At 42.7% G+C, this 72,089-nt stretch overlaps 4 protein-coding genes across 7 annotated transcripts; 2 read left to right on the forward strand and 2 right to left on the reverse strand.

The window, feature by feature from the left end:
* Positions 1–533: 533 nt before the first annotated feature.
* On the forward strand, positions 534–14,246 carry dcakd (dephospho-CoA kinase domain containing). Its single transcript, XM_046369229.1, has 5 exons — positions 534–876; positions 1,560–1,672; positions 8,062–8,265; positions 8,573–8,660; positions 11,269–14,246. The coding sequence occupies exons 2-5, from the start codon at positions 1,561–1,563 to the stop codon at positions 11,552–11,554; spliced, it is 690 nt and encodes a 229-aa protein (XP_046225185.1). The 5' UTR covers positions 534–876; position 1,560; the 3' UTR covers positions 11,555–14,246.
* Positions 14,247–24,694: 10,448 nt separating this feature from the next.
* LOC124047749 (C1q-related factor-like) lies at positions 24,695–43,220 on the reverse strand. 2 transcript variants are annotated; one of them, XM_046368059.1, is made up of 4 exons: positions 42,639–43,220; positions 38,821–38,885; positions 37,858–38,602; positions 24,695–26,254 (listed from the first exon to the last, which is right to left on the reverse strand). In XM_046368059.1, exons 3-4 carry the CDS (start codon positions 38,476–38,478, stop codon positions 26,075–26,077), a joined length of 801 nt encoding a protein of 266 aa, XP_046224015.1. In that variant the 5' UTR covers positions 38,479–38,602; positions 38,821–38,885; positions 42,639–43,220; the 3' UTR covers positions 24,695–26,074. The 2 variants fall into 2 exon arrangements, with proteins under 2 accessions (XP_046224015.1, XP_046224014.1); XM_046368058.1 differs by lacking the exons at positions 38,821–38,885; positions 42,639–43,220 and having other exon boundaries at positions 37,858–38,814.
* Positions 43,221–50,088: 6,868 nt separating this feature from the next.
* LOC124048441 (endonuclease domain-containing 1 protein-like) lies at positions 50,089–52,840 on the reverse strand. Its single transcript, XM_046369230.1, has 2 exons — positions 52,249–52,840; positions 50,089–51,027 (listed from the first exon to the last, which is right to left on the reverse strand). Exons 1-2 carry the CDS (start codon positions 52,540–52,542, stop codon positions 50,401–50,403), a joined length of 921 nt encoding a protein of 306 aa, XP_046225186.1. The 5' UTR covers positions 52,543–52,840; the 3' UTR covers positions 50,089–50,400.
* A 7,668-nt stretch (positions 52,841–60,508) lies between these two features.
* On the forward strand, positions 60,509–64,092 carry LOC124048443 (UDP-glucuronosyltransferase 2A2-like). Of its 3 annotated transcripts, none has more exons than XM_046369232.1 (2): positions 60,509–60,664; positions 62,155–64,092. In XM_046369232.1, the coding sequence occupies exon 2, from the start codon at positions 62,159–62,161 to the stop codon at positions 63,764–63,766; it is 1,608 nt and encodes a 535-aa protein (XP_046225188.1). In that variant the 5' UTR covers positions 60,509–60,664; positions 62,155–62,158; the 3' UTR covers positions 63,767–64,092. The 3 variants fall into 3 exon arrangements, with proteins under 3 accessions (XP_046225188.1, XP_046225187.1, XP_046225189.1); XM_046369231.1 differs by having other exon boundaries at positions 60,512–60,664; positions 62,150–64,092; XM_046369233.1 differs by having other exon boundaries at positions 60,513–60,659; positions 62,150–64,092.
* The last annotated feature ends 7,997 nt before the right edge of the window (positions 64,093–72,089 follow it).

Genomic DNA, 72,089 nt, shown 5'->3' on the forward strand with positions numbered 1-72,089 from the left:
AGATAGTGCTGAGAAAATAAGGAATCACTGTATTATTCAGAGGTCCTACTATAGGCCCTGCTGCATATTGCCTGCTAGAATAGTGTTGGCTCTATAAGCCAATATGTATTCTATACACAGTGATTTGGATTGTGGCCAATGGAATGGGTGGAGTAAAAGGCCAGCAATACTACATATTATTCAGAGCCTCATGAAATTACACCATATACATCCTACTGAGTATTTCCTACAATATTTTTACTGCGGCACCTAGAATAGTTTTTGCTCTATAAACCAATGTGTATTCCATATACAGTGATTTGCTTTGGGGGCATTTATTTGACCTTGGAACATGTTTAAAAACCCACATTTAATTAAAATGTTACTTAAATATGAAGAAATATGAATCATTGTTAATGTTTAGACAATTATTTTTCATATACCATGAATACATACAGGCTATTGACACTTTTCTACTATTACGTGGGGGACTTTTATTTTGAATATTTTCTCAATTCTGTGACCCGGACGTACTTTTTTTAGTGTTGCTGATGGGACAGCGATCTGGTGTGGTCTACGGTGGATTAGTTATAAAAATCGTTGACCTAACGTAACCGAACACTGTCAACTTTCGTCAAGCTGGGCTTGTATTGCGCTGAAATCGTCGACAACGGTATGCGTAATGTCTGTGGCCGAGATGGCAGTGACTGTGCAGACTTATTGGAGCAAATAGGTATGGTTTTGAAAACGTGTTATCAAACAAGAACAAGACTTGTCAACAACTGACGTCAGCTAGCGAGCTAACGTTATAGCTGCAGTGCAGTCTCTTGGACCGGATTGCCCTAACGTTACCCCTGCACACTTTTTAATTGAAAGAAAGGACTATTGAGGTCAAAAGTAAGTTCATAAAAAAGGTGTTTACTGATTTAATCAGGGTTATCACAAGTTGCCACAAAGTAATAAACTCCGCCTATTTCTACAATTGATCTGAAAGTGTGATTTTAAACCTAACCACACTGCAAACCTTAGGCCTAAATACTTGTATTTGTGAGAGTTGTTGACATGGTGAACGCACCGAGCTGTTTGTTTGAACTACTGCCACACAGCTCAGACACCCATGCATCCCCCACAAGACATGCCACCAGAGGTCTCTTCACAGTCCTCAAGTTCAGAACAGACTATGGGAGGTGTACAGTACTACATAGAGCCATGACTACATGGAACTCTATGCTGATCCAAGCAGTAGAGTCAGATTTTTTTTTAACAGCTACAAAGGCACCTTCTAGAACAGCAGGGACTGTGAAGAGACGCACACAGGCTCAGACACATGCATACATACATACCAAACAGACACGTACACATGGATTTTGTGTTGTAGACATGTGGTAGTAGAGTGGGCCTGAGGGCACACTTAATGTGTCGCGAAATCTGTTTTGAATGTATTGTAAGGTTTTTAAAATTGTATAACTTTCCTCAACTTTGCTGGACCCCAGGAAGAGTAGCTGGTGACTTGGCAGCAGCTAATGTGGATCCATAATAAATATAAATACCTACTCTGACCTATCTTCGTGTTTCTGTAGGATGTTTTTGGTGGGGTTGACGGGAGGAATCGCCTCAGGGAAGAGCACTGTGTCCTCTCTGCTGCGAGAGCTTGGCTGCCCCATTATCGATGCCGATGTGGTGGCTAGAAAAGGTACGGGCTATGGGACTGAAAGGGATTTTTTTCCCCCTTGCACACACACACACTCAATGAATGTTGGGTCCATTTTGACATTCCACACGCTTGTATTTGCATTCATTTTAAAAACCATTGTGCAGTTTAAAGCCCTTGCAAAATTTACTTGAGCGTGCCCCAGTTATTTGTATTGATCACTATGTCATGCAAAGGAGGTTTTGGTGGGAGGAGATATGAGTGGTCTCATTGTAAAGACTCGAATGGAATCGATAGAACAGTATCAAACATGGAAACCACATTTGGCGCCATTCTTTCTATACAGTGGGTATGGAAAGTCGTCACCCCCTTTCAAAATGTTCACCTTTTGTTGCCTTACAGCCTGAAATGAAAACGCATATTATCTAACTTCATTTACACACAGTAACCCACAATATCCTAGTGAATTGTTTTAATACAAAGATATCTGAAAATGATTTCAAACAGTCAAATACCCTATTAGGATAAGTGAACACCACCCTGAGTTAATACTTGGTGGAACTGCCGTTTGCTTGAATTACAGCCATGAGTCTCTTTGAATACGTCTCTGCTAACTTTGTACATCTAGACTGTGCAATATTTGCCCGTTCTCCCTTGCAGAGTTGTTCAAGCTCAGTCAAATTGCACAGTAACCGCTCATGGACTGCACTCTTCAAGTCATTCCACAGGTTCTTGATGGGATTTAGGTCGGGGCTCTGATTAGGCCATCCTTGGACATTCACCTTCTTGTCCTTCAACCACTGTACGGTTGCTTTGGCGGTGTGCTTTGGGTCATTGTCATGTTGAAACGTGAACCATTTAACTTCCTGGCAGAGGGCTGCAGGTTCTCAAGAATCTGTCAGTATTTTGCACTGTCCATTTTCCCTTCTTTCCTGACAAGTGCTCCCGTCTCTGCTGAAGAGAAACAACCCCACAACAGGATGCTGCCATACTTTACTGTAGACATGGTGTTCTTTCGGTGGAAAGATGTATTGGGTTTTTTGCCAGACCTTTTTACATTCAGCCCAAAAAGTTCAATTTTGGTCTCATCTGAGGCAAAGCTCAAACGAGACTTGATGTGTTTTCTCTTCTTCTTGCCTCTCTGATCAGTCTCCTCCTTGCCCGGTCATCCAGTTCGGAGGGATGGCCTGATCTATGCAGGGTCTGGGTGGTGCCATACGCCTTCCACTTCTTAATAATGGTCTTAACTGTGCTCCGAGGGATAGACAAAGCCTTTGAAATATTTTATATCCATCCCCTGACTTGTGCCTTTCCACAACTTTATCCCGTAGCTCTTTTGAAAGTACCTTTCCGCCCATAGTGGATTCTTTGCTTTGAATTGCACTACTGAGCAGTGGAGTCTTCTATCAACAACTGCTTTTATTCTGAACTAATCAAAGTAACTACAATTGATCACAGATGGAAGCCAATTAGCTTGATTTGTGATCTGGAAGGTGGTTGGTTATACCTCAGCAAGTTTGCAATTGCAATTCTAAGGTGGGGGGGTCAGTTATTACTGTTTTACTTTTAATTTGTTTCCAGAGTGTAAAAAATATGTTTTACTTGAATATTGTGGGTTACTGTGTGTAAATAAAGCTGGATGTTATGTTTTCATTTCAGGCTGTAAGGCAACAAAATGTGAATATTTTTTAAAGGGGTGGTGACTTTCTGTACCCACTGTAGCTCCTCCCACCAGCCTTTTCTGATATGCCATCATGAATCCAGTCGTATTCAATCCAGACTCCTTTAGAAAGAACTGTCCTGTTGACATATTTAAAGGTATTCTGTCTGTTTTGACAACACTCGGGTTGAATAGCGGGAACCGGGTTACTGAGATTTACGTCCCAAACCCACTCCCTTTTCCAAGGATAAGTAACTGAGAAACTGGTATATTACACTAAACAAACGCAACATATAAAGTGTTGATCCCATGTTTCACGAGCTGAAATAAAATATCCCCGGAATTTTCCATATGCACCAAAAGCTTATTTCTCTAAAATGTTGTCCACAAATTTGTTTACATTCCCGTTAGTTAGCATTTCTCCTTTGCCAAAATAATCTATCCATCTGACAGGTATCAGATTGCGCTAGGGACAATAAAAGGCCACTCTAAATGTGCAGTTTTGTCACACAATACAGTGCCACAGATATCCCATTGAATTTAATGTTCATTTCTCTACCATAAGCAGCCTCCAACGTTGTTTTAAAGAATTTGGCAGTATGTCCAACCGGCATCACAACATCAGAACATCTGTAACCATACCAGCCCAGGACCTCCACATCAGGGCTCTTCACCAGCGGAATCGTCTGAGACCTGCCACCTGGGCAGCTGATGAAACTGGGTTTGTACAACGGAACAATTTCTGCAGAAACAATCTCATGGAAGCTAACCTACCTGCTCATTGACCTCACCAGGGTCTGGACCTGACTGTAGTTTGGCGTCGTAACCGACTTCATGGCCACTAGCACACTAGAGAAGTGTGCTCTTCACGGCTGAATCCCGGTTTCAACTGTACTGAACAGATGACGTTGTGTGTGCGAGTGGTTTGCTGACGTCAACATTGTGAACAGACTGACCCGTGGTGGCGGTGGGGTTATGCTATAGGCAGGCATAAGCTACGGCCAATGAACACAATTGCATCTTAACAATGGCAATTTGAATGCACAGAGATACTGTGACGAGATCTTGAGGCCCATTGTTGTGCATTCATCTGTTGCCATCACCACATTTTTCAGCCTGATAATGCACGACCACATGTCACAAGGATAGGATATGTACAAAATTTCTGGAGGCTGAAAATGTCCCAGTTCTTTCATGGCCTGCATACACACCAGACATATCATGCATTGAGCATGTTTGGGATGCTCTGGATTGACGTGTACACAGCGTGTTCCAGTTCCCGCCAATATCCAGCAACTTTGCACAGCCATTGAAGAAGCCACAATCAACAGCCTGATCAACTCTATGCAAAGGAGATGTCGCGCTGCATGAGGCAAATGGTGGTCACACCAGATACTGACGGGTTTTCTGATTTACGCCCCCCCAAAAAACTATTTAATCAATTTTAGAATAAGTCTGTAACATAACAAAATGTGGAATAAATGCACTGTATACACACTGAACCAAAATCTAAATGGAATATGCAACGATTTCAAAGATTTTACTGAGTTAAGAGGAAATCAGTCAATTCCAAAAATTAATTAGGCCCTAATCTATGGATTTCACGTGACTGGGAATATAGATATGCATCTGTTGGTCACAGATTTCCATCGATAAAATGCAATTGTGTTTGTCTGTAGTTTATGCCTGCCATAGCATAACCCCACCTCCACCATAGGGCACTCTGTTCATAAGTTCATAACGTTGACATAAGCAAACCGCTCACCACACGAAGCCATACACGTGGTCTGCCAAATTCTCTAAAAACATTTACATTTACATTACATTTAAGTCATTTAGCAGACGCTCTTATCCAGAGCGACTTACAAATTGGTAAATTCATTTTAGAGTGGCCTTTCATTGTCCACAGCACAAGATGCACCTGTGTAATCATGCTGTTTAATCAGCTTCTTGATATACCACACCTGTCAGGTGGATGGATTATCTTGGCATCGGAGAAATGCTCACTAACTGGAATGTAAACAAATTTGTGCACCAAATTTGAGAGAGAAGCATTTTGTGCATATTGAACATTTGTGGGATCTTATTTCAGCTCATTAAACATTGGACCAATACTTTACACTTGCGTTTATATTGTTGTTCAGTATATATAAAATCCTACCCTACCTCTTTCAGGTAATAAATTGAATGCAGTATTTGCGTTATTTATCTAATGAATGATGGGTGATGCATAAACTTCTAACTTATAGCCTCTGTCTCTTGCGCAATATGCACCTGCGCTACGCTGGCCTCTCTCCCTTTAAACGCTTCTTCCCACTGGGCGCACACTGGTTGAACCAATGTGGAACAGACGTTGAATTGACATCTGTCCCAAGTGGGTTAGCTCTTGGAGTCCCAGGAAAAGCTAGACTAAAATCTCTTGCTGGACATTTTTGTTTAATTTCCGTTTAATAATAGACTATTCGAAGTGGGATGCAAGCTCTTGTTTGCTGATTTGTTAATTACAGCAGCCAATAGAACTCACGGGGAGTTTTGAAAGAGAGAACACAAGCAATGGCGATAGGTTACAGAAGTTAGGCCTATTTATTCAGACCATAACCATTCAATCTTTGTGAAAATAATTGAAAGCTGTCTGCATCTTATTCTAGTCCTATATTATTCATTATGTCATTACAATTATGAAGATAAGTACAACATATTTAATTTAGCTGTTGAAAGCGAGGAAGAAATGAAGCAACAATAGAGAGAGAAATGGGTAGGATTATTATGAAAGGTAGCCTATACATTTGAAGTCGGAGGTTTACAGTCATTAACGTGTTATTCACTCCACAAATCTGTTGTTTACAAACTATAGTTTTGGCAAGTCGGATAGGACATCTACTTTGTGGATGACACAAGTAATTTTTCCAAAAATTGTTTACAGACAGATTATTTCACTTACAATTCACTGTATCTCAATTCCAGTGGGTCAGAAGTTTACATACACTAAGTTGACTGTGCCTTTAAACGGCTTTGAAAATTCCAGAAAATTCCATCATACAATAGTACGCAAGTATAAACACCATGGGATCACGCATCCGTCATACCGCTCAGGAAGGAGACGTGTTCTGTCTCCTAGAGATGAACATACTTTGGTGCGAAAAGTGCAAATCAATCCCAGAACAACAGCAACGGACCTTGTGAAGATGCTGGAGGAAACGGGTACAAAAGTATCTATATCCACAGTCAAACGAGTCTTATATCGACAACCTGAAAGGCCACTCAGCAAGGAAGAAGCCACTGCTCCAAAACCGCCATAAAAAAATCCAAACTACGGTTTGCAACTGCACATGGGGACAAAGATTGTACTTTTTGGAGAAATGTCCTCTGGTCTGATAAAACAAAAATAGAACTGTTTGGCCATAATGCCCATCGTTATTTTTGGAGGAAAAAGGGGGAGGCTTGCAAGCCGAAGTTCACCATCCCAACCGTGAAGTACGGGGGTGGCAGCATCATGTTGTGGGGGTGCTTTGCTGCAGGAGGTACTGGTGCACTTCACAAAATAGATAGAATCATGAGGACGGAAAATGATGTGGATGTATTGAAGCAACATCTCAAGACATCAGTCAGGAAGTTTAAGCTTGGTCGCAAATGGGTCTTCCAAATGCACCAGCTCTGTCACGAGGAATGGGACAAAATTCACCCAACTTATTGTGGGAAGCTTGTGGAAGGCTACCCGAAACGTTTGACCCAAGTTAAACAATTTAAAGGCAATGCTACCAAATACAAATTGAGTGCATGTAAACTTCTGACCCACTGGGAATGTGATGAAAGAAATAAAAGCTGAAATAAATCATTCTCTCTATCATTATGCTGACATTTCACATTCTTAAAATAAAGTGGTGATCCTAACTGACCTAAGACAGGGAATTTTTACTAGGATGAAATGTCAGGAACTGTGAAAAGCTGAGTGTAAATGTATTTGGCTAAGGTGTATGTAAACTTCCGACTTCAACTGTATATGCTTAAAATAAGCTCTATTATACTTCACAATTTAAATCAAATTCGCTAGCCTTTGTAGGCTGCATGTCCAGCACCAGCATCGCATGGTTTGAACGCGGTGTGTAATTCCAGTCCATGTAATGCAGCATAATACAGTCCACACTCAAAAAGATTAGCTTACTGGAGCTTGTTGCATTCATTTACTATTTAGCATAACTACATCTATGGGCTTCTGTCGTGTTCTTCTGTCGTGCATAATGTGCGGTAGTCTTATCTATCATGTAAATCATTGGTTAATGGCAAAATCATTTGGGCATTTTTAGGCATGGGCTCATAAAATATTCTTAATGTAGGGTTCATCAGGCTCCGGTATCATTAGGCTTGAATTTTCAAGCCGTTAGAAGCTCTAATCAAATCCAGACATATTTATATGCTTTAAATTGAGACTACCTGTTTTGGCGGTTAAATACTGGGTTACCCGTAGAAAATTTGTTAAATCTTGGGATGGAACATTTTTGTAAAATACCGGTTAACTATTCAACCCTAGACAACACGGGCGTATTTATATTGGATGGCTGTGAGAAAGCCGTGGCAAGGGTTGTCATATTCATTAGACACCAAATAGGGGGTCAAATGTGACTGAAAACGAGAGGTACTACATGGACTTGTCAATTTAAGAAATGCTCATATTTGTATACAGATGCAAATGTTTGAGAACACATTCTGTTGCGTGCCTTAATGAACATGTCTTTAATCAGGTTAAGCTAACCGTGTTCTGTGTCTTTGCCAGTGGTGGAACCCCACAGTCCGGCCTACTGCCGGATCGTGAAGCACTTTGGCCCCGAGATCCTGCTGGAAAATGGAGAGATTGACCGGCAGAAGCTGGGTCAGCTCATCTTCGCCAGCGAGGACAAGCGGCGCCTGCTTAACTCCATCACCCACCCAGAGATCCACAAGGCCATGCTCAAACAGATCTTCTTTTTCTTCCTCCGAGGTTAGCTAACTAAGTGTAAAAAAGACAATTACAGCAGTACATTATAATTATTTATTTTTTCCTGGGGTGGTCTTCCCGTCTACAGCAAATGTATCATATAGTGTAAAACCACTAAATTGCAAATGTCATAACAATCATGAAAAAGTGTAAGGAATTCTTAATGGGACATATGGAGAATAAACCATGGAATACCTAACATTGTAACTTTCCATAGAGGGTGGATTGGTAGGAGCCACAGTACAGTACAGCAGTTCCATGGCTCTGGTGTGAGGGCTCTATTGTAGTGCTGCTGCTCTTTCCCCTCCAGGTTATCGCTACGTGGTGCTAGACGTGCCCCTGCTCTTCGAGACGAGGCGTCTCACCCGCTTCCTTAACCACACTGTGGTGGTGTACTGGTAAGACCAACTACGGCTCTCCGACCTTTCATTTCTAAAGGTTTGAACCTGCTTAAAGGTTTCAACATAAAATATGTGCTCTAGCTTGGAAAATAAATGTGACAATATCTGTTTGCTTCCTACCTTAGGACTGTTTTCCTCAAGAATTGTGTTCTGCTTCATGTTGACTTTCCTTCCCATGATACATTGAGTTTTGTGATACTGAGTATTATGACAACTATTGCAGCACGGCGCTTTGGGGTAGTGCGCTGCGCTCAGAATTCAGGAAAATTGAATGCACGACCATGCGGTGCCTTTTTAGCTTTCCTAAACCTAGACCAGAGAGAAGTTCAACAAGGGCAAGTACTGTTTCCAAGAGACCATTTCCTTAATGTCAAACAGAACTTACCCAGAACGTGGTCTTTATGACCTCAGAATATTCAATATTAATGTTCTAGACACGTTTCGTGAGAACGCTGCAAGAACATTTCTGTGTTCAGTTCTCAGAGGGTTATGGGAATATTCCTTCAAAGAATATTCCATGGATACAGTTCTTGCAGCGTTCCAATTGAACGTGTCTAGAACATTTAATATGGAATATTCCGAGGTCATGGTGACTCTAATGCCAGAACCTGCTAAATAGGTTTCAGGAGGTTTTGGCTAACGTACATAGAATGTTCCCCTAACTAACTGAAAACTGGACACTCAAACATCTGGGGAACATTATGGGTCAAATAAAATGTTATTTGTCACATCTGCCTAATACAACAGGTGTAGACCTTGAAATGCTTACTTACTACAAGCCCTTAACAAACAGTGCAGAGTGAAGAAAGTATTTTCTAAATAAACTAAAGTAAAATAACAATAATGAGGCTATATACAGGGGGTACCAGTACCAAGTCAATGTATGAGTTACTGGGCCATACACACTACTCTTTGTAGCGCCTTGCGGTCGGATGCCGAGCAGTTTCCATACCAGGTGGTGATGCAACCATGCTCTCGATGGTGCAGCTGTAGAACTTTTTGAGGATCTGGGGACACTCTTTTCAGTCTCCTGAGGGGAATAGGCGTTCTCATGCCCTGTTCAAAACTGTCTTGGTGTGTTTGGACCATGATAGTTTGTTGGTGATGTGGACACCAAGGAACTTGAAGCTTTGGCCCCGCTCCACTACAGACCTGTCAATTTGTGCTCGGCCCTCCTTTTCCTGTAGTCCTCGATCAGCTCTTTGTCTTAATGTTGAGGGAGAGGTTGTTGTCCTGGTACCACACTGCCAGGTTTCTGACCTCCTCCCTATAGGCTGTCTCATCGTTGTCAGTGATCAGGCCTACCACCGTTGTGTCGTCTGCAAACTTATTGATGGTGTTGGAGTCGTGCTTGGCCACACAGTCGTGGATGAACAGGGTGTACAGGAGGCGACTAAGCACAAACACCCCTGAGGAAGCCCCCTTGTTGAGGTTCAGCGTGTCAGATGTGTTGTTACCTACCCTTACCACCTATGGGCGGCCTTTCAGGAAGTCCAGGATCCTGTTGCAGAGGGAGGTGTTTAGTCCCAGGGTCCTTAGCTTAGTGATGAGCTTTGAGGGCACTATGGTGGGTAACATTACAAAAACGTTATCTCTGTCGCTAGAATTGTTAGTTGGGGAAACTGTCACTAGAAATAATAATGTGGTGATACAACCCGACAGGATGCTCTCAATTGTGCATCTGTAAAAGTTTGTGGGTTTTAGCCAAATTTATTCAGCCTCCTAAAGTTGAAGAGGTACTGTTGCGCCTTCATCAACACACTGTCTGTGGGTGGATATTTTCAGATTGTCAGTGATATGTATGCCAAGAAACTTGAACCTCTCCTCCTTCTCCACTGCGGTCCCGTCTATGTGGATAGAGGCGTTCTCCCTCTACTGTCTCCTGTAGTCCATGATCAGCTCCGTCGTTTTGTTGACGTTGAGAGGGAGTTATTTTCCCTTTCACCACTCCGCCAGGGCCCTCACCACCTCCCTGTAGGCTGTCTCGTCATTGTTGATAATCAGGTCTACTACTGTTGTGACATCTGCAACCTCGATGATTGAATTGGAGGCTTGCGTGGCCACGCAGTCATTGGTGAATAGGGAGTACAGGGGGGGTCTGAGCACGCACTCTTGTGGGGCCCCTGTGTTGAAGATCAGCGAAGTGGAGGTGTTGTTTCCAACAACGGTCCATTATAAATCATAATCTGGGTCAGGTGGGCATACATATAAAGCTTGTTCTTTTCGCTAACATTACCAGCTAAATTATGAAATACTATATTAGTGTTAAGCTTTCACAAGGCAATTCACAGAAGCACATTGTAATTTTGGTGGCCATAGAACAGAGTCATGAGTGCATTGTATGACATCAAATCAGTATTATATTCCTCAAGTCTCATTTTTGTAATTTACAGCATTTCCCTCACCCAGACAACAAAACAATTGCAAAAGTTGCCCAATTAGCTGGAGAGATGGGTGCGACTTATTCTCATGCAATGTCAGTCAGAACCCTCTGATATTATGTATATCATGTTACTGTACAGCCACTGCATTCCAATTTAGGCGCTTATCATTGTCCAAATCAGCCAGTGTAAAGGGTTAAGCATGTTCTCTTTTCCTGATCCAGTGACCCGGCCACCCAGCTGTCGCGCCTCATGAACCGGGACGGGCTGACCCAGGAGCAGGCGGAGCAGCGTGTGGCTGCCCAGATGCCCCTAAATGAGAAGCGGGGATTGGCCAGTCACGTGGTGGAAAACTCGGGCAGCCGCGAGGACACCCAGCGCCAGGTGCTGCGGCTACACACCACGCTCGAGGACTCTATGGAGTTCCTGCTGGCCAGGGCCATCGCCATAGCGACCGCTGCCGGCCTGGGCGGACTACTTCTATACGCCGCCAAATTGCTGGCGTCTTAGCGAATGGAGTGAGAGTTAGACGAGAGTCGCCCTCCTATGGCAATGCAGTGTTGAATTGTGATTGAGATTGCGGCACTTTGATCTTAAGCCATAGCACGTAACCGACCAATGGGCCCAGCACGTGTGGTGAGAGGTCCTATGGTCGGTTATGTGTTATGGCTTGAGTTGAAAGTTCGCAAGCAGTTTGTACTTAGAAAGTGGTCAAGTAACGTGAGATGTTTTCTTGTGTAAATTCCTTGTTGCTCTTTGAATGCTACAGGAAACAGTGAACACCTAGGTTTCCTTGGTTTGCATTTTAAAAGCCAATAAGTTATTTGGGAAAATATTTTTGGAGTCACTAGACTGCTTTTTTTTAAAGCAAATATATTTTCTGTATGAGATATCTGGACAGAATAGTTTAGCATGGGCTGAGAAGCAATGCTGGTGATGTAAGAATGTTTTTAGCTCATTGTGCCTATTTGTTTTACATTTTAAAGGGATAGTTCACTGAAATTGCATATTTACCTTTAGTGAGTGGTCTATGGACCTGGAGAGTCAGCGACCGAAGATTTTGATTTCTTAAAATGAAATGTTATTTTTTGCGTACACAGTTTAACAAGTGCTATATAGTGGGTGCAGCGATATGCTTATGTTCCTATCGATCGGTGCAGTAAATTTCAACAAGCACACAATAATCGCAAATTTATTTTAAAAATGTTTTATGTAGTACAGCAATGGATGTATAAATAGTATGTCAATATTATTAAAGTGACCAGTGGTCATTGACTATGTAGTAGTCCCTAAGATGCAGGCTAGAGTACCCGGTGGTGGCCAGCTACTGATAGTGACTGAGGGGCAGAGTAGGGTAGTGGGCAGATAGCACAGTACTGGGTGGAGGCCATCTAGTGGTGGCTATTTAACACTCAGTCTCTCGGTCCCAGCTTTGATGTACTGTCTCTGTCTTCTAGATGGTAGCGGGGTGAACAGTCCGTGGCTCGGGTGGCTGAGGTCCTTGATGATGATCTTGGCCTTCCTGTGACACCGGGTGCTGTAGATATCCTGGAGGGCAGGCAGGGTAACCCCGATGGTGCGTTGGGCTGACCGTACCACCCCTAGAGTGCCCTGCTGTTATCGACGGTACAATTGCCGTACCAGGCGGTTATACTGCCTGACAGGATGCTCTCGAGTGCATCTGTAGATGTTTGTAAGGGACTTAGGGATTGAAGAGGCGTTGTTGCGCCTTCACCACAAAGTTGGTGTGAAGGGTTCATTTCAGGTCTCTGTCAATTTGGATGGGGGTGTGCTATGCTGTCTCCTGTAGTTCACGATCAGCTCCTGTCCACGATCAGCTTTTGTTGACGTTGAGGAAGAGGTATGGTCAGATTTCCGAAGGGAGGTTAGGGCCTTGTAGCCATCAAGGAAGGGAGAGTAGCAATGAACAAGAATTTTCGCACCATGAGTAGCAAAGATGTTGATAGCATTAGTGTTAACGGTGTTGGATACTGTTAGATTCTGCGTTAAACTTGGAACATTGTTATAGTATCTAAGGAGTGAAAGAGACTGGTTTTTACATCAGAAGTTAATGGTTATCTGTAGGAGCCAGATGGCTTTGGAATGTATTGGATGGACGGGAAGAAGTCACAGGAGTGCTACTGGGGATACAGATGAACTGTGGATTAGGCAAATGAGGGGTTGAGGTAAGGTCAGATCCCCTTAAGGGAGAAATTATGGTTTATTACCCTATTACTTAGTCTTCCTGTTGAACCATAGAATATGTAAGGATTTGAGAGAAGGAGGAGTGCCTAAATTGGAGTTTATATACTTGTGGTGGTGGAAACATGTTTTATCTGAATGCAGCTGTATTGACCCTCTGGGCTTTCATAATGTGTGTTTTTACTCTGAGAATTAGAACCTAACAACACAAAGCAATGGGAATGGTAGGGAATTGGAATGAAGTGACTGAGTTGATTTGGGAATGCTTCGATCATGCTACCATGGCTCGTATAAGTCTTATTATTTTGCACGCAACAATGCTAATGCTAATATGTGAGAAAGTAAACTCCCAGGTTCCATCGATGACTTCCTATTTATCAATAAAATTAGGTACATTTGTGATTTAGGATAAATATAATTTTAAGGATGGGGTAACTATGTAATATGGATAAAGTGGGGCGGCAGCGTAGCCTAGTGGTTAGAGCGTTGGACTAGTAACCGGAAGGTTGCGAGTTCAAACCCCCGAGCTGACAAGGTACAAATCTGTCGTTCTGCCCCTGAACAGGCATTTAACCCACTGTTCCCAGGCCGTCATTGAAAATAAGAATGTGTTCTTAACTGACTTGCCTGGTTAAATAAAGGTTAATTTTTTTTTTTTTAAGTAATCAGCTTTTAAAATATTTGATTGACTCTGTGATGACGCTAGAATGAAGACATAGGTGATGTATTCAACAATCCACTTTTCAAACTAAAGAGTTTTCTAAACGGTCGAAGGAATGAAGATGAAGATTTCCTGGATGCCACTGTGTCTTTTCTAACACTTACAGTATCTTCTGTACTTTTTCAGTCAACTCTAGTTTTTTTTTTTTTTTTACATCCGCACACATGAGGAACTAAAAGATTTTATCGGTTTTATCAGCTGCTGTAAAAAAAAAGTCAAAGAAGAATGTCAATGATCTATTATCCATGTCTGAAAATAAACAGAACTATATTACTACAATGTCCCCATCCTACATTGTGTTTTTGCATCCTTTCGTAATATTGCATTCTCATACTCTTAAGATACTTTTTTTATGGAGGCATACTACATTCTGTCAAACTATAACAATAGTCACATAAAGATAGTCATAATAAAGTTAATGTTGCAGTTATTGGGTGGGCCGAGTAAACACAAAGTCTTTCTTTGACCCATTTACTTTCAAATGACTTTAAAAATTTAACGGCACCTCACAGACTTGAAGAACCTAATTATTTCATTTTGGGATGCAATGAGGATGACTAACTTGCCGACATTTATTGTTCACAGCCTTGAGAGGGGAGACCTCCATTGGTATAATCTTGCTTCCTGGCTGGGCCTTGTCTGTTTGTGTGTTGGCAGCAGTCAGGCTAGTGGGAGGGCGGCAGGGAATGACATCATCCACATGTCTCTGGTGCTGTGTGTCGTGGGTAATGTGTGTGGTGGGTACCAATTTTGTGTGTGTATACCAAGTACATGTGTGTGTAGTGCGTAGCATTTGTGTGTCTGTGTGTCACCCTTGCACTGCACTGGGTCTCTTCTCTATCAGGGGACTTGGGGTGGCCTGAGTGTACTGGCTACTTGAATTCCTTCGTACATCGCTGCTGGCCGACGCTCCTCTTTTATCAAGTGACTGCAGATTAATGCAAAGTGAAGGGGCTAAAGGGCAGTGAGCCACCGGGGACCTACAGTCACACACAAACACACACACAAACAAATTAAGTCAGACACGCACATATTTGCACACGCAGATACACACACACATGCAGACAAGCACACACACACACTTGGTACTGACAATCAGACACACACTCACTCATACACAGACATGCACGCACACACACACACACACACACACACACACACACACAGGCTGTACCAGAAATCACCTCTGAGCTGTCCGGTCCATCGGCAACAGTAGAGGAATGAAGCACAGTCTATTTTGAATAGTGGTTTTAAGCTGTCAGTCCACAGGCCACTGTACTTACTGGTCTGGTCAGCCAGCTGTTTAGGGGAGATTCCAAGTGTCCCTTTGTCAGTCCTCTGAAAGACAGACAAGGACCTGATGTAGAACTGGTGGGGTTTTTGAGATGAGGTCTCTATATCGGGAATCTGGACGCCAAAGTATCAACTCCTGAGGCAGAGCAGGGTGGAATTGAGCTCCCTTTACAATTCAAATTCAGTAACTTTCCCACCAAGTGACACGTTTATTTGACTAGAACCCATGCATAGTGCATATATGTGCAACTACACACAGTGCACACACACAAACAATGTATACATGTGCAGAACATGCACACGTACGCACACACAAATGCATGCATGTACACACACAATTCACACACACTTTTTTGTGTGATTTATAGAGGGGATGATAGCAGATAATTGTTTCTTGGCAGGGGATAGAGAGTTTACGGTGTCTTGTTGTTTTCATTTAGAGATTAGCCTCAGGCTCCACCAAAGTGTGGCGACATTTTGGAATCTCTTGTCCGAGTGATTTCCTATCTGTCTCTGCCACCCACTGTTGTCAAAGAGAGAGAAATACAAACACTTTGAATGCAATATAGTACTTTGTTTTTTATTTGTTACAAATACGACTATTCATCTGAAGCACCAACCATACTATGTTTCTTGTATTTCATATGGGGTATTTAGTATGCACCTATACGAACAAACTCAGAGTGGCATCAGGAAAACAACCTCTCACTCAATGTCAACAAAACAAAGGAGATGATTGTGGACTTCAGGAAACAGCAGAGGGAGCACCCCCCTATCCACATCGACGGGACAGCAGTGGAGAAGGTGGAAAGTTTTAAGTTCCTCGGGCATAAACATCACAGACAATCTGAAATGGCCCACCCACCCAGACATTGTGGTGAAGAAGGCTGAAGAAATGTGTCTTGTCACCTAAAACCCTCACAAACTTTTACAGATGCACAATTGAGAGCATCCAGTCGGGTTGTATCACTGCCTGATCCAGCAACTGGACCGCCCATAACCACAGGGCTTTCCAGAGGGTGGTGCGGGCTGTACAACGCATCACCGGGGACAAATTACCTGTCCTCCAGGACACCTACAGCACCCGATGTCACAGGAAGGCCAAAAAGATCATCAAGGACAACAACCACCCGAGCCACTGCCTGTCCACCCTGCTACTATCCAGGAGGCGAGGTCAGTACAGGTGCGTCAAAGCTGGGACCGAGAGTCAGAAGCTATTTTTCAGTCTCAAGGCCATCAGACTGTTAAACAGCCACCACTATCACAGTGAGGCTGCTGCCTTTAATACATGGATCACTAGTCACTTTTAATAATGCCACTTTAATAATGTTTACAAATCTTGCATTACTCATCTCATATGTACAGTTGAAGTCGGAAGTTTACATACACCTTACACTCAGTTTTTCACAATTCCTGCCATTTAATCCTAGAAAAATTCCCTTTCTTAGGTCAGTTAGGATCACCACTTTATTTTAAGAATGTGAAATGTCAGAATAATAGTAGAGAGACTGATTTATTTCAGCTTTTATTTATTTCATCACATTCACAGTGGGTCAGAAGTTTACATACACTCAATTAGTGTTTGGTAACATTGCCTTTAATTAAATTGTTTAACTTGGGTCAAACATTTCGGGTAGCCGTCCACAAGCTTCACACAATAACTTGGGTGAATTTTGGCTCATTCCTCCTGACAGAGCTATTGTAAACTGAGTCAGGTTTGTAAGCCTCCTTGCTCACACACATTTTTACTGTTCTGCCCACACATCTTCCAGTTGAAGCTCGCATCCGCTACAAGACCATGGTGCTTGCCGACGGAGCTGTGAGGGGAACGGCACCTCAGTACCTCCAGGCTCTGATCAGGCCCTACACCCAAACAAGGGCACTGCGTTCATCCACCTCTGGCCTGCTCGCCTCCCTACCACTGAGGAAGTACAGTTCCCGCTCAGCCCAGTCAAAACTGTTCGCTGCTCTGGCCCCCCAATGGTGGAACAAACTCCCTCACGACGCCAGGACAGCGGAGTCTATCACCACCTTCCGGAGACACCTGAAACCCCACCTCTTTAAGGAATACATAGGATAGGATAAGTAATCCTTCTCACCCCCCCCCCTTTAAGATTTAGATGCACTATTGTAAAGTGACTGTTCCACTGGATGCCATAAGGTGAATGCACCAATTTGTAAGTCGCTCTGGATAAGAGCGTCTGCTAAATGACTTAAATGTAAATGTACATCTTCTATGGGATTGAGGTCAGGGCTTTGTGATGGTCACTCCAATACCTTGACTTTGTTGTCCTTAAGCTATTTTGCCACAACTTTGGAAGTATGCTTGGGTCCATTTGGAAGACCCATTTGCGACCAAGCTTTAACTTCTTGACTGATGTCATCAGATGTTGCTTCAATATATCCACATAATTTTCTGTCCTCATGATGCCATCTATTTTGTGAAGTGCACTAGTCCCTCCTGCAGAAAAGCAGCGCCACAACATGATGCTGCCAACCCCGTGCTCCACGGTTGGGATGGTGTTCTTCAGCTCGCAAGCGTCCTCTTTTTTCCTCGAAACATCATTATGGCCAAACAGTTCTATTTTTGTTTCATCAGACCAGAGGACATTTCTCCAAAAAGTATGATCTTTGTCCCCATGTGCAGTTGCAAACTTTTTTATGGCGGTTTTGGAGCAGTGGCTTCTTCCTTGCTGAGCAGCCTTTTAGGTTGATATAGGACTCGTTTGACTGTGGATATAGATACTTTTGTACCTGTTTCCTGCAGCATCTTCACAGGGTCCGTTGCTGTGGTTCTGGGATTGATTTGCACTTTTCGCACCAAAGTACGTTCATCTCTCGGAGACAGAACGCGTCTCCTTCCTGAGCGGTATGATGACTGCGTGGTCCCATAGTGTTTATACTTGTGTACTATTGTTTTTACAGATGAACGTGGTACCTTCAGACGATTGGAAATTGCTCCCAAAGATGAACCAGACTTGTGGAGGTCTACAATTTTTTTCTGGGGTCTTGGCTTATTTCTTTTGATTTTCCCATGATGTCAAGAAAAGAGGCACTGAGTTTGTAGGTAGGCCTTAAAATATATCCACTTGTACACCTCCAATTGACTCAAATTATATCAATTAGCCTATCAGAAGCTTCTAAAGCCATGACATAATTTTCTGGAATTTTCCAAGCTGTTTAAAGGCACAGTCAACTTGGTGTATGTAAACTTCTGACCCACTGGAATTGTGATACAGTGAATTAATTGTAAGTGAAATAATGTGTCTGTAAACAATTGTTGGAAAAAATTACTTGTGTCATGCACGAAGTAGATGTCCTAACCGACTTGCCAAAACTATAGTTTGTTAACAAGAAATTTGTGGAGTGGTTGCCTATGCTGCATGCTGAAGATAACCTATAAAGGCGCCATTGACATAGCATCAGACCTTTGAGTAGAACAGCTCTCACTAAGCCTATACTGGGAAACTGAGCAACCTAAGTGTATGTAAACTTCTGACTTCAACTGTTTATACACTCATTTTTTACCTTCTATTGCATCTTGCCTATGCCGCTCGGTCATTACTCATCCATATATTTATATCTATATATGATTATTCCATTCTTTTACTTAGATTTGTGTGTATTAGGTAATTGTGTAATTGATAGATGACTTGTTAGATAGTTACAATGTCAGAACTAGCATTTAGCTACACTGACATTAACATCTGCTGAACATGTATATGTGACCAACAAAATTTTATTTGATTTGATTTACTGTCTGGTACCTAGAGGGTCACTTATAGGCGCTGATAATGGTCTGTTCATTGAACTATATCAACACATTCACTCCAAACCTCTTGAAATTCATAGAGATTTCAATTCCCAACCCATGCTCATTATACTACAATAATCCAGCGTACTAGTGTAAATAGTTTCTCTTTACTTCAGGTTTTTTTGTTCTCTTATTACAGATACTAAATTCACCATGGTAACAAATTAAATGTGCGTTCAAAGGTTCTAATGTCAGCCCGAGGACAGTGGGTTTGCAGGGGCGAAAGAATATTGCTCAGAAGTCCTTTGACAGCCCATATACACAACACATGACTGTTGCGGGGGTGAGGAGACAGCCAACATGGCAGCCTGTCCCACCCGATGACTCAAACTGTCCTTGCTCATTAGCCCGGGATGGGTCAGGGCTGTGGGAAAAGCCTGTTAGGGTTGAGTCACTGACACACCGACCACCCCGGAGAAATCATGCATGTCAAAGGTATGTTATATTCACTGACTCAAACTAAATGAGCGCATTGATCAGGTGGAAAGACGGCTAGCGAGAGAGGGTGAGAGAAAAAGGGATGGGGTATGCTGTATGTGTGTGTGGCTAAGAGGGAGAGTGAGCATGTGATTTAAAAGTAAGAGACAGTCAAAACATGTAACCGTGATTTGTGATCGTTCTCTCTTGCCTGATGGGATGGATACGTTGCTGTATGCTGAAGATATGATGCTGCATGCTGAAGATAACCTATAAAGGCGCCATTGACATAGCATCAGACCTTTGAGTAGAACAGCTCTCACTAAGCCTATACTGGGAAACTGAGCTCCACTTACACCTCACACACAGTGCTATCCTGATAAGACCCAAGCCTCACCAGTTGCCAAGCCTCAACATTTGGTAGCTGCAAATGTTAGCCCCATGCACTTCCACACACAGGCAAGGAGTGAGTGTGCAAATTATGATTTCCATCTATTTGCCTACAAGGGGATTTCCTATATTTAAATAGTTCAGGAGTTTGAGAATGGATCCCTTGAACATTTAGCCGAATATCTTCGTGCTGGGTAGGTTTAGCCACTGTCAAAACCCAGCTAAGAGGAAGCTGTTTTTCCCCTGTGCACTTAAACACAATCACCGGAGTCTGGAATTAAAGATGGTGCCCGACGAGAGATAACAGAACATTAGTCAGACTTGGGAAGGGGGGATGAACGTTCTAAGCCTAAGGCATGGTAGCGAGAAGATAGTAGTTAGCATTGCATTGCTAACTAGGGTTATTTGTGACCTTGCTAATGAGTTGGGATATACATTGCCACTGCAGTCTGATGGTTAAATGATTGACCATGGTGTCATCCTCGGGGGATACCGTTGTGCTATTGACTGCCTCCTAGTAAGCCACTGTACTGTATGGTCAGTATTTCAAGGAGTCCAGCTGTTGTCTATTAGCCATAGCAATAAAGCTATGTTCGCTGAGTCAATGTCTGCACAACATCATAAGGTAAAATGTGACATTGTACGAGCTTTGTTCCGCGGGCATTTTTACAGCGTAAAGACAACGCTATATTAAATCTTGACAAGATTGGCTTCTAAGCCTAGCCGGACTTCCGACTTAGCTTCTTTCCAATCACGGCTCACAATTTAGCGCAGTGGAAGTTGTGAAAGTTAAAAGAGTTTTAGAAAGTACAGATGTTGCCACTTGCCGCTGATGTTCAGTTCAGCGCGTTTGTAGAACAGAAGCTAGTTCTCTCAGAAGACGGAGGGGCTTTTGCCTTTGACATGGTGACATGAAGTCACTAATTTGACGATGTGCTCACATGCCCTCGCCCCCCGGGATAAGTGACCTCTGCATTGGAAAAGGACCCTCAGTTCTAATTGTGTCCAGAGGATTTCTGCTGTCTCTGAGACTCTAAAGAGAAGCTTTGAACCTGGAGGCCTCGGAAGCTCTCGGAATCTCTGAGCGTACTGCAGTTGGGAAGACACAGAGAGAGCTGAAGCACGAGCATGGTATGCTAATAGGCCACCCGCTTTCCAAGAATAGTGAATAGTAAGGTTGAATTTGAATGTAGATGTATGTGTGCTTTTCACAACAATTCTTGACCTTTCAAGAATAACATTTTCAACTATAATTGAATATTTATCACTTTCATGTCTATCATAAACCATGCTGCTTGAACAGTGTATTCAATTTTACATTTGAATTCTAAATCTTGATATAAAATTACATTAGGTCAGTTACATTTAATTGACTGTATTATGATTCATGCAGGATTAATGTTTTTCATTGTCGTGTTTTGGTAGCCACCAGCAAGATAATCATATTTCAAACATAAAAAATATTACACCAAAGCAAACTCCTCACGCAAAGGATTTGTCCGGTTAACAGGTATGGTGTCTTAACAACATACAGTGTCGTCCTGTGTGGCTTAGTTGGTTGTGCATGGCGCTTGCAACATCAGAGACCGGTTCGAATCCCGCTGGGGCCACGCAATGCGAAAATGTTTACACGCACTGCTGTAAGTAGTCTTTCATAAAAGCGTCCACTAAATGGCATATGAAAATAAGCGCTTGGTTTTGTTATTGCGGAACCTAATTTCCCACTCCACCAGGCCTGATCTGATCTCTGCCGGGATTTTTGCTCAAACAACACCCGTCCCTCCCTCTTCTTCCCCACTGTGCCTCCCGGCAACTCAACACGTATCTTCCTCACCCATTAGGAAAGGAACGATAGCTTCCCTTTGATTGTGATAGGCAATTATGTCTTTAGTTGTTTGGCATTTAACACAGCTGTGAGCTCCCCTCGCTTTCTCTCTCTCTTTATCTCTCTTTTGATCAGAGTCTCGCTGTGCTGTTTTGATATGACTCAATCTCATCCTTCACCTTCTAGAGTGTGAGAATGCCAACAGCCGAGGTCTGCATGGGTCCTTGGAAGTGCGAAGCTGATCGGACGGACCAATTTCTGATAGATAAAAAAGGAGGAGAGCGTGAATAAAAGGAGTGACATTAACCAGGGGGCGTGAGAGGAGAAGCAAAAAATCCCATTTATTACCAAAAGTCATGAACGATTAAAGCATGAAATAGAAAAAGCACACAAAAATCCCTTCCACTCCCTGCCATCAATTGCATTGTCATTGGCCGACATCTTAGCTAACTTTCATTGGTTGAAACGGATAACATTGACTAGAAAACAAAATATGCATGCAGAATCAATGGCTTTTGGTAGATGGATGTGGTGAACATCAAAATGCAAGTACCACTCACTTGTGACATTTTACATCAATATCCTAAATGGCTGCATCATTTATTAGCCTGGGTACCAGTCTATTTGTACAATCATGCCTCTCATTGTCACTCCTTTTCATGCCAAGGAGTACTCCTTTTCACTCATTTTCAACAAGGAGTTGGCATAATACCACAAACAGATCTGAGAACAGGTGAATCATGTAATAAGGATATTTATATACACTGAGTGTACAAAACATTACATTTCCACGACATAGCTTTCACCTGGTTTGTCTATGTTCCCTTATTGATGTCACTTGTTAAATCTACTTCAATCAGTGTAGATGAAGGGGAGGAGACAGTTTAACTATAGAATGATTTTTAAGCCTTGAGACAATTGAGAGATGGATTGTGTATGTATGCCATTCAGAGGGTGAATGGGCAAGACAAAAGATTTAAGTGCCTTTGAACGGGGGTATGGTAGTAGGTGCCAGGTGCACCGCTTTGAGTGTGTCAAGAACTGCAACGCTGCTGGGTTTTTCACACTCAACAATTTGCTGTGTATCAAGAATGGTAGAATGTTCCACCACCCAAGGAACATCCAGTCAACTTGATACAACTGTGGGAAGCATTAGAGTCAACATGGGCCAGCATCCCTGTGGAACCCTTGACGCCATGTAAAGTCCACGCCCCGACAAATTGAAGCTGTTCTAAGAGGAAAGGGGGTTGTGACAAAATATTAGGATAGGTATTCCTAATGTTTTGAACACTCGGTGTATGTCAATTATAGTGGGGTCCATCGTTATTGACACCCTTGATAAAAATATGGGAAAAAACACAGGGTAAAGTAAATAATACAACTACTGAGCTATATTGTGTGCAAAAAAATGACAATAATATTATTTCATACTAATACAATTGCTCAGAGATTTTGTTTAAAAATAACTTTTTGGCCACACACACAAGTGGTGGGTTTGGTGTCTACAAACAGAAGCGTATGCAGAAAAGTACCTCATGCCTACAAAAAAATATGATGCTGGATCTTTGATTTTACGGGGATATTTAGCTGTTACTGTTCCTAAGGCCCTTGTTAAGGTCAAAGGCATCATGAACTTTACCAGAGAGGAAGAGGCGAAGGTCAATGCGAAGGTCAATTTCCTAAGTGAGGCTTATTTGAACAAATAGAAATTAAGTAATGGTTAGGTTGTTTACGAATGCACAAAATATAAGTGGACGTGGCATTTCGGCAACTTACCCAAATACGACTTTAAAATTGAAGTTGTGCCTGTTGTCATATAGATAGATAGAGGACTCATCATGTTTTAGCATGAACATTGTCATTGAGGGCTTTCACCATTTTAAAGTAGTCAACTGGGTGGGGATTCCTATGAGTGTGCAAGCGACCAATGAAGAAGAAAGCCTCTGCTGTCACAGATGCTATATTGGCACAGATACAAAGATGAGTCCTCTATCTATCTCAATGGTCTGGTATTCACACTCATATCTGCCCTGTCATTGGCTAGAATGGTCCCACCTGAGCACGCCTCCTACCGCCTGCCTTCCATCTTTGAGGACATGTATTTCCATTGTTTGAGTGGTCACTAGAATATTTTGTCAATGTAAAAGCAATCTTTGACTTTACCAAGTACCAGGACATTTGAGTTAAAACCCTGTTTGCATCTGCCAGGAGGCTGACACTAGGCCACAAGTGGATCATCCAGCAAGACAATAAACTGAAACACTAATCAAATTTCACAAATAAATCATTAAAATGTACACAAAATCAACATTTTGCATTTGCCATCTCAGTCTCCAGACATTTCAGAAAAAGGCTCAGTGTCGTTATCCTCACAAGTCTATTGAGTTTTGAAGAGTATTGAAAACAGGGGAGTCAAAAAAATGTTACGCCTATCTTTTAGAGATTTTTTAAATATTACTTGTTAAACAAAGTCTCGTTCTCTGAGCAATTGTATAAAATAATATAATTGTCCACTTTTTTTGGCGTATAATATAGCTCAGTATTTTATATGATTTATTTTATAGTCTTTTTTGCTCATTTTTATCAATGGTGTCGATAATTATGGACCCCAGTGTATATTGCATGCACTGAGTGTACAAACCATTAGGAACACCTTCCTAATATTGAGTTGCATCCTCCTTTGCCCTCAGAACAGCCTCAATTCGTTGGGGCACGGATTTACAAGGTGTCGAATGCATTCTACGGTGATGCTGCCAATGTTGACTCCAATGCTTTCCACAGTTGTATCAAGTTGGCTGGATGTCCTTTGGGTGGTGGACCATTCTTGATACACATGAGAAACTGATGAGCGTGAAAAACCCAGCAGCGTTGCAGTTCTTGACACTCAAACCAGTGATTCTGGAAACTACTACCATACCTCGTTCAAAGGCACTTAAATATTTTGTCTTACCCATTCACCCTCTGAATGGCACATATAGACAATCCATGTTTCAATGCTCTCGAGACGTAAACATCCTTCTTTAACCTGTCTCCTCTCTTTCATCTACATTGACTGAAGTGGATTTAACAGGTGACATCAATAAGGGATCAGAACATTCACCTGGATTTGCCTGGTCAGTCTATTTGTATTTGTCAATCGAATTGAAGGCACTCAATTCAGGAAGTGATTTGAATAAACAATTCTAAAACTTAACCACTTATGGAATAAATAGCTTCTACTTTTTAGTTTATTGAGAATTCAGTAAAAATAGAGGCCCTTTTTTCAATTATTGAATGGGAATTTCAGTTTAGTTTCTGTATTGAATGCCTTCAATTTGAATTGACCCGAACCCTGGCTCCACTGGTGTTTGCACATTGATATTTATTTACATAGAAATAAATGAATAATATTTAAATGTACTGGGTAATATTACAAGATCTCTTATTCATCAGACAACACTGGGTTAAAAAAACTCGGTGGGTTTAATGACACGTGTCTTAATTCCAAAATCGCTCTAACATAAAGAGACCCAATGGACCTCAATTTTGACAATGTGAAAAAGCAATGCGAGTGTCAAAAAATACTATTTGTTTTTACCAATACTTGTAAGCTAGTAGCATAATTCACCCAAAATATAAACGTGACTTCCTCACCCTGTAAACAGTCGTTGATTTGGGTATGAAGTGTAAAACATGCTAATTTGGCAGACATTGGCGTGACATTAATCTGAAATGGTTTTTGGACAAAAATACTAAAGGTAGCAATTGGTGACCGCAGCCTGGTAAACAAAACCAAAGCATGGATTGCTGTCTCCAAAGACTGCTTACAGGGAAAGGAAAAACATATCTATTTTGTAATTTGGTTGAACTATCCCTTTAATGTGGGTTTACCATGTAACAATACCAGACCAGGGGTTTAATTAATATTAGTATCTTTTGAAAAACTTTGAGCATTTGATTGAGACTGTCTTTAGTGACAGATGCACTTTTAAGATTCAATTCAAGATTCAACTCATTCCACTGTGCCAGGGGAGCTCAAGTTTATGAAGGAAAACAGTACTATTTGAACCCAGGTCTGAACGATGGAGGTTATTGATACACAATACAGTCACGTAACCATTGAATTCCAGACGTACATTTGAAGTGATGCAGGTTTAGGTTGACAACAGCGCTGCTTTTCTGCACTGTCAAAATGTCACCCTTACATCAGCGTCATAACTGAAAGAACAACCATAAGTGAACCACTATTGTCGATAGACCTCCCTGCATCTTCACAATGATAATAGGCAACCCATTAAAAAAATGGAGCTTAATATGGATAATGAATGAGAGCGAGGAGTGAAAGACAGGAAGTGAATGCCCTGTAAACCATGACCTACGACCCCCTAATCAGTCAGCATAGAGGATGAACCCTGAGAAGGTGCTGTATTTGTTGCTGTTGCCCCCGTGGGCCTTGCCCCCGTCCAGTTTGATGAAGACCGCATCCCCGGCATCCAAATGAAGGATGACACTGTTGCTGGCGTAGTCATAACTCTGGTCCTGGTCTTGGGCTATGGCACTGGCCCTGACCTGAGAAAGATACAGCACATGTGTAAGAGAGGGGGAAAGAAAGAGAGTGAGTGAGTGAGTGAGTGAGTGAGTGAGTGAGTGAGTGAGTGAGTGAGTGAGTGAGTGAGTGAGTGAAGGAAGGAAGGAAGGAGAGAGAGGGGGAAAAGAGAGTGAAGGAGAGAGAGTGAGAGAGTAGGAGAGAGAGAAAGCAAGATTTTAACAATGACATTAAAACAGATCACATTGAATTGCACAAAAGAAGTCCTGGGTGTATTTAGTTTTGCTGTAAAAGGAGTAAAAGAAAAAGGTATCCATTGCCAAAAATGAACGCCACACCTATGAATGTCTTTCGCAAGGACTACTAGATAGTTTTGGGGAAGGGCAGGACTGATTGAATAAGAAGTCAAGTCATCAAGATGTCTGTGTAAAACTGTCCCCCACGGCAAATCCCTTGTTTTTATCCACCGTGAATAAGGCCTATGACTCAATTGGAAAAATGTGCCCTATTTTCTCTACTATTACCCCAGATTTACAGTCAGACCTCCGATATTTCAAGGTTGAACACAGAAAATCAGTGTCCGGTGCTTTCGAGAGAGTTTCAAAAGCAGCCTTGGAGATATTGCTCTTTGCTAAGAATATATGTTTTGGGGACCAATCACAAGGTACTTAATTGTTACTCAGAAATGACCTAATATTGAGATAGAAATGTCTGCATTGGACCTTTTAATCACAACTGCGCTAAATCTGGAGCAAAGTGTCTTGAACCGCTTTCACACTTTCTGAGTCGACGTCGGAATAAAAGTGACACTGTGTGACTTCAAGGCGCTTTTCCAACACTGAAGAACATACAAATAGTTTTTTAAAAACCTATTAGCTAAGAGTTGGTGTTGCCAGGTTGGAGTGCGCTAAGATCTGCCACACTGTAACCTAGGCAAGCTAACTTCTCTGGACTTTTTTGCACTGTCTAATCCAACTAGCCCTCCGGGGGAGACTGTCTTGCTGCCTGTTTCAGAGCGAGGAACAAAACAAAAGCATGGGGTTGTAATTAGTGCTGGCTGAACGAGGATGTAAAAAGCAAAATATCATGAGCCCTGGAGGCTCCTGGGAGATGGCTTGGTCAGAGTGACAAGACGATGACGGATGTCAGTACATGGATGATTGGTGACATGACATGGCTGTACCCTTCCCTCCCTGTCATCAAGAATATAAACACTTGGCAAAATAATCTACTGCAAGGTTCCCCAACTGGCGGCCCATGAGCCGAATTTGTCCCGCGGGTGGTTTTATTTGGCCCCTCAAGTTTTCTGAGCAAACAATGATATATGGTTGGACATAAAATAGTGTAAAAACACCAGGAAGTCAGCTCCAATTTCTTTTCATTTTGGAAATCTGTTCCCAGGTATTCACACACATTATAGAGACGTGAGACTTGAAATGATTATAATTTAGTCAAATATTATATCTGTTTGGGCTTCTTGAGGTCAATTTGCAGTCTACAAAAGATTTGTAATTATGCTCTGGCCCATCGACCACCCGCTCAAGAAAAAATCAGCCCATGGCTGAATCTAGTTGATGAACCCTGTGATATATAGTACTGTATTACGATAAGGTTTGTGTAATATTAAAAAGGCTCCTTAAAATATTTTCCAAAGGAAGTAAACCTATTGGAGTAGTGGTTAGCAAGTTTTCCTATGGGCTGGGAGACCAAGGTTTGTGATCTGCAAGGGGAATTGCACTGTCTCTGTCCACTACAATGTATTTATGTTCTTCACAATAATTAATAATAAGGACTCTGGCAACAGCAGTAACACATAATTATGTAAATACACAATTAATGATACATTGTAAAAGTATGACAATTACATAAGAATTGGCCTAGCTATAATAAAAAATATTATAATAATTTTGTAAATGGGCTCCAGAGTGGCACAGCGGTCTAAGGCACTGCATCTCCGTGTAAGAGGTGTCACTAGAGTACCTGGTTCGAATCCAGGCTGTATTACAGCCGGCTGTGATTGGGAGTCCCATAGGGCGGCGCACAATTGGCCCTGTGTCGTCTGGGCTTGGCTGGAGTAGGCCGTCATTGTAAATAAGAATTGGTTCTTAATTGACTTGCCTAGTTAAATAAAGGTTCAAATAAAAAAGTATGACAACTACATAAGAACTATTGGCCTAGCTATATATATGTGCCCTTGACCAAGGCACTTAACCCTCATTTTCCCTGTAAATCGCTCTGGATATGAGCATCCGCTAAATTACTCAAATGTAATGCTAATCTATAATATAAAGTGTGTCCTATAAAGCTTATGGACTGCACCGTCAAGGTTTCCCTCTGTGTCAGTTACATTTACAATGTCTGTGATATGTCTGTGATATGTCTGTGATATGTCTGTGATATGTCTGTGATATGTCTGTGATGTGTCTGTGATATGTCTGTGATATGTCTGTGATATGTCTGTGATATATCTGTGATATGTCTGCACTCAGAGCAATAAAACAGGAACATTATCGGGTAACTTATACAAGCCGTAAAATCAGATTTTAAAAAAAACTACACCATGTAGAACAGCGCGGGCTGTGGAGAGACACACACACACACACACACACACACACACACACACACACACACACACACACACACACACACACACACACACACACACACACACACACACACACACACACACACACACACACACACACACACACACACACACACACACACACACACACAGGCGCAGACACACTGTCATGCAGGTGAAAGAGGACCCAAAAGCGACTTAACAGAAACAGAGTTTATTTAAGTCCAAAACCGAATAACAGAAATCCTCTAGACTTGTAGAGGGGAAACAACTGGAGAAGCGGCCACAGACTGCAGGTCGCCTCGGGTAGGCGCAGGCCGTAGTCGACAGAGACACCTGCTCACACGCAGCACCTGATGAAGGCAAAAAACACGACAGGACAGGGCGATACACAATCACGGCAAAAACACGACAGGACATGGCGAAACGCAATCACAGCATGGTGAATACAATACAAGGAACCGACGGGACAGGAACGGATCACAAAGGAATAAATAGGGACTCTAATCAGGGAAAGGATCGGGAACAGGTGTGGGAAGACTAAATGATGATTAGGGGAATAGGAACAGCTGGGAGCAGGAACGGAACGATAGAGAGAAGAGAGAGCGAGAGAGTGAGAGAGGGAGGGGAGAGAGAGGGATAGAAGGAGGGAAAGAACCAAAAGACCAGCAGAGGGAAACGAATAGCATGGGGAGCACAGGGACAAGACATGATAATAAATGACAAACATGACAGTACCCCCCACTCACCGAGCGCCTCCTGGCGCACTCGAGGAGGAATCCTGGCGGCAACGGAGGAAATCATCGATGAGTGAACGGTCCAGCACGTCCCGAGACGGAACCCAACTCCTCTCCTCAGGACCGTAACCCTCCCAATCCACTAGGTATTGGTGACCCCGTCCCCGAGAACGCATGTCCATAATCTTATGTACCCTGTAAATAGGTGCGCTCTCGACAAGGACGGGAGGGGGGAGGGAAGACGAACGGGGTGCGAAGAAAGGGCTTAACACAGGAGACATGGAAGACAGGATGGACGCGACGAAGATGTCGCGGAAGAAGCAGTCGCACAACGACAGGATTGACGACCTGGGAGACACGGAACGGACCAATGAACCGCGGAGTCAACTTACGAGAAGCTGTCGTAAGAGGAAGGTTGCGAGTGGAAAGCCACACTCTCTGGCCGCAACAATACCTTGGACTCTTAATCCTGCGTTTATTGGCGGCTCTCACCGTCTGTGCCCTGTAACGGCAAAGTGCAGACCTCACCCTCCTCCAGGTGCGCTCACAACGTTGGACAAACGCTTGAGCGGAGGGAACGCTGGACTCGGCAAGCTGGGATGAGAACAGAGGAGGCTGGTAACCCAGACTACTCTGAAACGGAGATAACCCGGTAGCAGACGAAGGAAGCGAATTGTGAGCGTATTCTGCCCAGGGAGCTGTTCTGCCCAAGACGCAGGGTTTCTGAAAGAAAGGCTGCGTAGTATGCGACCAATCGTCTGATTGGCCCTCTCTGCTTGACCGTTAGACTGGGGATGAAACCCGGAAGAGAGACTGACGGACGCACCAATCAAACGACAGAACTCCCTCCAAAACTGTGACGTGAATTGCGGGCCTCTGTCTGAAACGGCGTCTAACGGGAGGCCATGAATTCTGAATACATTCTCAATAATGATTTGTGCCGTCTCCTTAGCGGAAGGAAGTTTAGCGAGGGGAATGAAATGTGCCGCCTTAGAGAACCTATCGACAACCGTCAGAATCACAGTCTTCCCCGCAGACAAAGGCAGACCGGTAATGAAGTCTAAGGCAATGTGAGACCATGGTCGAGAAGGAATGGGGAGCGGTCTGAGACGACCGGCAGGAGGAGAGTTACCCGACTTAGTCTGCGCGCAGTCCGAACAAGCAGCCACGAAACGGCGCGTGTCACGCTCCTGAGTCGGCCACCAAAAGCGCTGGCGAATAGACGCAAGAGTGCCTCGAACACCGGGATGACCAGCTAACTTGGCAGAGTGAGCCCACTGAAGAACAGCCAGACAGTGGAAACAGGAACGAAAAGGAGGTTACTAGGACAAGCGCGCGGCGACGCAGTGTGCGTGAGTGCTTGCTTAACCTGTCTTTCAATTCCCCAGACTGTTAACCCGACAACACGCCCATAAGGAAGAATCCCCTCGGGATCAGTAGAAGCCACAGAAGAACTAAACAGACGGGATAAGGCATCAGGCTTGGTGTTCTTGCTACCCGGACGGTAAGAAATCACAAACTCGAAACGAGCGAAAAACAACGCCCAACGAGCTTGACGGGCATTAAGTCGTTTGGCAGAACGGATGTACTCAAGGTTCTTATGGTCTGTCCAAACGACAAAAGGAACGGTCGCCCCCTCCAACCACTGTCGCCATTCGCCTAGGGCTAAGCGGATGGCGAGCAGTTCACGGTTACCCACATCATAGTTGCGCTCAGATGGCGACAGGCGATGAGAAAAATAAGCGCAAGGATGAACCTTATCGTCAGACTGGAAGCGCTGGGATAGGATGGCTCCCACGCCTACCTCTGAAGCGTCAACCTCGACAATGAATTGTCTAGTGACGTCAGGAGTAACGAGGATAGGAGCGGACGTAAAACGTTCTTTTAGAAGATCAAAAGCTCCCTGGGCGGAACCGGACCACTTAAAACACGTCTTGACAGAAGTAAGAGCTGTGAGAGGGGCAGCAACTTGACCGAAATTACGAATGAAACGCCGATAGAAATTAGCGAAACCTAAAAAGCGCTGCAACTCGACACGTGACCTTGGAACGGGCCAATCACTGACAGCTTGGACCTTAGCGGAATCCATCTGAATGCCTTCAGCGGAAATAACGGAACCGAGAAAAGTAACGGAGGAGACATGAAAAGAGCACTTCTCAGCCTTTACGTAGAGACAATTCTCTAAAAGGCGCTGTAGAACACGTCGAACGTGCTGAACATGAATCTCGAGTGACGGAGAAAAAATCAGGATATCGTCAAGATAGACAAAAACAAAAATGTTCAGCATGTCTCTCAGAACATCATTAACTAATGCCTGAAAAACAGCTGGCGCATTGGCGAGACCGAACGGCAGAACCCGGTACTCAAAATGCCCTAACGGAGTGTTAAACGCCGTTTTCCACTCGTCCCCCTCTCTGATGCGCACGAGATGGTAAGCGTTACGAAGGTCCAACTTAGTAAAGCACCTGGCTCCCTGCAGAATCTCGAAGGCTGATGACATAAGGGGAAGCGGATAACGATTCTTAACCGTTATGTCATTCAGCCCTCGATAATCCACGCAGGGCGCAGAGTACCGTCCTTCTTTTTAACAAAAAAGAACCCCGCCCCGGCCGGAGAAGAAGAAGGCACTATGGTACCGGCGTCAAGAGACACAGACAAATAATCCTCGAGAGCCTTACGTTCGGGAGCCGACAGAGAGTATAGTCTACCTCGAGGAGGAGTGGTCCCCGGAAGGAGATCAATACTACAATCATACGACCGGTGAGGAGGAAGGGAGTTGGCTCGGGACCGACTGAAGACCGTGCGCAGATCATGATATTCCTCCGGCACTCCTGTCAAATCGCCAGGTTCCTCCTGAGAAGTAGGGACAGAAGAAATGGGAGGGATGGCAGACATTAAACACTTCACATGACAAGAAACGTTCCAGGATAGGATAGAATTACTAGACCAATTAATAGAAGGATTATGACATACAAGCCAGGGATGACCCAAAACAACAGGTGTAAACGGTGAACGGAAAATCAAAAAAGAAATAGTCTCACTGTGGTTACCAGATACTGTGAGAGTTAAAGGTAGTGTCTCAAATTTGATACTGGGAAGATGACTACCATCTAAGGCAAACATGGGCGTAGGCCTGTCTAACGGTCTGAAAGGAATGTTATGTTTCCGAGCCCATGCTTCGTCCATGAAACAACCCTCAGCCCCAGAGTCAATCAAAGCACTGCATGTAGCACCCGAACCGGTCCAGCGTAGATGGACCGACATAGTAGTACAAGATCTAGATGAAGGGACCTGAGTAGTAGCGCTCACCAGTAGCCCTCCGCTTACTGATGGGCTCTGGCCTCTTACTGGACATGAATTAACAAAATGTCCAGCAACTCCGCAATAGAGGCACAGGCGGTTGGTGATCCTCCGTTCCCTCTCCTTATTCGAGATGCGAATCCCTCCCAGCTGCATGGGCTCAGTCTCAAAGCCAGAGGAGGAAGATGGTTGCGATGCGGAGCAGGGAAACACCGTTGATGCGAGCTCTCTTCCACGAGCCCGGTGACGAAGATCTACCCGTCGTTCTATGCGGATGGCGAGAGCAATCAAAGAGTCCACATCTGAAGGAACCTCCCGGGAGAGAATCTCATCCTTAACCACTGCGTGGAGTCCCTCCAGAAAACGAGCGAGCAGCGCCGGCTCGTTCCACTCACTAGAGGCAGCAAGAGTGCGAAACTCAATGGAATAATCCGTTATGGACCGTTCACCTTGGCATAAGGAAGCCAGGGCCCTAGAAGCCTCCCCACCAAAAACTGAACGGTCAAAAACCCGAATCATCTCCTCTTTAAAGTTCTGGAATTTGTTAGAGCAATCAGCCCTTGCCTCCCAGATAGCTGTGCCCCATTCTCGAGCCCGGCCAGTAAGGAGTGAAATGACGTAAGCAACCCGAGCTCTCTCTCTAGAGTATGTGTGGGGTTGGAGAGAGAACACAATCTCACACTGCGTGAGAAAGGAGCGGCACTCAGTGGGCTGCCCGGAGTAGCAAGGTGGGTTATTAACCCTAGGTTCTGGAGGCTCGGCAGGCCAGGAAGTAACAGGTGGCACGAGACGTAGACTCTGGAACTGTCCAGAGAGGTCGGAAACCTGAGCGGCCAGGTTCTCCACGGCATGGCGAGCAGCGGACAATTCCTGCTCGTGTCTGCCGAGCATGGCTCCTTGGATCTCGACGGCAGTGTAACGAGCGTCTGAAGTCGCTGGGTCCATTCCTTGGTCGGTTCCTTCTGTCATGCAGGTGAAAGAGGACCCAAAAGCGACTTAACTGAAACAGAGTTTATTTAAGTCCAAAACCGAATAACAGAAATCCTCTAGACTTGTAGAGGGGAAACAACTGGAGAAGCGGCCACAGACTGCAGGTCGCCTCGGGTAGGCGCAGGCCGTAGTCGACAGAGACACCTGCTCACACGCAGCACCTGATGAAGGCAAAAAACACGACAGGACAGGGCGATACACAATCACGGCAAAAACACGACAGGACATGGCGAAACGCAATCACAGCATGGTGAATACAATACAAGGAACCGACGGGACAGGAACGGATCACAAAGGAATAAATAGGGACTCTAATCAGGGGAAAGGATCGGGAACAGGTGTGGGAAGACTAAATGATGATTAGGGGAATAGGAACAGCTGGGAGCAGGAACGGAACGATAGAGAGAAGAGAGAGCGAGAGAGTGAGAGAGGGAGGGGGAGAGAGAGGGATAGAAGGAGGGAAAGAACCAAAAGACCAGCAGAGGGAAACGAATAGCATGGGGAGCACAGGGACAAGACATGATAATAAATGACAAACATGACACACACAGGCGCAGACACACACATACACAAACACATGCTAACACACGCACTACACACACGTACATATAGATTTTGCATTGTAGATATGTTGCAATAGTGTGTAATAATGTGTTGTGAAGTGTAATATTTAATTGTATGCAAATTGCCTTAATATTGCTGAACGCCAGGAAACATCCATAATAAAATACAACTACAAAACACTAATCTAAAAGCCAATATTCAATATCTACTAGCCTACACATTGAATGGGTTGATATACAATTTAACAGTTATGCACACTGGCAATGTATCATTGATTATGGTCTGTTTTAATTGAACTATGTCCAGGGGCTGTATTAGAGTGTGTGTGTGTGTGTGTGTGTGTGTGTGTGTGTGTGTGTGTGTGTGTGTGTGTGTGTGTGTGTGTGTGTGTGTGTGTGTGTGTGTGTGTGTGTGTGTGTGTGTGTGTGTGTGTGTGTGTGTGTGTGTGTGTGTGTGTAACTGAGATATTTATATCCTGTTGACATGTCTCAGGAAGCATCATTTCAACGATAATCATGTTCCTACAGCTCTGGGGAGAAGTTTAGGATCAGCTGATCTGGGATCAGCTTCCCCTCCCCTATCATTACTTTAACCATGAATGGGAGAAATGCAACTGACCCAGGATCAGCGTCTAGGGGCAACTTCACCCTCTAATCCATTTTTACAGTACATGAAGATACACACGCTCTCTTTCACAATTTCCCACCGCGATTTCCCACCGTCTTCTAGTGATTAACGGACTGTGCCACTGCCAGCCTATGATCACGACACTCATGTATCTCAATTCATCATATTAGGCACCGAGACCCCCTTTAAATTGCAAGTAAATGCGAGGTCCATGTTCGGAATGTAATCTTATCATGGCTGTTCCGATAGGGATCATGAAAGGTGCGAGCAATTTTGTGAGCAATTTTGTAAGGTACATTGTATCGTTGTTTCTTCTTCAGAGCTCACTGTTGAGCGAGTTGATACATGGTATAATTTTCCCTTCACCTTGAGAACCACAAGTTTTTAAGTTTAGCACTGTATCCACACATTGTTCTGGTGTTCCTACATTTTGTATGATACAATTGGAATCACCTTCACAATTATTTAAGAAATTAACTCGAGAATTGTATAAAAAAAATGACGTGTGGGCTACATTAGATGTCATTGGAGCGTTATACATTTTTCTTACGTGAACTGTTTTGCATTTTCCTTCATCCCTTTGACCGTCATTATTCAAATACATTACATTCAATGTATCATCTTATTTTGGAAAGAACATGCTGATATTTTCTGCCATCTTCGGCGCAAGACTGCAATAACTATTTACCGATTGTGGACTAAACTGTTGGCATAAATTCTGCATAGGTTTGTTGCATATTATGATGAGTGTGAATGGGCTAGTTGATATACAAGGCGCAGTGCACAGCTGGTGGTGCTGAAATAGCAAGGCTCCACTGCGTTTTCTTTGCAATGACTCGCGTAACAGTTCGTGGTCATGAAACTGTATGGGCTGGCACCGTTTCAAGGGTTAACACAGGTTAGTGAGAAGCATGAGCTGGCGCACACCCCAAAACGGGTAGTATCGGTGCTGGCTAACGGAGCGTAAACTGTACACTATACATTAATGGGCGCTTATATATGTTATAGATAGAGTGTAGGACTCGCTTTATTTTATATAGTATATGGTTACACCAGGCTAACATCAGTATTATGGGGCATTCTACCTATTTTTTTAGCTTACAATATGTCAAAGTTGAAGTGCATTGCGGTTGTATTCCCCATTATTGTAATCTTGCTGCTTCGGGAAACATTTGAGTGAGGACTAGGCCTATTATACAAGTTCAGCAAACCGAGAGTGACATTTTGACCAACTAACATGAACTTTAATTTGATCATGCTCTGTAGGTAATGTAACAGTTACATTCAAACTGTGTTTTGTGGATTTAGGCTAGCTAGCCTATGCGGCCTAACAATTGTCTTCTGGAAATGTGTATTTTAAACAATGTATGGCTACAGTGGCGTATGAACACAATTATAACGGGTTATAGGCCTAGAGCAAACAAAGCCATCATCACAACATACAGTAGATTGTAATATGGCATTTGTCCTGGTTTGACTCCCCTAGTGATTTTACTCACGTACGCTACTGCCTTCAAAACGCAGGGCTCACGGTTATTCAAATGACATATTCACTGCAGTTTACAGACTAGAGTTTTGTACTCACTTGAAAACAAAAATACAATTCATCATTGCATTGTATTATTGGATAGGGCGAATACTTGGAGAGTCTGGAGAGCGCACAGAGTGCACCTGTCTTTTGATAATCAGATGTTCTTGTTGTTTTTTACATTTGCGACTAGATTATCTGCAGTAGGCCTCGTCTACCGTATGTAGGCCCACTGTTTCTAAAAGATATAGCAACATAGCCTATCTCAAATAACATGTAGCCCATCGGATCATGTGAAGACACAATGTATGAAATTAACTGAAGAAGAACGTCTGAAGTGATGATGAAGACGAACTTTAAGACAAAAATGATATGCCATCTATCCTGTAGCCTATAAATAATGATCCGCAATTTATACATTTTTTTTAAAGCAGGTGGTTAAATGTTGACACTATTTGATTGCGATAGTATGCTCTGCCCTCGCACCTTTTTTTAAACATTTTTTTTTTTACATTTAATTTGTGGAACACTGAAGCAGAGTTTAAATAACGCGGGCATATTTTTAGGAGAAGGACTGATCATGTTTCCCACTGAATTTGGTCAGGCTGACCTGATTGCATTTACATGGAGCTGGAACACAATGAGAGCTAATCCACCTCTGGAGGTGGTTAGGCAAATCTGTTTACATTTTGAACACGCGCATTGTGCGCATATAGACCTTGCAATGTGTTTCTTGTTATGCGAATGCCAATGTGCATACAGCTCGCATTTTTTTATGCAAGGTTTAAATGGGGTGTGAGTGTGCGCACACTTGTGATTATTTCATGTGCATGTCCACATTAATCATCATTTTAATCGTGCCTACTGTAACCAGCCCCTCGTGGAGTACAGCGAATGTCTAACACCCTCACACCTACCAGTCTGTTTGAGTTATACTTCCACTCCTTGTCACTCCTTGTCATGGTAAACACACATTGTCTACAGGGAATGGAATGTTACCAAAACAGGTTCTGGATTTCACACTACACCAGGGTTAGGGTCAATTTGAATAGAAGTCAGTCAATGAAGGAAGTTATTTTAATAAAACATAAAAAAGTGGAAAAACATACACTTAAATAAATAGCTTCCCCTTTTCAGTTTATTGAAAAGTCATTGAAAATGGATGCCCTTTTTAGCCTCTTTCATGGATGACTGACTTTCGTAATTTTCACAAGAATCATGTGTGCCACTGTATTTTCAGAGAGAAAAGAGGGAAAAGGCAAGTAAAAAGAGTTAAAGTGTGACAGTGTCACCCACCAGACCGTTCTTCATCAGGTCCGCCCACATGCTGGTGCCATCCCCTCCCCTCATCAGCACATTGTAGATGAAGAAGTAGGTGCCGGGGATCTTGCACGTGAACTTGCCAAGCGAGCTGTCGTAGTTATCCCCCAGGTTGGTGACCACATCGTCAAACTTCAGGACCTCGTAACCCTCCTGGGGGTTCCGGAGTCCCGCAGAGAAAGCCACCCGTGGCGTGGTGCTGTAGGTGGCTGTGGCGATGGCTCCTTGGCCCCCCAGACCCAGTATCCCCGTCTTCAAAGAGTCTCCTCTGTCCCCTGGGGGTCCTTTGGGCCCAGGTGGACCGGGCTCTCCGGGTGGTCCCGGTGGTCCGGGTTTCCCAGGCCGTCCGGGCTTTCCCTGTGAACCATGGCCACCATAGGTGGGCATTGGCGGGCCGATGCTGTGGTCAATCAGCTCCTCAGCCTCTGCTTCCGCCTGGAGGCCCGTGGTGGACGTAGCTTTCCCTGTGCCCCCTGAGTCCAGATAGGGATCGCACACCATGCGGCAGGTGCCAAGCATCTCAAAGTGGCTGGCGTCGTCTGTGCCCACTGAGCTGACCAGCACGGGGATGAGGACCACCAGCACCAGGACTAGCATGACCCCCACGGCGGCTGCCACCAGGGTCTTCCTCCCAATGCTGAGCCGCGGAAGGGGCTGCGCTGCCAGCGTGGAGCTCTCCGGGGCGGGAATGGTGGCTCCTGGGTAGTGGGCCGCCGTCCACCTGCGAGACCAGGGATGCGCTTAGGATTCCCGGGAGAGACGCAAGACAGCGTGTGAGTGAGGGAGCAGAGGGAGAAGAGGAAAATTTTTGTGGGAAGGGGTAGACAGAGATCAAAATCAGAGGGAGAAGAGAGAGAAGGATGGAGAAAGAGAGACAGAGGAAGACAGATATAAAAAGAAGATGAAGCAAGAGGAAGAGAAGGAGCAAAATGCACTCACACTCACCGCTGACTCAAATGTATATGACTCAGGGTTGGGGGAAAACAAGAGGTGGGGCCTCGTTCCTGGGAGAGAGAGAGAGAGAGAGAGAGATGAGAATCCTCTTTATGTTGCTGAACTGTCACTTTACTGAGAAGCTCTGTGGGTGAAAGACAGAGAGCGAGAGAGAGAGAGAATCTTATTTACTGAGCAGCTTTGGGGGCTTACCTGAGGTAAGAGGATTGAAAAACAAAGACACAAATTTTTCATCCAAACAAATAAAACACCTATTCGTCTGTACATATCTTGGGGTCACTGTGCTTCATTGAAATATAAACTATAACACACTATCACAGATTATTGTGAAATAGACACAAATTACTTATAAAATAATTTGTGACAGGCACACACACACCTGTGTTACACGGTTTCTATCGCAAAGCATTTCATGTGTATTAAACAATTTCCTTTCTTCATAACACATTTGTGTATATTACACAAATTCCAATTTGTTGTGGCTAACATTAGCTAGGCTAGCTAGGTGGCTAATACTAGGGTTAGGGGTTAGGGTTAGGTTTAGGGGTTAAGGTTGGGTGACATGCAAGCTAAGTAGTTAAAGGGTTGGGGTTATGTTATGCTAAAGAGTTAAGGTTAGGGTTAAGAGAAGGGTTAGCTAACATGCTAAGTAGTAAGTTGTTGCAAAGTTGCTAATTAGCTATAATGCTAAAGTTATCCTTGATGAGATTGGAACACGCAACCTTTGGGTTACTAGACTTTACGTTTTATGCCCACCCATCCTCTACGACCAACCACCATTCACCATTGTTTCTGTAACCTAATGTCTTTACCTGTGATTGAAATGCACTGTATACACAATTGTGTACTGCACACAAGGAAATACACTTTTTTTGTGTGCCTGTCACGAATTTCCAAGAAGCAATTTGTGTCTATTTCACAATAACCTGTGATACTGGGTTGTAAAACTCATATCATCTCGGGGGGCAACAGGAAGTGCATCTGTGTAAATATTAAAGATGCACTATGCAGAAATCGCTCCACCATGTCTTGATCTGTGGTTAGGCTATTAGCTGGCCAAAATGAGGCTACATGAAAAGTGCAATACAATTAATAAAACCGTGTGTTAGTGAGGGTATTTCAGTGAATTAATGTCAATCATGAAGCTCATTTGCATTTCCCTTCGGCGCAGGAAAAATTCTCAGCAACAACAGAGTGATCAAATTTAGATCAACATCTGTAGAACTTAACATAAGTTACTGTATCTTTAACTTTGACCTTAGTAGAGTATAGGGGTGCTATTGTGCCAAAAGGAGTAAATGGATAGAAATATTTTCCAGAAACGACTTTGTTGAACAGAAAGGGGTACACCTCCACACACACCCACGAGCAAAAGTATATTGTTTGACTAAAACGAAGGATTTGTGTGGTGTTCATTAGATAAGACATTTTTTTAAAGCCTAAATTGGATGTGAACAATTGACTTCCATATGGGATCTTAAACAGCATGTCTAGCTTCTTGGCCATTTATTATTAACACTCTTGTCCTTCATGTAAAATGTTTAGTCTAAAGTTTTTTTTAAACATGGGCATTTTTATTTTTATTTAGTATTATCTTATTTCTCCCTATATAGGCTAATTAGACATTGAAGCAATTCCAGCTGGAGGGTGTTTGAGATGTCAGACAGAGCAAAGCCAGAGGAGAGTTACTCAATAATGCTGTCATGGCCTCTGACTTATAGCCTCATAAATGTGAGGGCATAGGATTCCTGTTTTTCCTATTGGAACATGACATTATCACATGTTTGTAATGGTTGTAATGGTGTGTGTCTGTGCGTACGTGTGTGTTGTTATTAATGAATAAATTACAAAACGTTTTGTGGAAACTGTGATGGTGTTTTGTGTCGCAAAGATATTACATGTTCGAATGTATCTTATATACAAAAGAGGTCAAGGAGGAAAAGGGTGGTGTTATGGCCTAGTTGACTAAATTCCTTACAGTCACGATTTGGTTAAATTTATAGACGTTTAAATTCGGCAAAATGTGCTCTCAAACAAGTTGTATATATTGCTACATTAGACAAGGACTCCCCCTAGTGGTCAAAAGTATACTAGATTAATGTGTGTTACTGCTTGGCTGGAGCAAAGGCCTGCACCCAAAGGGGCTCCCGTAAGGTGAAATGCCCAAACCTGACCTAGGTTCCTGGAAGAGAAACAAGCAACACTGCTCACAGACATGCATATAACTTAAGGACAAAAATAGGACATCAATGTCTTAGGTTTGTTATCTTGCCTTCTGATACGTTAGACCATTTATTTTGCCCCAAAATATTGGCATATGTATCTCATACGAGCACAGGGGATATGGAAATGTTTTTTTGTGGCTCAAGGAGCATTGTGTCATCAACCGGAGGGTGTTTGAGACACAACAGAGAGAGAGACAGTAAAGCCATGGGACGGTGACTCAATAATGCTGTCATGGCCCCCCGACAGTATAGCCTCAGAAACGTTGGGGAGTAGAGAGGAGGATTCCTCTTTCCCGTTGGCAAAGAACAACATAGTCCCTGAGCTAAGGACATCCCCTTAAAAGATGCCCTAGCTAAACATGATGAGCATGCAGTATAGCTTTGTCTATGGGACAAATTTAATGAGATTGTTTTTTTCCCTTCTTGCATAAAATGGTAACTGCTGGACTTATTCTGAGGCACCTTTTAGGTATGCAATTGATATTTTAATGGTAATAATGCATAATCATGTACAAAATTATGTATAATAATGTGATAACGCCTCAGACCTTGAATGGGCTCATTCTGTGTGGAAACAGAGCAAGCTGCTAATCCAGACTGAAGAGGTAAATAGAATTACTACGCACACATGAAATGTCTCCTTGTCAATCAATCTTTCCCCGGGTAAGAATGATATGTATTGCAAAATAAAAACTACTTCAGCCATTACTAATTACTAAGAGTGCGAGGTAGGTGGATACCATAATGTGTCCCAAGAGATAATGCATGTCCAACACAGATCATTTATGTGTCTTTTTTAAAATAAATAAATATATGTCCTCTGTTTCACAGGCGCACAGAGTAGGCCTACAGGTTGACACCTGCGCAAGACAATGGATGCATTCTCCTTTTATAGGACCTGGTCCGTGAAGTTGAATCCACCGACAGTGACCCAGGGTTAGAGGTCTGACAGCACAGCCTTAGAAGTACATGGTACTATCAACTCACACTTGCCAGATACCACATTCTAGTAAAGGTCCAATACGCAGAAATGGCTATGCCATTTCCTGGTTGCTAAATTTCCAATAGCTTGTCTAATTTCAGTTTATGTGACAAAACAAGCAATGTATAGCGTAGAGAATCATTATACCTTCTAAGCTGCTGTGAAATGTCTTTTGAATAACCAAACATATTATATTTGTAACTTTTTGAAGCTGGCAAGCTGTAAAAGATCTCAAAAATTAAACTTAGGAATGGGAGGCATGGAAATAGCACAACTAGAACAGCTCTACTGCTTCTTAGACCTTCTTTCAATGAGAATGATGGATCTATAACTCACATTTCTGTGTGAATTTAGTCAGGTTACCTAAAAAGTTACATAGTGCACCTTTAAACAACAGCCAGCCAGGTATGTGTTGCCAATCTGGTTTTACACCTGGCAACCCGAAGCCACATAACCTGTGCTATGCACAAACAGTACTGGTAGCCAAGTATGTCTGTAAAGGCTTTAGGTTTCTGACCAAACCTGGCAACCCTCAGCTACTGAACCTGCTTCATGCACTAACAGTGACTGGCTTTTTGGGATGTTTGTCTACTTACCTTAATTGTACTTTATGTACCCTGTGATGAAACGGACTATTTTGGCTGTAGAGTATATGACATTTTGCATTGTGGGTTTTCTGATTCCTAAAACAAGAGTAAAACAAAATATACATTTAGAAATAGAAATAGGAATGTAAAGGATTCTATCCAATCATTCTGAATACATTTATTGATAAACAATGTGTTATTTAATACAGTTTTGTTATTTGAAGAATGTATTTCTATTTTACTATTAGTTCTGTGGTATATTATTTTTGAAATGTGTAGTAATGAAAAAAATCGAATTCACAATACAAATGTACCAATGTAAAAATAATTGTCTGCAAAAAGCAGAATTTATCTGGAAAACACTAGTTCCCTCATTACTTCATTATTACTTCACTGCCTTGATGTCATTGTTTGATGAAACAACATTTACAAAATTTGTGAGTGAAATTTGTGTGTTGAACTGGCAAAAATAATCCCTAGATTATAGCCAAAGTAATATAATTAAGCAATAAGGCCAGAGGAGGTGTGGTATATGGCCAATATACCACGGGTAAGGAATATTCTTAAGCACGACGCAACGCAGAGTGCCTGGACACAGCCCTTAGCTGTGGTATATTGGCCATATATCACAAACCCAGAGGTGCCTTATTGCTATTATAAACTGGTTACAGTACCAACTGTAAAAATAAATGTTTTGTCATACCTGTGGTATATGGTCTGATATACCATGGCTGTCAGCCAATCAGCATTCAGTGCCCGAACCACCCAGTTTATAATAAAACTTAGAAAAATAAATTGCAGAAATGTGTTACAATATATTAAAGAGCCAGTTGCAGACACATCCTATGTGTCATTTCCTCGCCTGTACAGGTTGTCAGAGAACTGACTCCAGTCATCATTCACCATTCCGTTACTATTGGGAAAAACACAACCCAAACAAACTGTAAATGTATCCAATGAGTTTGTAGAGACACCCGCTTATGTAGTTATTGTGTGCTAGGAATATGGGGGGGGGGGGGGGGGGGGGGGGGGGGGGGGGTAGAAACATTGTTGCTATTTTTTTGTAAATTGCAGTCTGGACATGGACCTGCCAAACGTAGTCAATAAGCAATATTGCATTCACTAAGCTATTGATAAGGCCTAAAAAGACAGTGTATATTTCTAATCAAATTCTAATCAAAATGAAACAACTTGTTTTAAATAGGTTATGTCTAAATACAGTTACAGGCACCATAATTGCTCCGCATGGGCTTATAGCCTAACAAGTATAAGCCAACTTATTTTCACAGGAGCTGTACAAAAATCCAACATAAAGAGAAAGGGGGATTGTCCTCTCACCATCGTACTGCTCCCAAATGTAATGTTTTATAAACATCACAGATCCATCTTTCATATCGTATTTGCACTTCTCCAGAAATAGCAGACCAAATTGCATTGCCTTCCAACCATGTACGTTCTCAACATAAACCCATGGATTGTGAATCTTTCTAATAAGTTTGGTTTTCTGAAATTAAACGAAAAACGAATCTGTTTTTTTTAAAACAACAACAATGTTTCTAAATTGGATTGAGTCACAAGCATGGTATCATAAATAGCATCTTTCGTTCCATGAGCATAAGGCAATGTGTGCACACGTAGGCCTCTTCGGCAAGAGGCATTGCAACTCTCGCCTCTCGCATCTCCATAATAGTTTTTTAGAAGCATATACCCATGTGGGTGATTAAAAGATGAACTGAGGTCCACACTCCAGTCCAGTTGGTGGTGGTAATGCACCTTAAAGTTGGTTGCTAACCGTCATATAAAGTCCAAAGAAGAAGAAGAAGCCTGACGGAGGAGAGATTACTAGAAACTAACTTGGGTTACCCTTTTATCTGTTGATTAATTATTGGAGTAGAGGAACTTGTGCATTTCAAGTAAAATAACAACCCAATGTTTATATCCCAGGACAAATTAGCTAGCAACAGCAAGCTAGCAAGCTAAATTGCCATAAATGTTTAATGCTTTTCAACCTGTCCCCAAATGAATATAGTTGGTTCAGAGTTTGTTTTGATATTTCAACCAAGCTGTCCTTATTGCGTCTGGTGTGGATGGACAAAATCATCATACTCGCAATGTACGTGCGGTCTAGTCAGCATGTTAGGGCTTACAGAAAGCTGTCCAAACAGCAGTCCCAACACCTTACCACTGTTACACCTGGCTATCAGCGGAGCCGTGTCTGGCAGCGAAACAGTTCATTCAGCCTCATTTCTACCTTTGAAAAAAACATAGCTGATATGGCTGACTTGCTTAAACAAATGTGGTTTCTACTGACAATTGAGATGTATAAACTATGGCATAAGAAGACGACAAGTGGATAAGAGGCAATCCATCATTTTGATTTAGACAATGAGCGAGCTAGGACAGACATAGTCAATATAACTATTTGTCAGCCTTTTTGAAATGTACAGCGACAGAATTCAAGTCATGGGTCGTTCTTACAGTGTTCTCCCTGTACACCAAGTCAGAACCATAGGATAAATAAAGGGGGCATATAAGCAGACAATGAAAGCTCTTACAATATTTGATGATTATATTTCTCTAAAACAGGTTATAGGCTACATGTGCACCACCAAGTCAGAACAGTAGGCAAAATTAACAGGGGAAAATATACCAAATTATTAAGGTGAGACACATGGGCTACCATTTTTTTCATGAGCATGGCCTTATTTCTATTACAGCGTATTAGATGACTCTCATTCATATTCCATTCACCAAGTTCAATGTTACAGCGAAAGGTTTAGGCTACTACATGATACTCAAATTTTCCATATACTCATCATTGAGGTTGCTACAACCTAGCCTATAAATGAAAGTTTACAACATAGATGCACACAGGTCAAGAGACAAAGTTGAGGTGACAGACAGTGACATTCAATACAGAGAGTTTCTATTGGATAAATTCAGGTATGTTTATCCCCGTTTTATTCTGTTTGCTTCCGTTTAAAACATGTTTTTCAACAGAGTTGGCAGAATGAATATACCCCTGATCACACGTTAACAGAGTTCACTCTCATAACAGCCAGGTTGTATTCCTTCTCTTCCCTTTGCTGGTGGACTTCAATGCACAACAAATCTGCTGCATATGAAGTTTGTGGAAAACACGTTCCATGCCAAACCTCTAAAAACAGCCTACATCACTGTCATCATATTAGCTAAAGTAACGTCATAGTCAACATAGCTAATAGAACTAGTAGACCCGCAACAGTCATGCAGTAACATTAGTGTACAGTCAGTTAACGGTTACACCGGCGGGTTCCGGTGGCAATAAATTAGTAATACCAAAACTTGACTTGGAAGAGTTCCAGTGTTGTGTTGGAAAGTCATAGTCAGCTAGCTAACATGGCATCCCTCTGTTTCAGCAGGGTGTTTCAGTAGGCTAAACTAGCTAGCTGCATTTGCTAGCTAAGTAAGTGACAGTGAAAAAAATTACAACCTCTCTCTCTATTTCTCTCTTGCTTCTCCGTCATTTTGGAAAAAATTAATTTGTTCAAAACTGTTCAACTATTGTCTTTCTCTCTCTTTGAGAGAGAATATATAGAGAATATAGAGAATATATGAATGAGTGATGGTACAGAACGGCATAGGCAAGATGCAGTAGATGGTATCGAGTACAGTATATGCATATGAGATGAGTAATGTAGGGTATGTAAACATATAAAAGTGGCATTGTTTAAAGTGGCTAGTGATACATCTATTACATAAAGATGGCAAGATGCAGTAGATGGTATAGAGTACAGTATATACATATAAGATGAGTAATGTAGGGTATGTAAACATGATATTAAGTGGCATTGTTTAAAGTGGCTAGTGATACATTTTTTACATACATTTTTCCATTATTAAAGTGGTTGGAGTTGAGGCAGTATGTTGGCAGCAGCCACTCAATGTTAGTGGTGGCTGTTTAACAGTCTGGTGGCCTTGAGATAGAAGCTGTTTTTCAGTCTCTCGGTCCCTGCTTTGATGCACCTGTACTGACCTCGTCTTCTGGATGATAGCGGGGTGAACAGGCAGTGGCTCGGGTGGTTGAATGACCGTTCAAAACGTTTATTGCAATGCTTGCAGTTAGCCACTGATTCCTTTCAAACCACTCATTGTTAAATTTAGTGATTTACAACTTGTTGTGTAATGTTTATGTCCAATGGCAGATGAGCACCGATACGTTTTCTCTATAATTTCTCTTCATTATTTCTCTTCATATGACAAAGATTAAAAATGAATTTGCCAGTCGATTGTCGACTTGATTCATGATGATGACTGCTAGCTAAGCTTTTGAAAGTATGACGTTGACATGATCGGTCTAATCAAAGCCACTGTAGATATAACGTGATTTGATGTAATTTTATCTGTGGCCAATGACCTTGAGCCTTCTTGGATGGGAACTTCTATTGTAATTCAATGGCAGCACCCAAGCGGCTTGAATTTCTGAGCTCTACGCTTAGATTGGGTGGTGACATAGTGTCCCCATGATAGACAGAACACTGAGCCAATCACGGCGCAACTAGAGAACATTACCAACCCCTACATTCTGTATTTTCTGCTGGCTAACCCCACCACCACAGAAAGCACTGAGCTAGGCTGAAACACTTGCACATTGGAGCTGCCTTACTCAAGAAAGCAGAAAAGAGATGTTTGTATGCGGCTTTTTAACTCAATGATTTGTATTCTATATTTGTTTTACATTGTTGCCATCACTGATATGTGATGCATATTAAATGCCAAAATAACATGCAAAACAGGCAACCCCCCCATAATTGTTTTTGCAAAAAATGTGGGACTCAAAACAGGTGGGGCCTTGCCTCACCTGACCTGAATGACAGGTCGCCACTGGTTATAATACAGTTAGCATACCATTGCCGTTGATATGGCCTGTTAGTGAATTTGCCACATGAAATGTAAACAAACGAACAGGCAAACAGCCTGGGCTACAAGCGCATTCAGCACCAAAGACAGTGATTGGAATTCCCGGAAAAACAATAACCAGTCTATTGTAATAATTTGATGTTCCTGAACAGACTTCCTACAGTCACTGACACCTTTCATTCAATGGGCATCGGACACATTGGCCTAATGAGTGCAAACCTTTCACAGAAGCTGCATGGACAAAAATGTTCAATGTAAAGAAAATACGGGAATGTCTGTTGATTGTTATGCTGCTAGTGATATTTTAATAAAACATTGGTTATAGGCTACTGATTAGGCTACACACAAAAAAATGAAGGTTCCTCATGGGTTTTTGAAAGGTGATGGTTCTATGTGAAACTATACTGACCCTTTCAGTTCTTTGTAGTTCAAAAAAAGTGTTCTTCCTCTTTTAGTGGTAATTAAACTGTAGGGGCAGCGGCTCATTCTTTATATTTTGGTGCTTGGTTTGTGCAACCTTAAGTGAGAGTGTCATTCCAGTTGATCTAATCTGTTGTATTATGCTATTACAGTATATATGACCATGGCCAACGATGGTGTCCTGTGAAAAAGTCATGTACGGCCTTGTGTCAAATTAAAAATGTTTGACTAGGTCTTTAGTTCTCAAATCTCTCCTCGGGGACCCCCAGCTGTTCCAGAGCTAGCACAGCTGATTCAACTTGTTAATAAACACAATAATAAAACCTATGGTATTTTAACAACATAGTATGGCTATTAAACCAGAATAAAAAAACAATGTATGTTTCTACAAAGAAACTTTTGAGATTGAGGAAGGTTCTTTAGAGAACCATTCTCCGTAAAGGTTCTATAAAAAAAATAAAAGGGTTCTATATAGCCATTAAAAGCATTGTAACCATAGCAGAATCCTTTGTTGGTGCTATACATAATATTATTTCATGGTTCTTTATAGAACCATAGAAACGTTTTTTTTATAGCACCGTACAGGTTCCATTTAGAACCATATGAGCATGGTTATTTATAGAGCCTTCTAAAAAAGGTTCCATATACAGTGCATTCGGAAAGTATTCAGACCCTTTTTCTTTTTCCACATTTTACATCGTTACAACCTTAGTCTAAAAAAAAAAAATGATTTTCCCCCCTGTTCAATCTACACACAATACTTCATAATGACAAAGCAAAAACGGGGTTGTATAATTTTTTGCAAATTTACAAAAGATCAAAACGGAAATATCACCTTTACATAAGTTTTCAGACCCTATACTCAGTACTTTGTTGAAGCACCTTTGGCACGATTACAGCCGCAAGTCTTCTTGAGTATGACGCTGCAAGCTTGGCACATCTGTATTTGGGGAGTTTCTCCCATTACTCTCATGTTCTGTCAGATTGGGTGGGGAGTGTCGCTGCATAGCTATTTTCAAGTCTCTCCAGAGATGTTTGATTGGGTAAAAGTCCGGGTTTTGGCCGGGTCTCTCAAGGACATTCGGAAAGTATTCAGACACCTTCACCTTTTCCACATTTTGTTACGTTACAGCCTTATTCTAAAATGTATTAATTTTAAAATGTTGCTCATCAATCTACACACAATACCCCATACTGATAAAGTTAAGACATGTTTTTAGACTTGTTTGCACGTTTATAAAATAATTAAATAAAGAGATTGAAAACGGGTTAGCATAACTCTAGCCACCCCCCAAATTTTTTTTTTCAAAATATTAGCTAGCTGGCTAGTGTTTATGAGGCCAGCAAACACCTTCCTCACACTCTAGGAATGTATTTCCTCCAACTGTATAATGATAAGGTGCCTCTCAGTCTCAAAACACAAGTTTTCTGGAGATTTCTGGAAGAAGTGCTGATGACGTCGCCCACTGTATGCGCTTTCGGTAACCTGATTGTGTCCAGACTGAGAAGAAATCCGCACACAATACATCCCTGACCACCACTTGAAGTGTTCAGCCAGATCTGAACTCAATCAGACCACAATGCGACTTTTGTGCATCTAGACCCGTCTTTCCAATGCGATCTTTGTATTCTGATCGCAGAAGTCAAATGTGCAGAACAGCATCTCGGAATGCACAACTTGTCTGTCGTTGCCACTGGATGGGCTATTGCATCAGATGACCCTCCCGGGTTCCATTCCTATCAGCTAAAATTAAGAAGAAGCGGTGGGCACGCGATCACCAACCCTGGACAATTGAGGTGTGGAAGAATATTGCCTGGTCCCGACGAATCCCGGTTCCGGTTGCGTCATGCTCATGGCAGAGTTAGGATTTGGCGTCAGCAGCATGAGTCCATGGCCCCATCCTGCCTGGTGTCAACGGTACAGGCTTGTGACAGTGGTGTAATGGTGTGGGGAATGTTTTCCTGACACACATAGTTCCTGAGCAATATTGAGCAATATTTGAACGCCACACCTTGTAGAATCCATGCCCTGAAGAGTTCAGGCTTTTCTGGAGGAAAATGGGCATCCAATCTGATACTAGATGGGTGTAACTAATTTAACTGGCAAATGAGTGTATGTCATAACTGTTTCCAATGCTTCAAAATGAGACTCTTGTAGTTTGACATTCAGTGACATTTTATTATGACATTTGGGACACATTTCATGCGTATTACATTATTTTGACACTGTTATATATAAAGTTTTACCATATTTTTGATGTCCGTGATTTCTTCTTACCTAGACTGTTGAGCAATCTAGACAATTTTAAGAGCACGTGTGCTAAAATTGAGGACATACTACTTGTGATATTAGTGCCAAATTAATTGAAAAAAATGTAATTTTGCTGTCTATGCACACATGATCCATTACATGAACTTGATAATCTATTAGATTTGCATATGGTAGATATGGTCATTTTACCCCAGAGCATTGTTCATAAAACACACTGATGACGGTCCCAAATCGCTCCTTCAGGTACATCTCCAACGTATCCAGAGGCATACGCCTTACATCGTAACCCCAGAAACATTTGTGACTGCTTTTGTCAATGGGCACAATCTCTTCTGTGCTGTTTGGGTCATTGCGTCCAATAGCAGCATACGTGGGGAAAACCTTGCTAAGATTAACCTTGTTAAGTAGACTCTTGTTGTACTTAGGGCAACAGTAGGCTGACCACATGTACTCCGGCACTGCCACTCGATGACCCTTGATCCAGTGCTTGTTGTCCAGGTAGGGAATAACCCCCGTCACAACGTAGGCCACACCGAGGCAGTAGGAGCCGAGAGTGTGGTTGACCTGTTTCTCCAGTGTCTCCCAGGGCCCGTTGTTGGAGCCAACCTTCTGAGGGACCACGTTGGTCAGGGTGAAGGTGGACAAGCGGTCCTGCTGGGTCCGGTGGTGAAGGCTGGGGTTGAGGTGCCCCCGAGTGTAGGAGGAGTTGGTATAGTCCAGCTGGACGGCCTGGCTGTTCACCACATTCGGGTCCAGCTCACCTAGTGGGAAGGGGGTCATGTTGCCATCCGCTGTGGCGTTGGCTAACTGGAAAGGGGAAATGTTGAGGATCAACAAAGCGTTAAGGGTTAGAAAATGGGAGTTTTTTAAGAAGCTATCTTGTGTTGAATGTTGCAGTAAGTGGGGGCTTTCCCAACAAGACAAACCATGGCACAGTACATTTTGGCTTCAGTGAACTGAGAAACATAATTGTCTGCAGATGATGAGGCTCTGTGCCAACCACAAATGTGTATGTTCTCGTTTTTTTAAATGAGCATTTCCTCTTTTTAAATCTAGTACAGAACACTCCAGTCATGCTTGTTATTTACAAATAGCATAACAATTTCTTATTTTCAAAATTCAGTGTCATGCATAAACCAGTAGATTGTAACGGCTGTTTAATCACCCTCTGAGTCCCAATTTCATTAAAGGGATATTACACTCTAAAATCTAATTTTGTCCGAAGTTTTTATAACTCCAAAGTAGTCTACTGTAAATATTTGAAAATCTGGAAATTATCTGGTGTTTACCTGTTCAATTAATTTTAGATTATAGAGTATAGCTGGATCTACAAAACAGATGGCTTGGGACATGGATTCATCTTGTCAATAGAATACTTTGTAGTCTGAAAACCCCTAACAAAGTTTGATTATGGGGTGTAATGTCCCTTCAAAGGGGAAGTTCAGAATTTTACAATTTAATGGGATACTTGGGATTTTGGCAATCAGGCCATTTATGTACTTCGCTAGAGTCAGATGAACTTGTGGATACCATTTTATGTATCTGTGTCCATTATGAAGGAAGTTAGAGGTAGTTTTGCGAGCCAATATTAACTAGTGCAGTGACTGGAAGTCAGATTATGGTAGCAGTTGCCCATATACTTCCAGTCATTGCTCTAACGCTAGTTAGCATTGGCTCGCGAAACTCTTAACTTTCTTCATACTGGACACAGAGACATACAAATGGTATTCACAAGTTTATCTGACTCTGGGGAAATAAATAAAGGGCCTCATTGCCAAAATCCTGGAGTATCCCTTTAACTTTTAACAGCCACTACAAACATCAGCGAACTTTTGGCACTGCTAGCTAAAAATCAATAGGAGTGATAGGAGCAACCATGTATTTTCCAAAATGCCATGGCCCAATCAAATGATATCTGCTCAATTATTTGGTTTTACATACTTAACGGTGATAGACTACTTTCGGGGTAAGGAAACATCTAACATCAACTTTTAAAATACTTAACTTTCCCTTTAAGTAATTTGTTACCTGTGGCTCAAACATCCAGTTTGCTGGGGGCCTTTTCCCTTCTGGCGGGCTGAACATGTAGGCAGAGAACCTTGGCGAGCGTCGTGAGCGGCTGTACAGCGAGGCGAAGTGGTACTGGTTCCCATAGCGCTGACAGATGGGGGTCCCTGACAGACCCTTGGGGGGCCACGACCTGTAGAAGAAGTTCAGACATGGGGCGAAGTCCCCCACATCAGCAGCACAAAGGGACAACCAGCCTGCCAGAGGTAGAAGGGCCAAACCCACAGCATGAAGATATGCCATCCTGGTTAACATGCTGGAGCTGTTGCTGTAGTCTTCCAAAAATGTAAAAGATAGCAACACCCCAAAACAGGACTACAACTAGATGTATTCTTTCCAATTCATGGTGCCCTGTTATTCAAAGCTGATGCGTTTCAATACAAAGGTCTTTCTTACAGCTTCAGAGAAACGTGATCAGAAACTGTCCACAAAGCCACAGAAAAACAACTAGAGAGGAGACATACGTATCTGCTATATGTTCTCAATGCGGCACCCCTGTCTCATGCTGTCACACACTCGTGATACTTGGGGATTGGGAGGGTAGGGGTGGATTCATGGTTGACTAAGCGTTTGACTATTAACACTTATGCAAGGAGAGCGAGGGGGTTTTACGAAATCAGCTTCCTTATTAATGGCACATGAGTCTCACTGAAACAGGAAGGATGCCTGGCCGCCTGGCCTCTTATGCACTATGTCTTTCACTAGAGAACGAGAAGAGCTGAACCAGCAAAGAGGGGAAACATTGTTTGTATGTACTCACATCCCCAAAGTGAGTCTGCTAAATGGAATATATTATTCATATTTTGTCAAGTTCGATTATGTTGATTTCATCTAGGATTCAATCAAAGGAGTATTGTCGACAGTGGGTCTTTAAAGGGAATTTCCCTGTTGTTCTTGGAGCACATTCGTGGTAAACTCTACGTGTGCCGGCTCAAACGCAAATGACCTTTAGAAATCAAGTACAATGTCGACAATGCTTCTTTAACTGAATCACAGGCCTTAGTTAACACAGGTGTTAATCATTGGACAAAAGTTGACGTCATTGCAGAACTGCATTGTTGTCGAAGGTAAATCCACAGTAGCATGTTATCTCATGGTTAAACATTGGCTTGTACTTTTGAGTTGGTTTAAAGTTCAGTGCAGTCAAAAAAACGGATTTTCTTGTGATTTATATACACTGGGTGTATAAACATTAAGAACATCTGCTCTTTCCATGCCATAGACTGACCAGGTGAATCCAGGTGAAAGCTATGATCCCTTATTGACGTCACTTGTTAAATCCACTTCAGTCGGTGTAGATGAAGGGGAGGAGACAGGTTGAATAAGGATTTTCAAGCCTTGAGATAATTGAGACATTGATTGTGCATGTGTGCAAATCAGAGGGTGAATGGGCAAGACAAAATATTTAAGGGCCTTTGAACAGTGTACGGTAGTAGGTGCCAGGTGAACCGGTTTGAGTGTGTCAAGATCTGCAACGCTGCTGGGTTTTTTACGCTCAACAGTTTCCCGTCTGTATAAAGAATGGTCCACCACCCAAAGGCCATCCAACCAACTTGACATAACTGAGTCAACATGGGCCAGCATCCCTGTGGAACGATTTCGACACCTTGTAGAGGCTGTTTTGAGGGCAAAAGGGGGTGCAACTCAATATTAGGAAGGTGTTCCTAATGTTTTGTACACTCAGTATATATCTTCACACTATGAGGTTGAAATAATACTGTGAAATTATGAAAAATGTTAATAATGCCCTTTTAGTGTAAGAGCTGATTAAAAAGGCCACCTGAAATTACAGCCTATTTAGGTAGTATGGCGTTTTGGCCTGCCTGGTTACATCACTCGGCAGTAAATTAGTTAAAAGACCAATAAGAAAGAGAGTTCCAAACTTCTCTGACAATAACAGTTTTAATTTTCCCTTCCCACTGGGCACAATTGGGTAACATTTTAGTGAGGGCAATTGATTGATCTTGAGTGCTTTTTCAGTGACACACAACACAAGTATTTTTTATTTTTTCAACTCTGATTTAATTTACCAATATTACAGTGTTCACACACACAATAGTACATAATGAGACACTTACGCATGCACGCACGTGAGTTAAAGGGCTTTCACACTAAATTGGCTTGGAGTGGTTTTTCCTATGTCTGGCACATTTCCCCCTTAGTTTAGTTAGTTTGGACTGGTGTGAACACTATGGGCACTCGGGAGCGTACTAAACAACGCACCACGGTTCGCTCAAAAAGACTGGTCTTGGTCCGATTCCATGGTGCTGTTCAATGCAGGTGAGAACGCAGTCCAGACCAAACACAGGAAAGAACCAGAGGCGCGCAATATTATTAGTTGTTTGACGGCGAGCATTTGATGAAATGCACACTTACCATAACTTTATATCTCTGATACATTATGTGAGTAGCAGTATATTTATGAGCGCATCCGAGATGTGGGAGATGTGGGCTATTCTGGGTATATAGAATAGTTTACTGAATATAGGCTATTCACGTTGCAGTTTGAGCTGATATTGATCTGTTTCTTCCCGCATGTTATTCGAAGACCAAAACCAAACAAAAATAAAGTTTGGGACACACAAGTGATGCTTCATGATAATCATAGATGGATTCATTTTTTTAAATTATTTTTTTCCAGTAAACAAATTACTTGCATGGACATGTGGTTTTGTTTAGGCATTTTAGTTCGTGTGACATTGTGAAACCAAGCGGGCCAAATAAAACTAGAATACCACTCTGATTCTAACTATTGATGAGAACTACAGTGCATTCAGAAATGATTCAGTCCCCTTCCCCTTTTCCACATGTTCTTATGTTACAGCCTTATTCTAAAATTGATTAAATACATGTTTCCCTCATCAATCTACACACAATAAATCAAATCAAATCAAATTTTATTTGTCACATACACATGGTTAGCAGATGTTAATGCGAGTGTAGCGAAATGCTTGTGCTTCTAGTTCCGACAATGCAGTGATAACCAACAAGTAATCTAACTAGCAATTCCAAAACTACTGTCTTATACACAGTGTAAGGGGATAAGGAACATGTACATATGGATATATGAATGAGTGATGGTACAGAGCAGCATACAGTAGATGGTATCGAGTACAGTATATACATATGAGATGAGTGTGTAGACAAAGTAAACAAAGTGGCATAGTTAAAGTGGCTAGTGATACATGTGTTACATAAGGATGCAGTCGATGATGTAGAGTACAGTATATACATATGCATATGAGATGAATAATGTAGGGTAAGTAACATTATATAAGGTAGCATTGTTTAAAGTGGCTAGTGATATATTTACAATAGCCCATAATTTCAAGGCGAAAACAGTTTTTAGAAATTTTGGCAAATGTATTAAATATAGAAAACAGAAATTCCTTGTTTACATAGGTATTCAGACCCTTTGCTATGAGACTCGAAATACAGCTCAGGTGCATCTTGTTTCCATTGATCATCCTTGAGATGTTTCTACAACTTGATTGGAGCCCATGTGGTAAATGCAATTGATTGGACACAATTTGGAAAGGCATACACCTGTCTATAAATGGAAGAAGTTTGGAACCACCAAGACTCTTCCTAGAGCTGGCTGCCCGGCCAAACTGAGAAATCAGGGGAGAAGGGCCTTGGTCAGCGAGGTAACCAAGAACCCAATGATCACTCTGACAGAGCTCCAGAGTTCCTCTGTGGAGATGGGAGAACCTTCCGAAGGACAACCATCTCTGCAGCAATCCACCGATCAGGCCTTTATGTTAGAGTGGCCAGACGGAAGCAACTCCTCAGTAAAAGGCTTGTGACAGCCTGCTTGGACTTTACCAAAAGGCACCTAAAGGACAAGATTCAAAACAAGATTCTCTGGTTTGATGAAACCAAGATTGAACTATTTGGCCTGAATGCCAAGCGTCACGTCTGGAGGAAACCTGGCACCATCACTACGGTGAAGCATGGTGGTGGCAGCTACATGTTGTGGGGATGTTTTTCAGCAGCTGGAACTGGGAGACTAGTCAGGATCGAGGGAAAGATGAACGGAGAAAAGTACAGAGAGATCTTTGATGAAAACCTGCTTCAGAGAGCTCAGGACCTCCGACTGGGGCGAAGGTTCACCTTCCAGCAGGAAAATGACCCTAAGCACACAGCCAAGACAATGCAGGAGTGGCTTCGAGACAAGTCTCTGAATGTCCTTGAGTGGCCCAGCTAGAGCCCGGACTTGAACCCGATCGAACATCTCTGGAGAGACCTGAAAATAGCTCTGCAGCGACACTGCCCATCCAGCCTGACAGTGCTTGAGAGGATCTGCAGAGAAGAATGGGAGAAACTCCCCAAATACAGGTGTGCCAAGCTTATAGCGTCATACCCAAGAATACTCGAGGCTGTCATCACTGGCAAAGGTACTTCAACAAAGTACTAAGTATAGGGTCTGGATACTTATGTAAATGTGGCATTTCAGTTGTTGTTTTTATATCAATTTGCAAACATTTCTAAAAACCAATTTTTGCTTTGTCATTATTGGGTATTGTGTGTAGGTTGATGAGGGAAAAACAAATGTAATACATTTTAGAATAAGGCTGTAATGTAACAAAACTGGGAAAAAGTCAAGGTGTCTGAATACTTTTGAATGCACTGTATGTGTGAAAACACCCTTTAGTGGGGCCTATTGATTGATCTTGAGAGTTTTTTTTCAGTGACACACAAGTGTGTTAGTATTTTTCTGATCTCTGATCTGTGCATTTGTGTATCTGTGTATGTCCTTTGTGAAATGTTGTAGTCTTGGTTGATTCAATCAGATCAGAGTTGAGAAAAATACTAAACACTTGTTTTGTGTCACTGAAAAAGCACTCAAGATCAATCAATTGCCCTCACTAAAATTCTTAAAGGTTCAATGCAGCCCTTAACTCAATACCAAATCATTTCTGGGTAACACTTAAGTAACTTACTGTGATTGTTTTAATTTAAAATGGTAAAAAAGGAACAAAAATGGCTTCTTAGCAAAGAGGAATTTCTCAAGCAAGAATTTAGCTAGGACTGTCGAGAGTGCAAGCCAATCTTTAAAGGGATACTTTTATTGCGCTAGCGTTAGCACAATATAGACTTCCAGTCATTGCGCTAATGCTAGTTAGCATTGGCTCGTGAAACTATCTCTAACTTCCTTCATACTGGACATAGTGTCACACCCTGACCTTAGAGAGCCGTTGTCGTTCTCTATTTGGTTAGGTCAGGGTGTGATGTGGGGTGGGCATTTCTGTTTTATTTTCTATGTTTCTTTATTTCTATGTTTTGGCCGGGTATGGTTCTCAATCAGGGACAGCTGTCTATCGTTGTCTCTGATTGCGAATCATACTTAGGTAGCCCTTTTTCCCTCCTTTCAGTGTGGGTACTTATCTTTGTTAGTGGCACTTAGCCCTGTAAGCTTCACGGTTGTTTCTTCGTTTGTTGTTTTGTTGGCGACATTTAACAAATAAAAGGAAAATGTATGCTCACCACGCTGCACTTTGGTCCACTTCTTACGACGGCCGTGACACACACATAAAATTGAATCCGTTCATCTGTCTCTGGGGAAGTAGAGTTGCCAAAATCCCTAAGTATCCATGAGATGATATGCTATTGTGGATTTACCGTAGACAAAAATGCAACAATTTCAACATTTGTCCAATGATTAACTCCTGTGTTAACTAAGGCCGCGATTAAATGAAATAAGCATTTTTGACACTGTATGCCCACACAAACACAGACACACACCCAATGCACCAGCTTGTGTAAATAAAGATTCTTAGTACAAGGGTTATTCCTGATGTGTGTAAATGACAGTGGGGAGAACAAGTATTTGATACACTGCCGATTTTGCAGGTTTTCCTACTTACAAAGCATGTAGAGGTCTGTAATCTTTATCATAGGTACACTTCAACTGTGAGAGATGGAATCGGAAAAAAAATCCAGAAAATCCCATTGTATGATTTTTAAGTAATTAATTTGCATTGTATTGCATGACATAAGTATTTGATACATCAGAAAAGCAGAACTTAATATTTGGTACAGAAACCTTTGTTTGCAATTACAGAGATCATACGTTTCCTGTAGTTCTTGATCAGGTTTGCACACACTGCAGCAGGGATTTTGGCCCACTTCTCCATACAGACCTTCTCCAGATCCTTCAGGTTTCGGGGCTGTCGCTGGGCAATACGGACTTTCAGCTCCCTACAAAGATTTTCTATTCGGTTCAGGTCTGTAGACTGGCTAGGCCACTCCAGGATCTTGAGATGCTTCTTACAGAGCCATTCCTTAGTTGCCCTGGCTGTGTGTTTCGGGTCGTTGTCATGCAGGAAGACCCAGCCACGACCCATCTTCAATGCTCTTACTGAGGGAAGGAGGTTGTTGGCCAAGATCTTGCAATACATGGCCCCATCCATCCTCCCCTCAATACGGTCCAGTCGTCCTGTCCCCTTTGCAGAAAAGCATCCCCAAAGAATGATGTTTCCACCTCCATGCTTCACGGTTGGGATGGTGTTTTCGGGGTTGTACTCATCCTTCTTCTTCCTCCAAACACGGTGAGTGGAGTTTAGACCAAAAAGCTCTATTTTTGTCTCATCAGACCACATGACCTTTTCCCATTCCTCCTCTGGATCATCCATATGGTAATTGGCAAAGTTCAGACGGGCCTGGACATGCCCTGGCTTCAGCGTGCGCTGCAGGATTTTTATCCATGACGGCGTAGTGTGTTACTAATGGTTTTCTTTGACACTGTGGTCCCAGCTCTCTTCAGGTCATTGACCACGTCCTGCCATGTAGTTCTGGGCTGATCGCTCACCTTCCTCATGATCATTGATGCCCCACAAGGTTAGATCTTGCATGGAACCCCAGACCGAGGGTGATTGACCGTCATTGTCATGTTTTGTCTTATATTGTCTTGTCATTATGCTTTCCCTTCTGTTCGTTTCCCCCTGCTGGTCTTATTAGGTTCGTTCCCTTTTTCTATCCCTCTCTCTCCCCCTCCCTCTCTCTCCTCTCTCTATCGTTCCGTTCCTGCTCCCAGCTGTTCCTCATTCTCCTAACTCACTCATTTAGTCTTTTCACACCTGTCCCCTATTTTGTCCTCTGATTAGAGTCCCTATTTCTCCCCTTGTTTTCCGCTTCTGTCCTTGTTGGATCCTTATATGATGTTCGCTGTGCTGTGTCATTGTCTCGCCCTGTCGTGTCTTGTCTCCTTCAGATGCTGCGTGTGAGCAGGTGTCTAAGTCTGCTACGGTCGGTGCCTTCCCGAGGCAACCTGCAGTCAATGGTCGAGTCTCCAGTCTGTCCTCGTCACTACGAGTGGATTTTAGTTTTTTCATGTTTTGTTTTCTTCTTATATTGTCCAGGAGTATACTTTTGCCAGTTACTGGAATAAAGACTCTGTTTTCGCTAAGTCGCTTTTGGGTCCTCATTCACCTGCATAACAGTCATCTTGAACTTCTTCCATTTTCTAATAATTGCGCCAACAGTTGTTGCCTTCTCACCAAGCTGCTTGCCTTTTGTCCTGTAGCCCATCCCAGCCTTGTGCAGGTCTACAATTTAACCCTGATGTCCTTACACAGCTCTCTAGTCTTGGCCATTGTGGAGAGGTTGGAGTCTGTTTGATTGAGTGTGTGGACAGGTGACTTTTATACAGGTAACGAGTTCAAACAGGTGCAGTTAATACAGGTAATGAGTGGAGAACAGGATGGCTTCTTAAAGAAAAGCTAACAGGTCTGTGAGAGCCAGAATTCTTACTGGTTGGTAGGTGATGAAATACTTATGTCATGCAATAAAATGCAAATTAATTACTTAAAAATCATACAATGTGATTTTCTGGATTTTTGTTTTAGATTCCGTCTCTCACAGTTGAAGTGTACCTATGATAAAAATGACAGACCTCTACATGCTTTGTAAGTAGGAAAACCTGCAAAATCGGCAGTGTATCAAATACTTGTTCTCCCCACTGTATGTCTCTTTATTATGTTTAGCAATTATTTCTATTGCTTTGTTATAGAATGTTGTTTCCCTGAGAATGCCTGTTAGCCTGCTGTGACTGAGATAAACAGCTATGTTTTTTATATACCTTGAGGTGGGAAACATTGTTCAGTGCATGGAAGGAAATTGAGGGGTGGAGTCCGGAAAGGATGGAAATGTTGTTACAGTGGGGATGAGAGGCTGCCTAGTTGTCCCACCCACTCTCTCTCTCTCGCTCTCTCTCTCTCACACACACACACACAAATCTGCTATCCCTTGTGAATAGACATTCTTTTCTCCCCTCACTTTAACCTCTCCCACATTACACCACATACCAAGACTGCCAGCTCCAGTAAGGATCAGAAGGGGCTCAAAGTACGCTGCTGCTCAGAGCTTGTGAAGTAAGGTAGGCTACAATGTTCTCTTCCTTCTCTTATCTTGACAATAACTCAATATCTTTGCATACGATATTTGATATAGCCATTGGAACACTTAGGTATTTTTAATTCCTATTTGTGGACTGTTGGATTGTCTCTTCTTTATACATTTACTGTATTATTTTAATGTGCCACAGGACCATTTGAATAGGTAGTGTTGTCTTTTAAATGCATAGTTCTCTGAGTTAAATGTTGAGGTTTACCCCTTTCCCCCCATGGGACTTTGGTGAAGAGGATATGTGCTCGACCATAGTGGTCACTTGGGGACCATGCTCTTGTATGCACATGCTGGTGTTAAGTCCCCCCTCTGCTGCAGTGTATGCCCTAGATAATAGGGAATGTGTGGTTGTATAGGAGATTAGCCACATTATGCATTTCATCAGGACTTTAACCTCAGTTCATCTCTTGACAAAAGTACATAGCCTACTAAGGCTGAAATGTGTAATCCACAGTTCCAGTATTTTGCTTAGTTGCGTAAGATGAGAACATCACTAAGTTCAACATTCTCTGCCAGTTACCTTTTTTTTCCCCCTTCTATTTCTTTTCTTTTTACAAGAAATAGTTTTTCCCCCAATCTGAGCATTGTAGCTTTACCATCAGCAGTATAAGGATTACTTCTGGACCATAACTGTGTCATGAAATCAAATGAAATAATAATTTCTGCACTTAAAAGCCTGCTATATTAAATGAAGTGCCCTTTAATAAAGACCACATGTAAAATCCAATAAATCTGATTTTTAACATGAATAAAGACTTGCTAAAGTGCCAAAGTTCAACATTTTGGCATGTCCCCCCCCCCCCCCATGACTTTATACTTATTTTGTTGCTTTGACATAGTGATTGTTTTTAAGGTAAAAAAAAAAAGAACCTGTCCCTCATTTGAAGGTCAACACTGTTATGTGAACTTAAGTTTTTCGATAAATGTTGAAACTATTCCTTTTTAAATATATTTTTTTTTCAAAACAAACATTGCACATCCACTATGAAAATCTTAGAGTAAAAGCAGGTCAGCTGGTTCTACTCTTTTGTCCATTTTCTGGTGTTTTGTGGTGGAAACTGAGCGGGTCGAGCATATCACATCAACCTTGTTACCCAAAGATAGACAAGCTAGAAATGTTGAAAGATAATTATTTGGGTGAAGCTTGCATTCAAGTGCCCCTCCTTGTTGCATACAACAATCTTCCATTCCTCATGGCTGATTATGGCTGATTTAAAAGGACATCGTCAACCCTGTTATTTTCTTTGGAACTGAATAGGCACTTACTATAGTTTTTATTTTTTAAGATGTGAAAAGGTTTTTTCATTAAGTTGAACATGTGCTCTTTCTGACAGAATGTTAAAATTATGTGAAATAAAAAGTATACTTTTTTTCACAAAGTTGTACTACCCAAAAGGGACTAATTTCATGCAATGAACCTAATACATTCTGACATCATTCCCCTCATTCTTCCCAGAGTAGAACAATGAGTGGCCTGAACGGGGTGACCAGTTTCGTCCTTGCGGTTTCGGTGGCCTTCCTCGGTGGCCCTCCAGGGGCTCTTGGGGGCAACATCCTCATCTTCCCCTTGGATGGCAGCCACTGGGTCAACATGAACCTCCTGATCGAGGGACTTCACGCCCGGGGTCACCAGGTCACTGTGGTGCGCTCGGCCAGCAGTTGGTACATCAAGGAGTCGTCGCCCCACTACCGCTCTATCTCCATCACTGTGCCTGGGGGCATGGACATTGAAAAACAAGACTTCTTTGCATCCTTCCTCGTCAAAATGCTGCAGATCCAAAGGGAAGGCGCATCGCCTTTGGCTTTTGTGTCCTTCTACTCGTACATGCTGTCGGCGTTGTCAGGAATGCACCAGCAGGCCAGTCAGTTTGTGGTGGAGATGTTTGAGAACAAGGCTTTGATGCAGAGCCTGAGGGATAGCCAGTACGACGTGGTACTCTTGGACCCGGGGCTGCCCGTCGGGGTCCTGGTCGCCCATAAGCTTGGGCTACCCACTGTCTTCAATGTTCGCTGGATCACCAGCGGAGAGGGGCATTTCGTGGTGGCCCCCTCACCCATATCCTATGTCCCCACCGCTGGTTATGCCACTTCGGACAAAATGACCTTCGGCCAGAGAGTTGGGAATGTGTTAATCTACCTCCTCAACATGATCATTGATACGTTCGTGATCAGCCCACACTACGATAGGCTGGTGAAGAATTACTTTGAGCCAGGTACAAACTTCTACCACCTTCTGCAGGGGACGGACCTCTGGCTCATGCGGGTGGACTTTGTGTTCGAGTTCCCCCGGCCCACCATGCCCAACATTGTCTACATTGGAGGCTTCCAATGTAAACCCTCTAAACCTCTACCGACAGAGCTGGAGGAGTTTGTCCAGAGCTCGGGAGAACACGGGGTTATCTTGATGTCACTGGGAACTCTTGTCAAAGGCTTGCCCGTGGAGATCACCTCGGAGATCGCCGCCGCTTTTGCCCAACTTCCCCAGAAGGTCATCTGGAGGCACATGGGCAAGCAACCCATCGGCCTGGGCAACAACACCCTGCTGGTCAATTGGATCCCCCAGAACGACCTCCTGGGCCACCCCAAGGTCAAGGCCTTTGTGGCCCACGGTGGCACCAATGGCCTTTACGAAGCCATGTACCACGGGGTGCCGGTGGTGGGGCTTCCGCTGCTCTTCGACCAGTTCGAGAATGTCTTACGCCTGAAGGTGCGTGGAGCGGCCAAGGTGCTTGAAGTCACCAAGATCTCCAGCCAGAGCTTCTTGGAGGCTGTACAGGAAGTCCTCCACAATCCGTCCTACAGGACCAGTATGGAACGGCTCTCAAGCCTGCACCGGGACAAGCCCATACATCCTCTGGACACCGCCCTCTTCTGGATTGAATTCGTCATTAGACACAAAGGGGCTGCCCACCTGCGAACAGAGTCTTACAAGATGCCCTGGTACTCCTATCATTCACTGGATGTGATTGGATTCCTACTGGCTGTTTTGTTTGTGCTGGTAGCCATTACTGTGGGTTCAATCTACTTCCTGTGCCTCAGACTATGCAGGAAGCGTAAACCCAAACAGGAGTAACGATTGGCTCTTGAATACAACAGGAAGTGACCTCACTTCTTACCATGTGACTGTGAACAAATAAGTTCCCCTTTTTCCTCCCAAACATGTCTGTTGGTACACAACAAGATAACAACAGGATATCTTCATAAAGTACCAGTGTTTTCTTTTTTATTACACTGTATAGGTTTACATGTATAAAGAGAGCTCACTTTGATTTTTAGCATATATTTTGCATTACCATTGTGCTTTAGCCTTATTACTTTTAAACTCCTATGGTGACTGGGATGACTATGAGCACTAGAGTTTGATTCTTTATGATGAAATAAAATGGTTATAAATAACGATATCTGTCACCTTTATTGTGGTCTACCATTTGCTGGGAGATTTTAAGTCACTGGTGTCTTAGACCTAGGACAGAACCAATCCTAACCTGAGATAAACACATATGATATCAATGCATGATTTATGAAAGTTCTCAAGTTCAAGAATCCAGCCCATTTGGAATAGCAGTAAAAAATATGTAAATACATACACATGGATGCAACACAAAGGCTAGACTAATGGCTGTGTCAAAATAGTTGAACATATTGGTGGGATATTTACATTAGGATGAAATTGGAGACTGTATAAAAGTTTGTGGGAGTTTTTTTTAAATAGTCACATGATCCATCCTGCCAGGAGTTAAGCTCTCTCTCTCTCTATGGTGTCAATGTGTCCACAATCCTCCCTAAAAGGATTGTCTAACTTCCAGTAATCTGGCTCTCTTCCTCCCCCAGGTCTGCTCAACCAGTACCTATAGGAGGTGATGATACAATTCAGTTATTTGGTAACACTTTATAGTGACTCTCATAAATAAGCTTTAACCGTAGGATGTATTGTAAACATCAAATCAAATCAAATTTTATTTGTCACACATACACATGGTTAGCAGATGTTAATGCGAGTGTAGCGAAATGCTTGGCGCCCCCAGAATTCATATGCCGGGTCAAAATGACCCGATAATGTAATATCTGTGTTTTATTTATATGGGTCTAAAATATTATCCATTTTGTGGAACATAATTATTTTGAGTGATGATTCGCACCTTTCAATAATTATTTTATTGTTTGACATTTTTTTGTCACTCTTCAACAGTTTGATATACATTTCAATGTTAACATATCATGAAAATTCATAACAACTATTTAAAATATTAGCATATTTTTCTTCAACCTTTTCATAAGTTTCACATTCAACCTTTTAGTGTGAAGAACAAAATAAAAACATTTATTATATTTCCAAAAATGTATTTGAAAATCCAAAGTTCATCATCAATATAAACGACAACATTAACAATTGTGAATTTAGAAAACATGAACACTAAAAGGAACAAAGTGTTCATGTGTGTGTGATGCTTACTTATGCTGTGTTGTTGTAGCATTTGCTGTCATTAAATATGAAGGACTGTATGTTATCAAATCACATCTCTATTTGTAATTGAATTATGCGATTAAACTAACCATGTAACTTTAATTAACTAGGAAATTGGAGCACCACGGGAAAATGTTTAAAGAGTCTCTATTTCCCAAATTCACTCTTCAGATATTTTCATATCTTATCGATTACAGTCACTTATTAATGTATTATTACCTCATCAGTCATATTCTGAATGTCGCAAACCCTTGGATATCTGCACGAACCCCAGCATAGATCATGAATCAGCGATATACAAATTGGCTTAATTATTTATTTACTAACTTAATCAATCTCAGAATTACATAAACACACACACACAATAGGTCATACATTGGTTACTATGTTATACAAATAAAAAAGTCCCTAGTGGACAAAACCGATATGATGGCTTGGTAGACAAGGGAAAGGGGTGGGGACAGCTCAAGAGCGGGAAACTCAGAGCTGGTAACTACACTCATAGAAATTGATAATACTTTGACCATGAACAACCACTCATTCGAAAAGAAATTGCAATTGACATGTTTACGAGTGTATGCCTTTGCTGTCCCTCTCTGCGATCGCCGGTTCGTCTGCTGGATAGTCAGTCGACAGAAAGCCTCTGGTTTGTCCATCAGAGATCAAAGGTTGTTATAATGGATACTTCAGAGTACCATTCGGAAATGTTCTTAGGACGGATGCGTTTACCAGACTAAAGTATTTAACAGCTGCAGCCTGAATAATTGATCTTTAGTTTGTAGATTTCTTCACTATTTCAGAATGGGGATGACCTCCACTTTCTCTGATCTTGTCCTTTGGTTTGTTGGGAGTCCTTTATAAGCACTCGCCTTGGAGGGCGGTTCCATGACGTTTGGGTATAATGTCTGTTCTCACGGAGACGTGGCCACTGGCTAGTTAAAACGTTATATGGTAACCCATACTCTCATTTAGAAGGCTAACATCACATTTAATATTTTCAAAAGTATTTCTATACTCAATTATTTATTTTATACAACATTCAGATGCAAACACCATAATTGAGAAGCGTATACAAACAAAGAAACAGTACGGTGTGTCTCCTGTCCTTCATGAGGTCACCAAATGAAACAAACTGGACATGACTGTCCCTTAACCACGGACCATTTCAACTGCTTGGAATACAGAAATACTGTTAAATTATTCAACCTTTTAATGTCAAAGTGTCTCTCTGTGTTCCACCGTTATAATCCAATCTCGAACACTACAGAGCATAGAGGCAGCGTATTTCACGACGGCCATAAAATGCAACCACTGCAACCTGATCCTTCAGATCTTCACAGGAGAGTCTTAGTCTTAGTCCAAGCATGTGATGGTGCTCTTTGCAGACGGGTGTGTTGCACTGAGAACACCAGGAGCTCAAATCAAATCAAAATGTATTGGTCACATACAGTACACATGGTGCAACAAAATGCTTGTGCGCCTAGTTCCGACAGTGCAGTAATATCTAACAAGTAACCTAACAATTACACAAAAACTACCTAATACACCCAAATCTAAGTAAAAAGATGGAATAAGAATGTATACATATAAATATATGGATGAGCGATGACTGAGCTGCATAGGCTAAGATGCAATAGATGGTATAAAATACAGTATATACATATGAGATGAGTAATGCAAGATATGTAAACATTATTGAAGTGGCATTATGAAAGTGACTAGTGATCCATTTTCTAAAGTGGCCAATGATTTCAAGTCTATATGTAGGCAGCAGTCTCTCTGTGTTAGTGATGGCTGTTTAACAGTGTGATGGCCTTGAGATAGAAGCTGTTTTTAAGTCTCTTGGTCCCAGCTTTGATGCACCTGTACTGACTTCGCCTTCTGGATGGTAGCGGGGTGAACAGCGAGTGACTCGAACAGGGAGTGGTTGTTGTTCTTGATTATCTTTTTGGCCTTTTCTGTGACATCGGGTGCTGTAGGTGACCTGGAGGGCAGGTTGTTTGCCCCCGGTGATGCATTGTGCAGACCGCACCACCCTCTGGAGAGCCTTGCCGTTGTGGGTGTTGCAGTTTCTGTACCAGGTTATAATACAGCCCGACAGGATGCTCTCAATTGTGCATCTGTAAAGGTTTGTGAGGGTTTTAGGTGACAAGCCACATTTCTTCAGGCTCCTGAGGTTGAAGAGGCGCTGTTGCGCCTTCTTCACCACACTGTCTGTGTGGGTTGTCACGCTGGTATAAAGGATTTGGAGATAGGAGCAGGAATACACAACAGGGGTTTTAAAATACACCCAAAACAAACATGTATACAAAACACTGGGCTGTACCCAAACAAAAGAGTGAGGTAAACCTCGTTGAACGACACGGGACGATACCCGTAATACACAGTGTATAAAGCACGTATAATAGTTGCACCAACGCCTAGGTACTCACATGACAAATGGACATGGGAACAATAATCGACAAGGACAGAGGGGACAGAGGGCACATACAGTTGTAGTTGGACGTTTGCATACACCTTCGCCAAATACATTTAAACTTCGTTCTTCGTTTTTCACAATTCCTGACATTTAATCCTAGTAAAACGTCACTGTTTTAGGTCAGTTAGGATCACCACTTTATTTTAAGAATGTTAAATGTCAGAATAATGGTAGAGAGGATAATTTATTTCAGCTTTTATTTCTTTCATCACATTCCCAGTGGGTCAGAAGTTAACATACACTCAATTAGTATTTGGTAGCATTGCCTTTAAATTGTTTATCTTGGGTCAAATGTTTCGGGGTAGCCTTCCACAAGCTTCCCACAAGTTGGGTGAATTTTGGCCCAATCCTCCTGACAGAGCTGGTGTAACTGAGTCAGGTTTGTAGGCCTCCTTGTTCGCACACACTTTTTCAGCATAGAATTGAGGTCAGGGCATTGTGATGGCCACTCCAATACATTACTTTGTCCTTAAGCCATTTGGCCACAACTTTGGAAGTATGCTTGGTGTCATTGTCCATTTGGAAGACCCAAGCTTTAACTTCCTGACTGATGTCTTTTAGATGTTGCTTCAACATATCCACATAAATGTTACGGAGCTGTGAGGGGAACGGCACCTCAGTACCTCCAGGCTCTGATCAGGCCCTACACCCAAATAAGGGCACTGCGTTCATCCACCTCTGGCCTGCTCGCCTCCCTACCACTGAGGAAGTACAGTTCCCGCTCAGCTCAGTCAAAACTGTTCGCTGCTCTGGCTCCCCAATGGTGGAACAAACTCCCTCACGACGCCAGGACAGCGGAGTCAATCACCACCTTCCGGAGACACCTGAAACCCCACCTCTTTAAGGAATACCTAGGATAGGATAAAGTAATCCTTCTCACCCCCCCCTTAAAATATTTAGATGCACTATTGTAAAGTGGTTGTTCCACTGGATGTCATAAGGTGAATGCACCAATTTGTAAGTCGCTCTGGATAAGAGCGTCTGCTAAATGACTTAAATGTAAATGTAAATAAATGTTCTTTCCTCATGAAGCCATCTATTTTGTGAAGTGCACCAGTCCCTCCTGCAGCAAAGCACCTCGACAACATGATGCTGCCACCCCCATGCTTCACGGTTGGGATGGTGTTCTTCGGCTTGCAAGCATCCCCCTTTTTCCTCCGAACATAATAATGGTCATTATGACCAAACAGTTCTATTTTTGTTTTATCAGACTAGAGGACAGTTCTCCAAAAAGTACGATCTTTGTCCCCATGTGAAGTTATCTGTCTTTTTTATGGCAGTTTTGGAGCAGTGGCTTCTTCCTTGCTGAGTGGCCTTTCAGGTTATTTCGATATAAGACTAGTTTTACTGTGGATATAGATATTTTTGTACCTGTTTCCTCCAGCATCTTCACATGGTATTTTGCTGTTGTTCTGGGATTTATTTGCCGTTTTCACACAAAGTTACGTTAGGAGAACGCGTCTCTTTCCTGAGCGGTATGACGGCTGTGTGGTCCCATGGTGTTTATACTTGAGTACTACTGTTTGTACAGATGAACGTGGTACCTTCAGGCGTTTGGAAATTGCTCCCAAGGATGAACCAGACTTGTGGAGGTCTACAATTTTGTTTCTGAGGTCTTGGCTCATTTCTTTTGATTTTCCCATGATGTCACACAAAGAGGCACTGAGTTTGAAGGTAGGCCTTGAAATACATTCACAGGTACACCGCAAATTGAGTCAAATTATGTCAATTAGCCTATCAGAAGCTTCTAAAGCCATGATATAATTTTCTGGAATTTTCCAAGCTGTTATAAAGGCATAGTCAATTTATTGTATGTAAACTTCTGACCCACTGGAATTGTGATACAGTGAATTTTAAATGAAATAATCTGTCTGTAAACAATTGTTGGAAAAATTACTTGTGTCATGCACGAAGTAGATGTCCTAACCGACTTGCCAAAATTATAGTTTGTTAACAAGAAATGTGTGGAGTGGTTGAAAACGGGTTTTAATGACTCCAACCTATGTGTATGTAATCTTCCCAGGCAGAGGAAGGAGGCGACAAGCTTTGGAAAACCGGCCCACAACGATGAGAATGGTGGTGTTCCCCTGGGAGGGGGGAAGGTCAGGGGCAAAGTCCACCGAGAGGTGAGTCCAGGGTCATTGTGGAACCGGCAGGGGAAGGAGCTATCCATAAGCGAGGGGTCTGGGTATCTTAGACTGAGCACAGATGGAACTCGGACGTCCCTAGCCAAGGTGGGCCACCAGTACTTCTCCGTTAGGCAGGCGATGGTACGGCCTATCCCAGGATGACTCGACAGAGGCACCGTGTGCGCCCAGGAAAGGAGGTGATCCCGCACACCTGTGGGCACATAGGCACGGTTCTCCGGGCACTGTGTAGGTGCACGTTCTGTACACAGGGCCTGCCGTATGTCGGCGTCCACATCCCATACCTCTGGCGCGATGATGCAGAATGGAGGGATGATGGGGGTCTCCTCTCCCTGACTCTCCTCTGCGAGACAGGGTGTCCGCCTTCACATTATTCAAGCCTGGCCTATAGAAAATTGTGAATTGGAACCTGGCGAAGAATAGAGCTCACTTGGCCTGTCTCGGGTTTAGCCTCTTCGCTGCCCTGATGTACTCCAGGTTGCGGTGGTCCGTCCACACCAGGAAAGGGTGTTTGGACCCCTCAAGTCAGTGCCTCCAAGCCTTCAGAGCCTTCTTGACCGCCAAGAGTTCCCAGTCCACTACGTCGTAGTTCCTCTGGGCGGGGCTCAGCTGCTTATAGAAAGCAGAGCCGCAGCTAGAAAGCGCAGAGCCACAGCTTTAGAGGGGTTCCGGTACGCTGGGACAGCACTGCCCTGACCCCTACTTTGGAGGCATCCACCTTGATGATGAAGGGGTGTGAGGGGTAAGGATGTGCCAACACGGGAGCTGTGGTGAAACGTGCCATCAGCGTCTCGAATGCTCTCTCCGCCTCCGCTGTTCAACAAAGTCACTGGGGACCTCCTCTCAGCAGGGAGGTAAGAGGCGCGACCACTCCTTGATGTCTCTCTGGAAAGCAACCCTTTCTATAATTTAGTCCACCTTGTTATAAATGACTTAAATGTAAATGTAAATGTTATCTAGAGACTGGACATTGGCGAGTAATATACTAGGAAGCGGTGGGTGGTGTGCACGCCTCCTAAGTCTGAACAAGAGGCCGCTCCGTTTACCTCTTCTGCAGTGACGTTGTTTTGGGTCTGCCTCTGGAATCAGATCATATGGCCTGGGTGGTGGTGCGAACAAAGGATCCGCTTCGGGCAGAGCTTGCATCTCTTCCTCTTCTGGCCCTGGCTGCTTTGAGTGGTGGTGGTATGGTTCTCTTTCATCACCCCACATCTTTTCATTGACTCAGTTCTTCCATGGAGTTGGGATCTCTGCAGCACTCCAACAATCAAGCCTTTATGGTACAGGCAGATGGAAACCACTCCTCAGTAAAAGGCACATGACAGCCCGCTTGAAGTTTGCCAAAAGGCACCCAAAGGACTCTTGGACTATGAGAAACAATATTCTTTGTTCTGATGAAACCAAGATTGAACGGATGGAATGCCAAGTGTCATGTCTAGAGGAAAGCTGCTCATCCACTGTGACGAAGTCGTTGGGGATGAACCTTCCTCTACAGTTTGCTAGGAAAATGTCCCACACATACCGGAAGGATGCCAGGTGGTCCGTTGCTTCTTTGATCACTCTGGTACTCTTGTCATCAAGCCTCAGGTAGTGTCGGATATCCTCATATCTTCTGACCGAGATGGTGGCCTTATACTTTGGATTCTGCAGTGGACCCAAAACTAGCTCCCGTGTGGAGACATCCTAACTTTGCTTCATGCCGGTGAGGAGGGTTAAACTAATAAAGGCCTTTAGTTGCTCTTTGTTGACCTCTCTCCACTCTGTCCCTTTTGCTGTCGCTTTTCTCACTGTCCTTCTAAATTTGTACACCTTAGGACCTCCTCGATGATGTTGTCACTAATGAACAGCTCACAGGCAACTTTTAGTGACACAACTGTTGACCCTGGAACAGGCCATGGGCAGCTCCTCAGGACGTTATGGCTTCTGGTCCTGCCTTTAGTGTGTGGGGGGGGGGGTGTTCACTCCAGTAAGCCCCCTTTTTACTCAGCTGGACTACCAGGTGCATCCACAACTCCAACTTGACCCCCAGGCACGCAGTCTGTGTCATCTGAATTGGATACCTCATATTCTGAGTCAGAGGCACCAATGACTTCCTCATCCAGCATCTGTAAAACCATTTTGGTTGTATATCTGGCAACATTCTTATGAGCCTCCTTATGAAACTCCTTATACTCAATGAGTTAAAAAGGACAAATGAAAACAGTGATTAATGAACATTTAAAAACAAGATATTTAACACATATTTTATGAAGTACTTTGAGTTTATTGTTGTAGCAATAGAAAGGTGAGTTTGACGAGTGCAACG

The sequence above is a fragment of the Oncorhynchus gorbuscha genome, linkage group LG11 (assembly GCF_021184085.1).
Source record: "Oncorhynchus gorbuscha isolate QuinsamMale2020 ecotype Even-year linkage group LG11, OgorEven_v1.0, whole genome shotgun sequence".
Lineage (NCBI taxonomy): Eukaryota > Metazoa > Chordata > Actinopteri > Salmoniformes > Salmonidae > Oncorhynchus > Oncorhynchus gorbuscha.

Coding starts and splice junctions, on each gene's coding strand:
- dcakd (XM_046369229.1), top strand. CDS start 1,561: ATGTTTTTGGTGGGGTTGACGGGAGGAATCGCCTCAGGGAAGAGCACT. Junction 1,673..8,061: donor CGATGTGGTGGCTAGAAAAG/GTACGGGCTATG, acceptor TGTCTTTGCCAG/TGGTGGAACCCCACAGTCCG. Junction 8,661..11,268: donor CACACTGTGGTGGTGTACTG/GTAAGACCAACT, acceptor TTCCTGATCCAG/TGACCCGGCCACCCAGCTGT.
- LOC124047749 (XM_046368059.1), bottom strand. CDS start 38,478: ATGCTAGTCCTGGTGCTGGTGGTCCTCATCCCCGTGCTGGTCAGCTCA. Junction 26,255..37,857: donor ACCTGATGAAGAACGGTCTG/GTGGGTGACACT, acceptor TATCTTTCTCAG/GTCAGGGCCAGTGCCATAGC.
- LOC124048441 (XM_046369230.1), bottom strand. CDS start 52,542: ATGTTAACCAGGATGGCATATCTTCATGCTGTGGGTTTGGCCCTTCTA. Junction 51,028..52,248: donor ACTGGATGTTTGAGCCACAG/GTAACAAATTAC, acceptor TCCCCTTTCCAG/TTAGCCAACGCCACAGCGGA.
- LOC124048443 (XM_046369232.1), top strand. CDS start 62,159: ATGAGTGGCCTGAACGGGGTGACCAGTTTCGTCCTTGCGGTTTCGGTG.